The 60,000-nt window shown below is 45.6% G+C and overlaps 1 pseudogene; it reads right to left on the bottom strand.

The window, feature by feature from the left end:
* Window positions 1–5,564: 5,564 nt before the first annotated feature.
* LOC127186343 (F-box/LRR-repeat protein 19-like) lies at window positions 5,565–8,177 on the bottom strand (annotated as a pseudogene).
* Between the last annotated feature and the right edge of the window lie 51,823 nt (window positions 8,178–60,000).

A 60,000-nucleotide genomic window follows, 5' to 3' on the forward strand; every position in this document is an offset into this window, starting at 1 on the left:
TCTGGGAATTTCCTAGAAGTGGACGTAGAGGTTAGTTCATTAGTGTCTGACAGCTGTCCATGCTGCAGACTGTATCAGTGCTGCAGTAACTTTTTATTGGCGGGTGATGATCCATTGTTTGGGCAGATCAAATGTATCCACTTATCAGTTGATGGCATTGGGATCTCTTCTGGGTTGGTGCACTTCTCAGTGCTTCTGCTCTTGACGTTTGTTTGCCAGCTTCGGCTGGACTTGTGTTTCCATTTCTCTTGTGCGTATAGTAGTGGTGGAGCTGCTGGATCCTGCGATCAAACCTTCAAGGACCTGACAGGCTTTTCCAGGGGACTTTTTACATTCTTGCCAGCAATGAGTAAGGATGCTAGTTTCTCAGCATCCTAGCCAGCACTTGCCACTTTCTCTTTTTGCTCCAGCTGCCCTGGTCGGTGGTATCTCGTTGCTTCAGTGTGTGTTTCTTTGATGGCTAATCTGTTGAGTATCTTTGCATTTGCTTATTAGTTGATTACGAGTCTTCCTTAGGGGGGGCGTGTTTATTTGCATAATTGCCCACTTAAAAGTTTGATTTTTGATTGTTGAGTTGTAAATTCTTTATGTATTCTAACTCTAAGGCCTTTATGAGTTGTATATAATGCCCTCCCTTTCCTTTGTTCCCCCTTCTTTGAGATTTATTATTATACAAAGGCAAGTACTTTCCTGCATATGTTTTGTGGTGTGTGTGTGTGTGTGTGTGTGTGAGAGAGAGAGAGAGAGAGAGAGAGAGAGAGAGAGAGAGAGAGAGAGAGAGAGAGAGAGAACCATGTGTGTTCCTGGTACTTGAAGCAGAAGAGGTCACAGGAGAGGGCATCAGCCCCCTCCCTGCTCTGGAGTTACAGATGGTTGTGAGCCACCGCAGCAAATCAAACCTGAGTTCTCTGCAGGAGCAGTAAGAGCTGGGCTGTCCCTCCAGCCTCGTTACACGTTCTTAATGGTGCCCTTTAAAGCACAAAAATTGTCTATTTTATGTGTATGGATGTCTTGCTTGTACATAGGTCTGTGTATCACGTGCCTGCCTGTTGCCCAATGAGGGACCAGAACTGGCATTAGAGTAGTGAGCTGCCATGTGGGTGTTGGAGATGGAACCTGGGTCCTCTGCAAGAGCAACAGCTGTTCTTAACTGCTGAGCCACCTACCCAGCCTATTATTTCACTTTTAAGACCAATTTAGTGTGCACGAATGCATACTTTTTTGCGCATGCATGGTGTGTGTGGGGGGGGTGGGGGGACAGGTTGAATGAAAACCATGACCTGTGTAGAGGTCAGATGACTGCTCAGTTCTCTTCTTCCACCACATGGATCCAGGGGTCAAACTGATGTTGTCAGGCATGGCACCAGATGCCTTTACCTGCTGACAGCTCTCTGGCCCTTATGTTTATTAATGTGTTTGAGTGTGCTGCATGTGTTGCATGTGTGAGGACAAGAGGACAGCTTTCTAGAGTTGGTTCCCTCCTTCCCTGACTCCTGGCGATCCAGCTCAGGACCTCAGGGCATGTGCAGCAAGTGTCTTTACCTACTGAGCCATCTTTCTGGCCCCAAGGCTTAAACGTTTTGTATTCGTTTGGGTTGGATTTGTTATTGTCTGTGCTCACCTGGATCTCACTATGTGGCTCAGGCTGGCTGGCCTTGAGCTCATGGTTCAGCTGAATGCTGAGGTCACCGCACTGCCATTGCCCAGTGATGACGTCTACCTCATCTGCCTTTTTCCTTTGTTTCTAATCTATTGCCCAAAGTATGATCTGATGACTGACTCCCCCTGCCCTTTTTTCTTTCATTATTGGAGATTGACCTCAGAGTTTTGTGTGTGCTAGGCAACTGCTCTACCACTGAGCTATATTCCCAGTGCCATTCCTACCTTTTCTTCTAAGAGTTTGTGTAATTCATAACTGGTATGAAACTATAATGATTGGCAGTTCTACAGTATGGCTCAGGGGTTAAGGCCCACATGGCAGCTCACAACTGTCTGTAACTCAAAGATCTAACACCCTCACACAGACATATATGCAGACAAAACACCAATGCACATTGAAATAAAAATAAATAAGTTATTAAAAAGATTACTTTTTAAGATAATTAATCCTTTCTTTATCACAAATTGCAGTCTGTCAGTAAAAAGAAGCAACTGGCTGAAAAACTACCTTGCTTGCTTACACTTTGTTGATCTATAACACATTGTTTAGTTGTGAATGTATGTGGGTTCTTGGGCATAATTTGTTTTCTTCACTTGTAATATGTAAAAAGTTTTTCGTGTAAAAATATTGGGGTATATACTGTTTTTCAATGACCATTCACTAAAAGAAAAATAGAATGTAATCAAATTGTAGTTTTTACACTGCTTGGAAGGTGTTTGTTGGGATATGTAAGCTATGAGAAAAAATAAAGTTGTTGGATCTTGCCTTGCTTCATCCACCAAATGTGTGTGTGTGTGTGTGTGTGTGTGTGTGTGTGTGTGTGTGTGTGTGAACATTCCTCCTTTTTATTTTTCTTCTTTGCTAGTCACAAGCAATACTGGCCCTCAGCTGCTGGCCAAAGGGAGAAGTGGCTCCAGTAAATCAAGCCTCATCCCATCAGCGAAAAGTCTGGTGAGTGATCAGTCACCAACTCTATGTCCTGCCTCAGTTTACCCTGTAGTGTTCAAGCTGGCTGGCCTTCAGCAGAAATGTGCAGAGGCTTCACCTTATTAAATATATTTGTACAGTTTCTCTCCAGTATGAATTCTTTCACAATGATGAAGACTACAGGAACATGCAAAGGCTTCACTGTATTAAATACACTCACAGGGTTTCTCTCCATTATGAACTTTTTCATGCCTTCGAAGATGACTGGGACATGTGAAGGCTTTACTATATTCATTAAACTCATAAGGTTTCTCTCTAGTATGTGTTCTTTTATGATATTGGAAACTACTGTGAAGTTTAAAGGTTTCACCATATTAAATACCTTTAGAGTCTCTCTCCACAGTGAATTCTTTCATACCTTTGAGGATGGCTCTAATGTGCGAAGGCTTTACCACATTGAGTATATTCAGAGCATTTCTCTCCCATGTGACTTCATGCCTGCAAAGATAATTAGAGCATGTGAAAGCTTTCCCACATTCATTACACTGCATTAATTTTTCTCTGTGAATTAATTTTACAACTGGGTCTAATGGTAAAGAGGAACCAGATCTTAAGGTTTTATCACTTTGTTTACATTCATGGTGTTCCCCTTCTCTATGTGTTGACTCTCTGAAGATACCTGTGGTAGTGAGAGCATTTATTACATGGCTCACATTTATAGCACCATTTTTCTATATGATGTTTTTCATATATTTGAAGAGAACTGGAAGAACTCAGAGCTTTACCACACTGACTACATTCACAAATTTTTCTATAGTGTGAGTCATACCACATTTGAAAAGTGAACCAAGACAAACAGAAGAATTAGTATTCATAGAGACTTTCTGCAGTGTGAGTTTGTGGATGTTCACAATAACGTTGGAATACCAATTAATTGTAAACTTGTATCACATTCATAAAGTCTAATCAATGTGGGAACTCCTACATATCTTCTCATAGTTCTGGAGAGAGGTATGTTGCTTCTTTCAATATCCCTATGCTCACATGTCTTGTATCCATTGTGACATAGGATATACTCATTAAGAATAAAATACGAAAGGTTTCTACATTGTTTCAGCTTGATTCTTGTTTCTTAAAGACATGGTATGAGATTAAGGTTTTTCAACAACAACATTCATGATTATCATAAACTGTCCTCTCACTGGTCTTAGCAACATTACTACAAGTCTATGTCTAACACTAGCAATGCTGTGGACTTTTTGTTTATGGAAGGTTTTGGACATATACCTATCACATATTCAATGTGTATTCCTTTTGCAATATCTAAGTGGTATGAAACTAAACTGACTGGCAGTTCTACAGCACAGCTCTAATGGGGCTATGATTCAAATGATAACATCAGTTACGTCATTGTTTCCTTGTTTCTGTTCTTAGATGAACACCTTAAGAACACAAATCAGATTCTTGACATTGAGGTATGTTGTTCTGTGAGAATGTAATAATCATCACTGAACTTAAAGCAATGGGGTTTTGTTTTTTTGGTTTTGCTTTTTTTTTTTTTTTTTTTAAGAAGATCTTGAGTTTTATAGCAAACCATATTTCACAGACTTGAGGGTTTAGGGATCCAATCAGGCTGGATCCCAGACTTACCCCTTGCTGGAGTGCTTTCTTCCCTCCCTCAAGCAGCCTCATGGTCAAGCCTTTCTCCAATTCCAGGCACCGCTGCCCCACCTGCCTTTGTTCTGCCCAGTCCCCACTCCCAACCTGAGCACCTTCCTGTTACCTGAGGTAAGTAGATAGATTTCCCCTCTCCCCACCACCATGTGCTACAATTCAGTTCCCTCTGGCCTAAATTGAGTGGGGTCTGGACCCAATTCCTCCCTCAGACTCTAGAGACCCCACCCCCACACTGGAAGAAGGAAAGGGGTGGGGAGAGGGGAGGTGCCAAGAGTCTTTTAACTAAGTTCCCAAAGGTGTCCATTGGCTGCTATTTCCATGGCAACCAAGAGTGGCAGTTCCCTGGGCAAATGAGACACAAGCTTCCATGAAGATGAAAGAATGGGATGAGTCAAGCTGGAGGAGTCCCATCTTGCCCATCTTTAATCTGACATCACCCCCACCAGGTCGGAGTGGTGGAGCTGTTTGAGACAGTAATGCACGAGAGCTGGGGGGTGGGAGAGTCCAAAACTGGGTACCCACTGGGGGGTGGGAGAGTCCAAAACTGGGTACCCACTAGCCCGGTTTAGGTCAAGCTGACCGCCTCACATCACAGTCCCCTAGGTCTGAGAGTCCTTGGGTTCAAGTACAGATGAATATTCAGGTATTGTGTTGAGAGCCAGGCAGCGATCTGGGCTATCCCTCACCACTCTCCTGGGCCATGAGCTGAACAGCAAGCAGGTTGACTCGCAGCCCCCCACTCCTTGAAATAGCCGCCATTTTCAATGATGTTCAAGGAGTCAGGGTCAGAGAAAGAACTGGAATCTGGGCAGAGGGAAGGGAGAAGGGTAACCCCAGAGAGGGAACAAGCCCCACATCTGCTCCTCTCCCAGGCCCCAGTTTGGCATTTCCTGGCTTGTAGAGCCCCCTATCTGACACCTGGATCCCCAACTGCTCCTCTGGTTTCCTCTTTTCCGACCCCCATCCCACCCAACCGGTCTTTGTTCCCTGAGCCCTTGTTGGTCTGCTCTCTGCCCTCCCCACACCCATCCATCACCTCCCACGGCACTGTGGCTCCCAGTATCCTGTCCGCTCACCCTTCCTTGCTCAAGACTTGCACCTTTACCACCCTTCCCACCATCCACTTGGCTTAGCATTTCCCCCGTACCTCTTGACCCATGCCCCCAAGGGGATGGACAATGAAGCAGGTGGAAGGCAAAGATGGGAAGCAAAGATCCCCAAAGACATCAGTGCAGGTGGGAAAGGGGAAGGCTGGCTCATGTCCCTGGGCAGAAACTCCAAGATATTAAACTGAGGAGTGTCAAGTCATGAAGAAAATAACCTGGACTCCCATCAGGGGGTGAAAAGAACACAAGAGGTCCAAGAGCTGTCCTTGAGAAGTAGTTTCTATTCTGGACAACAGAAGGGGCCAGGGTGCCCAGCAGGAACGTAGGTCCAGGTGGTGAAGTCCTGGGCAGCGATGAAACAGTGGAAGGCAGTGGTCCATGAGGCGGTGGCATCCAGAGAGATCGAGGTGCATCTGAAAGAGAATTTTTAATTAGCATTAAAGCAACCAGAACAGCAGAGTTCTTTAACTCATAATCCCAAATAGTTGAGAGTGCAGGTCGGCAGGTACGCTAGCCCAAGGCCCCAGATGATAAGTCACATAGAATGTAGAGCTAGGAGACAAAGGCCTATTGAGTGTTCCAGGGACCAGCTGGCCGTAAAAAAACAGGGAAGATACACAAGGACAAATCCCTGAGAGAAACAGGTACCGGGCATGGTCGAGTGAGTAATGAGCCAAGACCCCTCATCCGAACTTATGGTGTTTGCTTAATACCCCCTTGAGGACCGCACACAATGTTCCAGGTTTGAGTTTAACCAGATGTGTCGTTAGCTCAGATAAACATCTACCCTTGGGTTCCGAGAAAAACAGGAACCAAGGACTGTTCCCGTGTGATTAAGTCTGACCTTACCCCAGATCTGCCTATGCAATTTGCTGATGTTCAAATGTTTGAAACAACCAATTGTGTGTGGCCGCTTCCCCCCCCCCCCAAGACCTTGCCCATATAAACCCTAAGCTCCTGGGCTTCTGGGTCAACCCCTCTGTCTCTTGCGTGAGATACGTGTGGACCTGGAGCTCCGCCAATAAACTGCCTCATGTGTTACAGCAAGACGGTCATTTGTGTTTCTTTGGGTGCACGTCATCCCGAGGCTTGAGTGAGGGTCTCCCTTCGGGGGTCTTTCACATCAGCGTCTCCTGGAGAGTGGTGTGGGCGCTGTAATGAGGTGAACACTGGGGTCTCCATCATAGGCGCAGTTACTCAAGTTGAGGGCACTGAGCTGGGGAGCATGGCACAAAAGGAGACTCAGGGAGGCATCAGTGAGCTCCAGGCCTGCGGGGAGAAGTTATGCCACCCACTGCAGATGGCCTCGGCTCTCGGTTTTCCCAGTCTGGTGGAGGCAGCAGCAGCTCTCGAGGCTGGGAGTCTTTAACATCCTCAATCCAGTGGAGGTCCAAGAGTCACAGTGAGGGCAGTGGGGCGGAGCCCACAGCAGAGACAGAGAGCCAGGAGCACCCAGAAAGCACCAACTCCTGCAAGCCTTGAAGTTGGTTCAGAAGCCACATCAGCTGCTTTTTGAAGACACCTGTCCAGTTGAGGTCCAGAGCACATGGCTGGCAGTGAACCACCCCATTAAGCATGGGTGGGGTCAGCGACTTACTCTGGCTTAGGTCCATCCAAAGCCACAGACACTTGTCATAGCACCAGCATCTCCAAGGCCAGCAGAATAGCATGCAGACACATCGCTCTTGGGGTCCAAGGTGCTGGAAGACATGGAGACCAGAAGCCCGAGACAGCAGCAAAAGCAGAGTGTCAGGATTGGGGCTTCAAGGAGAGGGGGGCGTACCACGTGCCACTCGAACTGTGGAGGCCGTGGTGGTGGGGCAGGGCCCAGGGGACAATTGAGCAGTGGTCCCCCACTGCCAGGGCATATAGCCCACTGCCTCCCACGGTTCTCCTTCAGCTGGCCTAGGCTGTCCAAAGGCCACTCCAGGCCTCGCCAGGAGCTTTGTCCTCACTAAGCAATGTGATCGCTAAGTCTGAGTCTGAGGAGGAAGAAGAGGTATCAGGCACTCGCTCCAGCAGCTGGCACATAAGCTTGAAACACTCAAGTTTCTCCCTCTGTGGTGATGGGGATGGCACTGCCAGGCCCTCAACAGAAGCCATAGGTGGCTTGGGTTTCTCCCAGTTCTCAGGAGGGAGCCCAGGGTGCCAGGATGAGAATGGCAGGCTCAGATTTCAGAAGCCTGGGGGACAGAAGGCCAGGGCAGCCTGGATCTGCTCCTTGGAGGAGGCAGGCTTATCCACCCACCTTCTTCAAGTGCCTCTCTTGGCCTTTCACCTTTTTCCTTGGGGTGGGGGTCTTATTCCCTGCCTCCCACTCCCTCCGTTTGGGGGCCCAGACACATCAGGGTTAGGGTTAGGGCCCATCAGCAGGGAGAGGGCCAGCAAGTAAGCGTCCCTTTCTTCTGAGTAGAGGTGGAGGTGGTGGCTCCACTGTCAGCTTCCATCTACCCCCTCACCATTGTCAGCCCCATGGTGCCCTGGACCCTCACCTGCATCCTTGCTTGTCCGCCCTTCCTGGGTACATCGGGGGCACTCCCAGCAGTTGGGGATCGCTGAATTGATAGCACCCTCAGCCTTTCCCATCTTCAGGCAGCCAGGGTGGACAATCTCGTTACAGATTGTACACTCCATGAGGCTCAAACCAAACTTCTCTTCCTCTCCATCCACCTTATTCTCCTTCCCAGCTTCCCCACACAGAAGGCACACAGCTGTGTGTGGGAGCACAGGCATAGTGCACTGCTTAAGCAGGAATGACTGCTTCATGTGCCCGCCATCCCATTTCATGTCTCCAAAGAAATGGCAGTCCCCACACTCAGTTTGCACACAGGCCTGGCAGTGGCAGCAGCAGGTTCCAAGTCTGCGTGTTCCAAGTCTGCGCGCTCCAGTCCTGCCCTCGGATGCTCGACGACATTGGGGACAACAGCAACACCAAGGGTTCATACGTGTCCCAGGAGCCATCTCTTCCGTCTTGGTAGCTCCCGACAGACATGGTACAGGGCACTCAGAATGCTGGGGTCCACAGCCCTCTCACCAAGGGTCCTCAGCCCCTCCCTCCAGCAGAGGCCGGGACAACAGCCAGTGGAGGCTGGGAGCATGGTGGGGGGGGCAAGGCCCTCCCACCAGCTGCCCTGAGGGCCAACGGGGGCTCCTTGGGCACAGGGTGCTTGTTCAGCTTCTGCCAGGGCCCCACTGAGTGCCAGGTACAAGTCTCAGCACCCCACCCCCACCTCTCACCAAAGCCCCTGACCCTTAACTGGCCCCTTCCCAGCTCCAACTGCCTAGGGATGCAGGGAAAGACCCGGGGCTCCTCCACCATTCCTGGCATTCAAATCCCTCCCACTGCCGGTTCCCAGGGAGGGGGGGTCGCTGCAACCTGCCACCCTCCCCTGGATCCACCCCTGTACTGCAGCTCCCTGACCCACAGAGACAGGGTTTGCAGGGGGGGGGTTGGGTTTTTGTTGTTGTTTTTGTTTTTTAACTGTTGCTTTTCTTCAAAAGTTGCAGGGCATATTAAAATTTCTTCTGCAGGACATTTATCAGCTTGCACATGAAAATTACCTTCCATGTCTTCTAGACCTTGACAATGTTCTTCAATATTATGGTCTCCCAAATTGTAGCCTGAAATATAGTACCAGAAAATATATTATATATTATTGTAAATTATGAAAAAATGAAATTATTGTATTCAGAGTCTCTTAGAACCATGCCTGATTTATTGACCTCATTCTTCCTCATCCTCAATTGAAATTAAAGAACATCAGTAACAGAGAAACATTTGTCCCCTGACTATAAAAAACAAAAGATAATTCAGTTCTACCTACATCAGCTTGGTTCATGTAGGTCCCCAGCACCACATCCTTGTAGAGACTCTACTGTGACGGATCCAGCAAGGCCCACTCTTCACGAGTGAAGTTCACATGCACATCATCATAGGTCACTGCATCCTAAAGTATGCGGTGCCTCGGCCCACAGGGTCTTCAAACAAAACCTAGGAGGGGGTGTCGGAGTGAAAGATGGACAGGAGACATGAAGAAATAAAGGCAAGTCTGAATTTTGATCAAGCCCCGTTTTTATAGAATTTCAGAGGTGCAAGGGCAGGGTTGCTATGGAAACCTAATGGCAGCTATTCTGCTCTCTAGCCCACTAGTAAAATCTTCATGATAAGAAAATAAGCGAAGGTGATAAGCAAGCGGGTTCCTAGGACCTAATGAGGTTGTTCTGCTATATATCTCACTAGTAAAATCTTCGAGGATAGGGAGGTTAGTTCTGAGGAATGCAGCTGCAGAGATAAGGTAAGCAAGCAGCTTCCTGGGACCGGGACCAGGTGGTGTGGCCTCGGGCTGACCCTCAGCTTGCTACGTGCCAAGCAGAGGTGTAGAAAATGGAGCCTACAGGTAAGGTGGAATTGCCCATGTTTTAAGCCACAAGCCAATAAGGGTGGCCCCCCACAGGTCCCCCTCTTCTAATATATATATAGATGGGTGGTTCAGGCCTGTCTTAGGCTGCATCAATCTCGTCAGACCATCCCTTACCCATCATCGAGAGGCCAACAGCTTGATGTTTTTGAAAATTGGTTGACATCTCTGTCTTAGGTTGGATACGGTCCCGATTGTGCATAATACCTGTCACTAGCTCTGAATCCCCTGCTGCCCTCTATAGCCCGTCACTGGGTCCAAGGGTAGCATTTTGACTCCTGACTCTGTCTTAGGTGGGGTCACTCTGGGTATTGCCTGCTATTCATCTGAATTGCCTTGGTCTGTAAGCTCCAGCCTGTGATGAGGGACCTGTATGCCACTCACTTGCTGTTTGACAAAGGCCATGAGTTTGCTAAAGAGAAAGGGACTTAGTGATAGTTCTATTAGTAAACCAAGGAAGGGGCCTAAAACGGGGAGAAGATATGGGAGAAACCTGTGGAGCCCACTCCAAAGGGGATTACCGAAGATTTCCTGTGGCTACTTTTCCAGGTCTTCTTGTAGCCTTTTAAAATCTTACCTCGAACGATCCCAGACTTGCTAGCACAGAAACAGCACTTTTCCTGTAGAGCCAAACAGATACTTCCCTGTTCTGTTGTTAGCAAATCCAAGCTCCTGTGGTTTTGAAGAACGACCTCAGCCAGGGAGTCGACCTGATCCTGTAGATCCTGGATAGTGCTGGGCAAGGTTTGAACATCGTCTGTGAGTTGTTTTGAGAATTCTGCATATTTATGAATGGAAACACCCAGGCCTGCTGAACCTGTAGCAAGGGCTGAAGTAATTTCCAGTCCTACTAAAAGGGGAATTAACTGGACAGCCCTTTTGGGTTGTCTAGCAATGTAATCAAAGCTAGGGATTGGCACCGGATCATCACCAGGAATAATGCTGACATCAGGGAGAAGCGTAGCCAGGGCACAGCTCCCTGTCCAATTCTGAGGCAGGTAGGTGTAAGCAAGGTTGGAGCCACAAACAAACACTGTGGCGTTATCAGTACATAGTGCAGAAGAAGCAGTAATATAACTTTTACAGTTGGCAAAGGCTACAGTACCCACATCTACATCATACACACACACACACACACACACACACACACACACACAGCAGTCCTGTGTCAGAGAAGGCTGCAGTACCCACATCTACATCACACACACACACACACACATACACACATGCACACAGCAGTCCTGTGTCAGAGAACGCTACAGTACCCACATCTACATCACACACACACACACACACACACACACACACACACACAGCAGTCCTGTGTCAGAGAACGCTGCAGTACCCACATCTACATCACACACACACACACACACACACACACACACACACAGCAGTCCTGTGTCAGAGAACGCTGCAGTACCCACATCTACATCACACACACACACACACACACACACACACACAGCAGTCCTGTGTCAGAGAAGGCTACAGTACCCACATCTACATCACACACACACACACACACACACACACACCCAGCAGTCCTGTGTCAGAGAAGGCTACAGTACCCACATCTACATCACACACACACACACACACACACACACCCAGCAGTCCTGTGTCAGAGAAGGCTGCAGTACCCACATCTACATCACACACACACACACCACACACACACACACACACACAGCAGTCCTGTGTCAGAGAACGCTGCAGTACCCACATCTACATCACACCACACACACACACCACACACACACACAGCAGTCCTGTGTCATAGAACGCTGCAGTACCCACACTACATCACACACACAACACAACCACACACACAGCAGTCCTGTGTCAGAGAACGCTGCAGTACCCACATCTACATCACACACACACACACACACACACACACACACACACACACACACACACAGCAGTCCTGTGTCAGAGAAGGCTACAGTACCCACATCTACATCACACACACACACACACACACACACACACACACACACAGCAGTCCTGTGTCAGAGAAGGCTGCAGTACCCACATCTACATCACACACACACACACACACACACACACACACACACACACAGCAGTCCTGTGTCAGAGAACGCTGCAGTACCCACATCTACATCACACACACACACACACACACACACACACAGCAGTCCTGTGTCACAGAAAGGGGAGCGGAAGTACATTAGTGTTCAAGCACACCATGGACTTGGTCTGTCAAGTCAAGGCTTTGATAATGCACCTGTGTCACTCGGGCATCTCGAGCATCTAGCTGTTGTTTTACAAAGGTAGTAAGGCTTCTAAAAGCCCAGGGGCCAAAAGAGATGCCTAGAATGGAGGGCAACAAGGTAGTAAGCCAAGGGGAGGTGGAGAACCAATTCTGTTTCTGTTCTCATTGTCTTTTTCTCTTTTTTAAGCCTTCTCTAACCTTGGCCATGCTGTCTTTGACCGCCCTAGAGTGGTCCACATAAAAGCAACACTTCTTTGAGGGCAGCACAAAGTCTGCCTTTTTGGAGGAGTAGTAGGTCTGAATCTTAGCAGCTTGCAATTTACAGGTGATCTCTGCATGGAGTCTGTTAATCAGGTAAAAATCTGTTGAGACAAATACAGACTGGAGACAGAAGTTAAAATTGTATCCATAAAGCAGCTAGAGTAGGCTTACATTTTTGAAACCCAGTAAAAGCATAAACAATTTCTTTGTCCAGAAGACTGGATATACAGATTTGACAGACTCGTTTTTAATAAGAAGCCAGTACTTTACCAGTTTAGTATAACCACTGATCTTATTTTAAATCTGTAATTTGTACTTACCAACATTTAAACACATTTTTAGGGCCTCAAATAGTAAACTTTTTTAGACCTTTAAACATAGGAAACCACTGTTAGGATGTGTTAATCTCTGTTTTAATTAGTTTAAATATAATTAATGCTATATTTAGCAGATATCTGATAAGTTTGAGGACCCGCACATCTGTGCTCAATCCTTCTCTGTCTTTAGTTGTCTGTCCTAACCTATATTTTATAAACATAAAACAGAATGTTATAATCTGTAGTCTGTAGATAAATGCTAGAGGACCATATCTGTTTAATTTTAGTGTATCTGAATTGCTTGTTTCTAGCTATATATTGGCTGATAACTTTTAGAAAACACCTGTGATTAACTGAGCTAGTACCTAACAAAACCATAAGCTTTAGTTATTTTAAACAGTTTGTGATAGTAGCTCTTAACTTTACATACCAGTTGTAGTTAAAGTACCAGTATGGCTTAAGAATGTTTATTATTATGTCTGTAATTATTATTACTGTTGTATTTTTTATCCCAATTTTTTACTGGAACTGCTTTGCCCTTAATGTAGGGAAACTGTAACAGCTGAGCAATTTTATGCCCAGCATTAATTTGTATCTCCTGTTTTACACACCATGATTTTAATGTACAATAAGACCTTGAGAAGTTACATAACAGTTAATAATAAAAAGATAACCATTAAATTAGAGTTTCTTTACTTTAGCATCAAGATCTATAGGGGTTGGAAACATTTTTGGTTTCCATATGGCATATCATTATAGAATACAACAGTTTTTAAAAGAAAATTTATCAGTGTTACTAATATATTTAATTTATTGACTGTAATGTAATTAAACGTTTGTTTAAGAATGAAGTCATAGAGTATAGCCATTACTTTTAGAACTTAAAACCAGATTTTTACAGTGCTTTGAACTAGGATTGAATCACATAATATCTGTGTTACAAACACATACGCACTCGTATATTTTAAACAAGAGTTTGAACTTAAATTTTAAACATTATATTTAATAAGCAAATCATTAATCTTTAGATAAAAGTTCAGATATATGCTGGAGATGCAGTTTTAATACCTTTAAAGTCAATAAGAAACAAACATGTAGTAAAACTGACAAAACGTTTCGTTAATTTTATAGCATAATTTAAAAGGATCTTACACCTAAATGTTAAATGTTAAAGGCAGAACCTGTGAAAGATAATGGAGAAACTAGGAGTATCCGAGTTTGCTTCCTGCCCAGGATGGTGTAGTGGATACACAGGTAAGAGATGTTCAGATTTAAAACATGTAACCTGTTATATTTTAGAATTCACCTGTTTTTGTGATTAATTGTACTCTTTTGACTGTGAGGTAATTCCCTTTTCTCAGAAGTATAAGTACGGTCTCCTACAACAAACGCGGTGGGGAGAATTGAGAAGCTTAACTTCAGTTGAAGCTAAGATGCCTGACTTCATCCCCCTTTTCTCCTGATCCTCTTCTCTTGAATGTATGTGTGTGAGTGGTTTATTCTCTCTCTCTCTCTCTCTCTCTCTCTCTCTCTCTCTCTCTCTCTCTCTCTCTCTCTCACTTCTTATTTCTCTGTAGATTCGCAAATAAGTTAGCCGACTCAGGGCCATCAGCCTTCTATAAGCCTAAGTTTACACCAGCTTATTGGAGATCTCCGCAAAGAGGCCTATCTACAGATCAAAGAGCCTCCTTTTACGACCCCCATGCAGTTTCCAGCCAGAAGCCACTTTTACAGCCTCAGCCCTAGGAAAAATGTGGCCAGTTTAAGTTCTCCTCGGCCTCAGTACAGCCAGTCCCTAGAGAAGAAACCCTGGTCTCTCTTCCCCTTTCCTTTTTGTTCTTTTTAATTTTGATCGGTTGTCTGAGTCATTAGCTCTGGCCACCCAAGAGGTGAAGCAAACTGGAAGGGCATCTACATCCAGCACCAGAGACCCTGCCCTGGACCCCTCCAGAGCACCAGCCGGGCACCAACAGACAGAACTGGTTTATCAGTTTTTGTTGTTTCTTTTTCTTGAAAATCACTGAAATGAGTTAGAACTAATGGTCAGTAGATGAAACTTTGTTCTTTTTTCTCCAACAGAATATAATATATAAACCAACATTTAAACACCAAAGAAAAGTGACAGATTTGTCTTTTTTCACTATGAGGGACAAGTTATGTGCCCCAGTCCATCTGTATAAATAGACACAAATAAACGAAACCAGAAAACGGAGCCAAAAAGCCACAATAATGTGGACTACACCAAAACCAGAAGCAAGTGAGCAATCGGACTTGGTGATCAGGCTTGCAGAGAGCACTCCCCAAGTGGAGGGGGACTGACTTCCCCTCCTGGAGGTCAAGAACATCTTCCAGCCTCCCTGTCAGGAGGTATACTATCTCCTGGCACAGGCAAAGAGCAACCTTGATATTGTGACTTAAATGCTCCAGCTTTAAAGCGAAACTAAAGAAAGTGGAGCTGGAGAGATGGCTCAGCAGTTAAGAGACTGTCTGCTCTTCCAGAGGTCGTGAGTTCAATTCCCAGCAACCTCATGGTGGCTCACAACCACCCACACCCTCAAATGCTCTCTCCTGGCCTGCAGGTGTACAGGCAGATAAAGCACTCATGTACATGAAATAAATAAAATATAAAAAAAGAAAAAAAAAAAGAAAGTGGAGCGACAGAGAGACAGACAAAGAAGAGGGGCAGCGCCCAGGTCTAGGAGGGGACTCTTCAGGCAGAGATTTACAGCCTTTGGCCTTAATAGGGGTCCTTAATGGAGGACTTGGTAGGCCGACTTTTACATTTTCCCAGACCTTTTCTAAGTTCTTGTCTAAGAAAAATTTCACCTTCATCTAACACATTTTTAATATCCTCATGAAAGTATTTTACACAGAAGATATCACTAATCAAATTTCATCATTTAAACTATCGCCCACACTTTTCCATCTTTTTTCATCTATGGTTCCTTTCTGTGGGAACCAGGAACAAATGTCCTTAAGGAAGAGGAAAAAATAAACAAAATCTTTTTTTAACCCTAGTTCTTCGTGCCTTGAGAGAATCTTTAAGTCCACCTATAAATTGTTCATGTACACTAATTCCCTGTCCCATAATATCACCATCTGCTTACCTCTCAGGTATTCTCTCACGGAGTGGACGTTTCTCCGTGGCGATCTGTATACGAGTCTTCACTCAGAGAGAAGGCGTTTCTCCACGGCGACCTCTTTGAGGAGTTTCACTCACGGAGTGGACTTTCTCTGTGGGGACCTCAATGTGTGATGTGACTGCAGTCTTAAGATGGCGCTCCTTGCATGCTCCCCCGTGCCTCAGGCCACACATCTGGGCACCAAACTGCCCGGCCCGCGGGATCTTCAAACGAAACCTAGGAGGGGTGTCGGAGTGAAAGGACAGGAGACACGAAGAATTGAGGGCAAGTCTGAATTTTGATCAAGCCCTGTTTATTGAAAAATTTCACAGGGTTTTTATAGAATTTCAGAGGGGCAAGGGCAAGGTTGCTATGGAAACCTAATGGCAGCTATTCTGCTCTCTAACCCCCTAGTAAAAACTTCAAGATAAGAAAGTAAGCAAAGGTGACAAGCAAGCGGGTTCCTAGGACCTAATGAGGTTGTTCTGCTATATATCTCAGTAGTAAAATCTTCGAGGATAGGGAGGTTAGTTCTGAGGAATGCAGCTGCAGAGATAAGGTAAGCAAGCAGCTTCCTGGGACTGGGACCAGGTGGTGTGGCCTCGGGCTGACCCTCAGCTTGCTACGTGCCAAGCAGAGGTGTAGAAAATGGAGCCTACAGGTAAGGTGGAATTGCCTATGTTTTAAGCCAAGGGCCACTAAGGGTGGCCCCCCACAGTTATGCATAGTTACACAGTAGTTGTCTAAGCCTAACATTAGTCGGTATTTTCCATACTCAATCTATTCTAATGTATCATGTCCTTACTACTCTCTAGTGCTTTACAGATTTGATGCCTGTGACTGTGCTGGCTGTTTGAACAACTGTTTTGGCCAGATAAAGAAAGTCAACCACCAAGTGATGAGAAAATATATAAAGTTGTAGACATAACTTTTTTGGTTAATGAAATAGGACTAGGTAGCAACTTTAGATAAATGAGATTGTAGATATTAGTATTCTTTTAACATAATAATTAGTTCAAAATTGATATTGGAAAAAATGAGGGAAAACTTGAGCCTGTATCTTGTTCCTCTGTGTTCCCACAAGGCCTCCCTGCCAAGGGGCAATGATCAAAGCAGGGCACAAGAGTTCATGTCAGAGGCAGTCCCCCACTCCCCCCCGCCCCGTTGAGAATGAGCTGTCCATTGGTTATATCTGAAGAGGGGGTCTAGGTTCTCTGTTTGCAATGTCCTTGGTTGGTGCATCAGTTTGTGCAGGCCATCTGGGTCCAGATCCCTCAGCCTTGATAGTCTTGTGGAGCTCCTGACAACCTCTGCCCCTCTCCCGCTCTACCATCCCCCAACTCTTCCATATAACTTATACAACTTCGCCCATAGTCCAGCTGTGAATCTCACTACCTGTCCAGCTGCCCTGCTGGGTGGAGTCTCTTAGAGGACATTATGTTGGGCTAATATCCACTTACAAGTGAGTATATACTATGCATGTCTTTCTGGGTCTGGGCTACCTCACTCAGGATGATCTTTTCTACTTCCATCCATTTGTTCTAGGATGGCCAAGGTTACACAGAGAAACCCTGCACTCCTCCCCATACAAAAAGGAAAATCACAAACAAACCAAACTGAAACCCACTAGATAGCAAAAAATAACAATCAAAGCTGAAATTTAAAATGCAGAAGAATTCTTTCATGAAATCCAGCATGACTTCATGATCAAAGTTCTACAGGTAACAGAAATAGAGGGAACATGTCTCTATAAAGTAAAAGCTAGAATCCTAAATCCAAAAACAAGTAAGCCTAATTTTTGAACTGTGTACTGAAGTCATTTCTTTCTAGTAGGTTTGTGTTTGTTTGTATTTTTCCTAATTTTTTACTTTATACTGAAGTCAATTATTTGTACTTATATACATTTTTAAAGGTAGGCAATTAAGCCAGGTGGTAGTGGTACACGCCTTTAGTCCCAGCACTCAGAAGGCAGAGGTGAGTGGATCTTTGTGAGTTTGAGGCCAGCCTGGTTTACAAAGTGACTTCCAGGACAGCCAGAGCTGTTACATGGAGAAACCCTGTGTCAACCCCCTTCCCCCCAAAAAAGGCAGGCATTTAAAGCTATAAATTTCCTTATAGGATAGACTGTACTGTACTTCATGGGTTGTGTAGTATTATGTGTTTTTATTTTCATTTAGTTGAGGAAATATTACTTCCTTTCTTTTTCGTCCTTCCTGCTGTTTTCTCACTTTCATCACACGGTTATGATGAGTTCTTGAATCTCCAGTCCCACAGACCCTGACGACTTCATCTGTCCTCTGAGGGCAACTGGCAGGTTGTGAGACATGGAGTTACAGGCCAGAAAAATACTCACTCCCATAAAAATGAAGTACCCATTTAACATATCAAAGCGGACCTGGCCTTGAGATTCTCCCAGCATTCCTCTGTTCCGACCTGAACTTTCCTCCAGAGGATCTCCACTACATAATCCAGACACTTTGGACTGTCGGTGTCTGTCTGTCTGTCTCTGTCTCTCTCTCTCTGCATTTCTTCTATCCTCTTTCTCTGCCCCCTGCCACTTTGTCGTCTGCATGGAGACTTCACTGACCTCCCCATATGAGATCAGTAAACCTGCCTGAGAGCTGCCCCCAATAAAGCTGTCTTTACCCTCTAATTTGTCTTGAATTGGCTCATTTCATTAGCAGAGAATACCTACCAAGAATTTTACAGCCATCATCATCCTAAATTGAGAAAAACTTGAAGCAATTCAGCAGAAGATAAAATTTGTGTGACAGTCCCTGAGGATTTCTGGAACAAGGCAAAAAATGCTAATTATTTTTTCATGCACTTGATTCCCCCTGAGGACACATAGAAGTTTGAAACAATATCAGTAGCCTTCCATGCATGTCTCTGTATGCTGACCATGGAGCAAAGCCTGAGGGAAACTGTTACAGTGGGTACTATAGGACCATGGCAAGTCAGGAACCAGATTGACTTACTACACTGGTAGGCATTCCATTACAGGTGTCTATACCTATACCTATAGCTATGTGTGTGTGTCCTCCTTGCCCCTTCCACTGTATTTCTCCTTGCCAACCCTCCAAAACAAGAGACTAAACCTATAGAACATCCCATTCATTCTAATGATTCTCACAATTAAAATTACCTTTTAGTATTAATAAAATTTAAACATGAATCTACATTAACTAGCTCAAAACTCATTTTCTTAAAAAAATCTCTTAAACATAATTTACCTATTAACAAATTAGTTAATGTAGCTTAACACAAAGTGAAGCACTGAAAATGCTTAGCTGGATCTCCCTTTACTCCATAAACATAAAATTTTGGTCCTAGGAGGTAAGATTATACATGCAAATCTCCATAACCCAGTGTCAAATCCCTTAGAACTTCTTACAAACCCTAAGAAGAGGGTATCAAGCACATTAAAAATAGCTTAGGACACCTTACCTTGCCACATCCCCATGGGATCTAGCAGTGATTAAAAATTAAGCAATGAGGACTGGCCCTACAGCATATGGGCTCCTGGGAGCGCCAGGCCAAGATGCCCAAGCAAAAGGTTAGCCTGGATGGAGCGGCGAAGGCGGAGCCCAAGCTCTGCCTGGGAGGCTGTAGGCTAAGCCCACCCCTGCTAACGTGGACAGGAAGCCGAAAAAGGGCAGACAGACACAGGTGGCTGACCAGCAAGCTACAGATCTGCCTGCAGAAAATGGAGAGACAGAAAACCGGAGTCCAGCCTCTGAAGTAGAAGAGAAAGACGCCAAGTCCAACTAACCCTCCATCCTGTCTGTCAGCAGTCACTGCCTCCCTTCTTGTACAATCCAGAGGAATATTTTTATCAATTATTTTGTAAATGCGAGTGTTTTAGTAGCTCTAGAAACATTTTAAAGAGGTGGGGGAATCCTACCTCATCCCATTTTTAAAGTGTAAATTATTTTTAAGAGGTTAAATCACTTGCTGGTTGTTTATTTTTTGGCACAACCAGAAAATAGCAGTATACTGAATCAGGAGAGGCTGTGACTGTCTCCGGGTCACCGTAACATTCCGTAGAGGGGTCTAGTTTTATACCCTACAACATAGCGTGCTAAACAGCAATTTGGAGTCTCAGTCGTGCATTCCTGTCTGGAATATTAATATTCCTAAGAAAACCACTCCTTGGTCCTTGCCCTGTCACAATTGTAACATCTCTGGTAATGGCAGTCCATTTTTCTAGTAATTGTGATAATGTGCTGTGAAAGGTGGAAATTTTGAGTATGTACTGTTTGTGGGATAAAATTATGAGTCAGTGGAATTGAGGATTGTGAGTGGAATTGAGGTTACTGTGTGAGGCCTTAAGGAAGACCTGTCAAATCTGACTCTGGATCGTCACTGGAGTAAGTTCAAAGAGAGACAACTCATGGCTCTTCATGTGGGCACGTGAACACAATGTGTGTGTGACTTCAGAGTCTGTATTCTGTTCCTCAGCCAATAAAATCTCAGCTGTGAAAGAGGAAAAAAACATAAGCAATGAATGAAAGCTATACCTCTAAGGGTTAGTAAATATTGTGCCAGCCTCCATGGTGGTATGATTAACCCAAACTAATTATTCTCAGCATAAAACATTTCATTTATACTCATTAATAGAATTGAAATCCAACTTTGTGTGAAACTCATTGTTTGGGCTTAAACTCAACCATGAAAGTAATTCTAATTTATTAAATACATGATAGCTACTACCCAAACTGTGATTAGATACCCAACTATGCTTAGCCCAAAACTTCAATAATTTTCCAACAAAATTATTTGCCAGAGAATTACTAGGCACAGCTCACAACTCAAAAGACTTGGCAGCACTTTATATCCATCCAGAGGAGCCTGTTCTATACTCAGTATCTCACCATGTCTTGCTAATTTAGCTCATATACCACCATCTTCAGCAAACCCTAAAAAGGAATTACAGTAAGCAAAAGGACAAACATAAAATGTTAGGTCATGGTATAGCCAATGAGATGGAAAGTAATGGGCTACATTTTCCTAAAAAGAACATTTTATGAAATCCTTTACGAAACTAAAGAACTAAGGAAGATTTGGTAGTAAATTAAGAATAGAGGGCTTAATAAAATAGAGCAATGAAGGACATACACACCACCTGTCTCCTTCCTCAAATTAATATATGATAATATAAATAATAAGTCATCAACTAATTTGTGAGAGAAAATAAGTCAAAATATTGGGTCTGTGGTCGTGCAAATGAAAACATCAAGTGTCCCATGAGAGGGTTGAGAAAAAAAACTTTATTTCCAGGCAGAAAGAGATACTGATGTCATGGACACTGTCCAATGTAAGAGCATTGGAACTGTAACAACCAGTCTCTGCCAGAGTTAGTTTATATAGGCAAAACCACAATTTGGTCAAGCAAGGGGTTACTGAGGGAATAGGGTAGTTAGCAGGGTGGATGACTTGACACCCTCAGACCAATGCACATAAAATAAAAATAACTAAATTTTTAAAAAAGATACATATTCTGGTTCACAGAGGACAGTGGCCTCTTTTGACCGCCAGCGTTTGGGTGACCTTACAGTTACCTTTAGCTTCAAGAACGGTCCTTGCCTCTTGGAGCCATCATACTCCTGTGCTTGGGGGTCAGTGTGAGTTCTCTATGCAAGCAGTCTGGCAGGAACAGGCCCCTCACACTGCGTGTGCCACCTCTGCTTCTCACGTGCAGCTCTTTGAACTTCATTTACAAAGCATAGGGCCAAAGAGAAAAGTAGGAACTCCATGACGGTGGGCCGGGGAGACAGCTCGGTCACTTGAAGGTGTGCCGCACAAGCCTGAGGGTCTGAGCTGACATCCCCAACACCACGTAAAGAGTGAGACATCCCAGCACACGTCTGCAATCCTAGACCTGAGGAGGTAGAGACAGGAGGATCCCTGAAGCTTACTGGACAGCCAAATTAATAAGCTCTGAGTTCAGTGAGAGGCACTATCTCAAAAGTAAAACAAGGTGGGGGGAGACTGAGGAAAGCATCGACACACAAATACACACACACACAAAACAGATAAAATAAATGTTTTTTAAAAATAATTGCATGATGATAAGAGCAGAGCATTAAGCCCAGAATTTACAAAAGATATCTGTCCACAACTCCAGGTCTATATTAGGGGGTAATAATAATAATAATAATAATAATAATAATAATAATAATAATAATAATAATAATAATACACATAAGGTATACACACAATAATGGACACACATAAATGTACACATGGGCAGACATATGCTTGCACTTCCATGCAGACACACACCCACAGGAATTTTAAAAGATCATAGCCACGCACTGCAAGGTTTTGTAAATGCCTTTTATTCTTTGTTCTGGGCTCTGCTGTGACTCTGTGGAAAAGCTGTTTGTGTAATGGTGAAAGATAATACATTCGTACTACTCTCGCTTGGGAAGTCATCTTCACGCAGGCTCAGTAAGAAGGTCAGAGGGTGAACAGGTCTCTCTGTGCATCATCAAGGCAGGAGCCATGCCCACTCAAGCACCCTCCTCCCTTGTCCCACCAAGATGGAGACAACATGCCAGATGCTAAGTTTTTTTTGTGGTCCTTTTAAGATGACTTCATCTATTGTTGAGACACTTAAAGCACCAAAAGGTGCTTCCTTCTACTGTTTGCCAGACATGCCATTTGATAGGAAAGACACGTGCTGTTAAAATGGGAACTGTTTTCTAAAAATGCTGAGCAGGTTGCTCTGACGGAAGCATTGTTCTTGCTTTTCCAATCCTCTTCTCCTTGAGTCACAGCCAGACAGGTGCATGGATTACAGTCACGTGCTCACTGTATTACATCTTCCCCTTTCTTTCTGTTCCCCCTGTTCTGATGGATGAGACAAGGCTGGCAAGTGTTCCTGGTCTAGCACAAGTCAGGACGTGAGCTCTGGTCATCATTTTTCACTACCTGCCATATTACTCCATTAATCATCCATATCCTGGGCATTTCTTGTAGCCTGCAACAGAGTAGGTGTTTAGCTAATGCTTCTTGTATGAACAAGCAATGCCTGTGGGATTTTATGAATGAATGAAATTGATAATCGACTCCATTAATCCAGAGCCAAAACTCACTTTTCTTAGAGATAAGAACACACACACACACACACACACACACACACACACACACACTGAACCATAGAAACAGTTAAAATATTTCTATCATGATAGCCAGATTTCTACCAAATGAGATTTACTCCTTTGAGTTCATTAAGTTCTGAAGTCCCCTTTTAAATTTCAAAGATCTATAGGAGATAAATACACATTTACTCTGTGTGTGTGTGTGTGTGTGTGTGTTGTTGTTGTTGTTGTTTTGTTTGTTTCGAGACAGGGTTTCTCTGTGTAGCCTTGGCTGTCATGGACTCAATTTATAGACCAGGCTGGCGTCGAACTCACAGAGATCTTCTGCTTCCCTGAGTTCTGGGATTAAAGCATGTACCACCACACTGGCTTTTTTTTCTAAACCATATTTTAGCTCATCAGTTAAGTAGTGTTTGCCTGGGAAATTAGAGACAGCCAGTGGGGACACATGTACCCAAATGAGAAGAAATTTCAGGCTTCCTCCTGGGTGAAGCTACACAGAGCGTTTATACATATTCCACACATATGCACACATGTGCACACACATGAACATATGGCAGGATGGTAACATGAGTGGTCTGTGACTTGAAAAGAGAAGATGGTATTCACCATAAGGATGCACACAAGGGGTTAAGAAGTGTGGATGGAAAAAGAGAAATATAAATACATTTCATGCATTTGAAATTTTTCTTTGACTGGCGTTCCTCTCTACTATTTATCTCTGGTAATGCCCCACACTATCGATATACCCAGAACCCAGCCTCCTAAGGGGACGTATCTCACTTACTCCAGGTTGGCAAATGTTAGAGAGGTTGGGGGAGGGCTTGGTAATAAAATGATTAAAGCAATTACACCCTTACAAAGATTTGACCAAAGTACCATGATGGAGCCTTGGTGAGCCTTCCAGACAGGATTCTGACACCTTCCAGAATGAAGTGGAAAAAGAAGACCAAATGGAATGGGATGGAGTTGACCAAGAGCGGCTAAGCTTTCACAAGGAAGATGTGTCATTTCAACAGTTCTCACTGTGATGCAAAATCCATGAGAATAAATTGGGAGAAGGATCAAACATTTGAGGAAAAGATGAATAAGCTGTCTGGACATTCATGGATGTTATAACTTTGTGAATACTGAACAATGTGGCTCTCCTTTAATTTATATTGCTCCATCCATGCTGCACCTGTCACCATCCATGCTGCACCTGTCTCTCTCCACCCATGCTGCATCCATCGCTCAGCCATGAAAAAGGCTGCTTCCTGACCTTCCTTTCCCCATTGTGCCTCCTTAGGCAAGAGTGAGAAATGTTCACCTTGTTTACCCAAGTCATTATCAGAGTAACTAGAGCTAGGCGCCCTGCATGTCAAAGGGCTGGCTTAACAAATAAACAAATGAGTTTCAGTTGGGATAGCAACAAATAAAGCAGACTGTAAGGCTGATTCCAAGGTGGCATCAGTGTCTTTGCACCCACAGAGTGTCCTCATCGCCCAACTGAGACCAGCAGTTCTCTTCTCCAGAACCTGTAATACATGATCCATGGCTGTTGCGCACACGCGCGCGCACACACACACATGTGCACTCATGCACAGACATGCATGCACATGCACACTGCTCATATTCATTCTATCTAAAGATAAGTTGGCCATCACATTCTCCACAAATGTCGTAGGAGCAGACAGGCGGCTAAGGGAACATGGCAGAAAAGCCACATCTTAGTCACACACTTCTTACCTATCTGTCTTCCCTTCAAGGTTCCTGGGTATTTATTTCCTGAGGATATTTTTTCCATCTGTCTCACCATTCCTTTCTGTTCCCCTAACCCTCACTGACTCTCTGCCTAAAGAGTGATCTCACCAACACTTCAAGTGAGTGGATTCTGTCTTTGAGCTGTCTGCTGTGCCTCTCACTCCTGCTGTCTCCCTTGAGCTGCTCGGGCCTCCAGCTTCCCCTCCCTATCAAGGCCTAATTAAGAAAGGGTTCATGCCTGTTTGTGATTCACTACTGGGATGATTTCCATTCCAGCTCTCAGACCCATCAGAAGTCTTCCCTGTGTGCCTCGCAAGGACATCTGGAGCACTACTGGTGAGATGAATAAAAAGAAGGAAGGAACGAATGAACGAAGGAAAGAAGGAGAAAGCCGGGTATCTCTGTGGTCCTAAGTCTCCCCACTCCCCTGAAGTGTTGTGAAGTGAAGTGGATCACTCTGCCCCTCCAGAGTACCCAGTGCAGAGTTGGCACAAGTGATCAACTGCTTCTCCTAATGGAAAGCACGTGTCAGGGTGAGCAGAGATGCACATGGGTAAAGCATTCTTGGGTCCTGTGGCAGTGGGGCTGGAGGACCTGGTAAAGCTTGGATCAGAATCTGCAGCTTTACCAGGTCCGCCAGCCCCACTGCCACATGACTCAAGCTACTGCATGACTCACCAAGGAATATACAAGCTCCCAGAACAGAGAGCCTCCACTGGACTCCCCAAACAGAACTTGATACCATGCCGCTCCCAGCTCAAAATGACGACTCTAAAAACAACTGGGCCCGCCTCTCAGCTTAAGACCGGTGTAGGAAATGAAGGGCAAGAGCCTGCTCAAGACAGAGTTCAAAGCTGCCTAAAACCAGAACATTGTTCCTCCTTCTTCAAATCATAGGCAAGCAGGTGTCCTGACTGAGTGACTGGATGGAGGTCTTGGCAGCAATCCTAAATTTACACATAGTGGTGGCACTCTGTCAGAGCTGCTTTATTAAATATTACTGCTTACATAAATAAAACTGATGAATTCCTTCCTATGGCCTAGCACTTTTCAACAGGATGAACATCCCACAGTACCCTTCTTCTGTGTGAGAGGGGTTGAAGTTGGTGTTAAAATGCCATTAAGTGGGCATACAGAAGTAGCATGGGCTCTGAAGGGAATCAGTCAGACCTCAGAGGTCAGGAAAAGAAAGAAGAGAAGAGGAAAACTCTGGAAACAAAAACATGGTATTGGTGATTACAAAGGCTTTGTCTACACAACCAGTGATTAATGACCGCTCATCAAACCTAAACACATCCACCTCTCTCAGTGAGAAGGAACAGTGTCCCATCTGAGGCTGACTCGCTGACCCAGCCTGAAGACGGCCCAGATCAGTGACTGAGACTCTAGTAAGCACATCTCATCTCTGAGTCTTCCAGCTCCCATAGAGTCAATCCTCCCACAGACCTGCTGAGAACAGGAGGTGGAATGGAGCAGAAATCAAAAGACGCAGAGCTCAGGGAGGAGGAGAGACCATCCTGCCTGCGCGCTGATGAGCAACCCAGGATGTGTGAACTCGGGCACGGCCCTACTATGGCCCCAAACTGAGTACTGAATTTAACACGCCTTCTTAAGACAAGGACTGAACTTTAAGAATCTTAAGGACTAGCTCAGCACACTCCTACGACCTCAAACAAGCAAGCAGCAGGTTTTCTGAGCAATGAGAGGTACATTTATGCCACCGTGGATGGTGATCACTTTACCTCCACAGGTACAGAGTAACTGGAGCTCTTTGGGCACCTGAGATACTTGCAGCTGTTTCCATCACTGGCTGTCTCCAGCTGTTCAGGTTTAGAGGGTGTCCTATCTCACTCACATGACATTGCTTGAGGACAGCCTACAAAGCTCACCCTGACCTCCAATTCCCTTTAGTTTCCTGAAGTGTGATCAACAACTAGACATTTTGTATTCAGCACCACCCTCCTCATGAAGGGTCATTTTGCAAGGGACCAACATCTTCAGGGGAGAAACAGATCTGTATCCGCTCCTCTGTGGCAGCTAATCCCCAGAAAGCACCGAGGACAGGAAGAGCAGAGGACACATCAAGGAAAAAAGACAAGAAGGCAATCATAAATGCTTATTTACTTTATTGCCCTTGTGTGGGTAAGCTGCTGCAAGAGTGGTGAGGATGGAAAAAGCCCTCGGGCGGGGGGTGGCGCGGCGTGCCCAGCCGCTGTCCAATATGCCAGTGCTGATAGGAAAGAGAGCTCATTCGGAGCTATGAAGGGCACATGGTTCACTTCACGTCTCTTCTGGAAGGAGAAGCAGCTCTCCTTTGTGAGCAGTCTTGATGTGTGATCCAATTCCTGAGGGGTGACAAGTCTGGTTGTTTTTCCATACAACTGTTCTGGCAGTGTCCTCTGACAATGGTACACAGGTTGGATGTGCTTAGACACAGCAGTTTCTTCTCCAAATCAAAACACTATTTTCGTCTACCAGTTGCAACTGGCAGTTCAATGAAAAATTGCAGGATTTTATGTTAAATTATATTTCCTGCCATTTGGAAGCCATTAGGACACTCAGATCTCAGCTCTAAGCATATAAACTTATGTTTTAAGTGAAGCCAGAAAATTGGGATGAAAAACAAATCATAGAAACCTCTTTATTCCACTAGACAGCAGACTTGCTGGGAACTATGGTCCATTCATCCCCCCTCCCTGTGTGGGCCTCATAGCCAGCTGGATCTCACCTCCCTGGAGCCCCGGGACGTTGTGGCTCTGGGCTGCATGTTTGGACTGAGCATCACATGACTCTGTGTGTTGCAGCCCCTGGTTCTGACATGATAATGGTGTGGCTGAGTGGCACTTTGAGATGACATCTGGCTAGTTGTTCCCTTCACTCCTTGTGACTACCCTTGTTCTATCTGTTGACAAAGCCACTTCTCACCCCACAGCAAAAGAACAAAGGTGGGGCACTGTCACCTTCTAAAACAGAATGCAAAGGTTCTAGGGAAGGGAACGGAATTTGTAACAGGGACTTCTTTGTGTAGAGCCATCTCTACCTGATGGTCTCCTTAAACAGTGGAGGTGGGGAGGGTCAGAAGGAATACAAAAGGTAGATTTGGGTCGACCATGTCTCTGCCACTCTCTGGCAGTCTCACAGAGGAAATTAACCAGAGTCACTGGTTTTTGGGAACGAGAACTGTGTCTCACTGGGCCCACATGCCAGTGCAGACCTCAGCATTCCGTTCATAAGCCTTTGCCTCTGGGCATGTGACCAAGTAGGGAAAAGGCTGCATGGGTGTGCTGAGGTGCCACGAAGACCCCTGATGGCCCCCTGGTCTTTCTAGGGTCCCAGAAAGCCTATCCACATGCATGAGAAGGAAGACGAATGGAGGGAAAGGACTGATAGGCACAGAAATACGAGAATGAAAATGAGGCAACTGAGGGTGATTTATGAGCTGAACCACGAACTTCTGAGAGCAAGACTGGCACCAAGGGGAACCATAATTAAATGTGGCTGGGCACCCTGAAGCTCTGTGAAAGGAACCCTATGCAGGAGGACCTTTATAGGTGCAGCCTAGGACCAAGACAGGTGGTCTCTGTGCCATGGACAGTGCCTCTCCAGAACCCTGTGGCAGGAACCTTTGTCATACCTGCCCCTTCTAAGAGTCATTTACAATACAACTGAGTCCTGACCTCATTTTCCTTAGCTGATACTACATTGTCTGAAAGTGACTAGATTAAGTTTCTATACCAAGTACAATGAGGTTTCAGACATAGAAAATTAAATCGCCATTTAGGAAAATGAACTAACTTATTTTTGCTCACTGGAGCCTATGTTGGTGAAAATTCATACCCAACAAATTGGTTCTGCCCCCACAGAGACACTCATGTTACACACTGTTAAGCAACGGCATAAGTAAGGACTTCCCATAGAACACATCCTCTCTGTGCCCACAGGGATCTGAGTGGCTTAGCTAAACTCCCCACTTGGGCCAGGACTGCAGCAGGAGATAGCAGTTCTAGCCTGAGAGAAGCTAGTAGCAAGCACCATCCCACTAGGATTCTTTTCCCAATTAACTATGCAAATGGTTACTGATTAATAATTAGAGCATTTAGTGATGTTATTAAGAACTGGGAAGATAAAACTTCTTGACAGTATCCCACATGATGAGTTTCTCTTAAACACAGGAAGGGACTGTTTCTTAATGTTTTGTTCATACTTCAACTGGTGGCCTGAGCCCCAAGTGTCATCTGGCTCACTCAGTCAAATATTAGCCACATGCAGAAGCACCCAGAACATTTTCCCTAGTGCACAATCCCCGTGGTCCAGTCGTGCTGACATCTCATAGAGCTCTCTAGAACTCTTCCTGTAGATGGGAGCTGTGAGTATTTATGCCCTCTCCTGTTTGCTTTTCTGTTTTCCTGTTGCAGTGTTAGAAGCTAAACACAGGGTGTTGCGTCCAAGACAAGGAATCTACCATTGAGCCACATCCCCAGCCTGCTCACCTCCCTCTGAATTCCTTCTTGGAGCACAGGTAACCATGGGAAAACAGGCAAGAGGTGACCCAGCAGAGATCAAACAATGGTTTTCAGAGCTGTACCTGGGATAGCCTGGATTTACCTTAGTAAGTTTGTTTTTTCTTTCCATGCCCTTTTTTCTTCACCTCATATGAAGAAAACCTCAGAGCTCAGGGAGGGATAAGCATTAATTTTAACTATTTGACTGCTTAAAACTGGAAATGTAGTGACTCCAGGGTATAGTGCAATGCTGTGCCTAAGAAATCATCCCTCATCCATCATAACTGCGGCTACATCTCCGCTCCATTGGTTTATACCCCTGGGAAGTCAACTCCTTAACCTCTGTGAGACTCACAGGATGATTGCAAACATGGGTAAAACAATGAAGATGTGAACAATGCCTATGACAATGCTTCCAGGCTTTCCATAGGTTGTCTTTGTTGGGACACCAAGCAAGAGGCAGATGCATTTCCCCCTGTATCAGTCACTGCCAGTCAGTGGACCGTCCAAGAGGGCCTCTGTTGCCACCCAGTGGCCACTGATCACACTATGAGCCTAGGCCTACAACCCAAAGGTAATTCAGTGCTGATGAACAGAGACTTTAGAAGAGACAGAGAAAAGAAACTACAACCTCCAGTCATTGTTGCCTCTTGACAGGTGAAAGTAGCTACTCCTCAAGAAAGCACCAATGATGCACAACTGGCAGAAGAAGGTGTTTGTTGTCAGATTGGAAATTTGTTGTTTCTGTCTTAAATTGACATTGCATAAATTCATTGTATGTGGAACTGTGTTATAAAAGGTCATTTTAATGGGAGCACATGCTGACATTGAGCATATTTCCTCCGTTTGTGTTATCTTAGGAGCCTAGTCTCAGGTTGGTGTGCATGCTTGTGCAGAGGGGTGGAGGTCAGCATGCGTTCTGACCAAATGTGGATCCAGACAGTGCAGCTGGGAGGGAACTACACTGCCTCTGGCTGCCTGGAGCCACACAGGCATTCCAACCAAACCAGGTCAGAGCACCTTAGGCCTATCGCATTCAAAGCTCTGTACACTCAGCAGAGAGCAGGCTTCAAACTCCTTCCCTGGCCTTCTTTCCTCTTTGGCTCCCACACCCCACAGAGACACCATTTAGGGGTACCTGGGAGGCGGAATGGTTGGCAGTCTCCTTCTATTTCTCCAAATGTCAAATGAAGTCCAAGTGAAAACAATCAACAGATGTCTGCCCAGCAGACTGTAGGAATCCCCACAGAAAAGAGAGAGGCATCTCTTAGCACATCACAGGGCGGCCAGGCTTACTCCCCATTACCCAGCTAAAAATAGCTCTGCTGCTCCCCTAGCCCTCTATCTTCATCAGCATCTGTCCCAACAGGTCAGGTCTCCCTCCCTTGAAAGCCTTCTTAAACAAGGAGCAAGGGAGGAAAACTAAATTCAGACTCTGCTGCAGTGAAAATTTCCCAAGGAAAAAATGTCTCCTTGCCCTTTGGGGGTGACCTACCACCAAATAGTCCCAAAGTGTAACCCCAGCCAGCACCCATCCCACTGACAGGAAAACAGCCAATGTCTCCCTGGGGAGAGACAAGGAGTCTGTAAGTAAAAGATGCTGTGTGATTAGGAAGCACAGACTTATTTCTATCATTAAATGAGCAAATCATGAAGCATCTCAAATGAGTAATTTCTCACTGGGGTTGTCAGTGAGCTGTCACCAGCTGACAGTTCTGTCACAGCGTCATTTATAATGTCCAAGTCTATTCCCCATCAATGCCCTTAAACAATTATACTCGGTTTAGAAAAAGAAAGGGGGAGGATGTGGAGGAGGACACACCCACAACCATGTGAGGGGCTGGGGCAATTAGATACTCTGCCACTGCTGGGTAGCAATCCCAGCCAACACTTAAATCTTACTTGATTTGTTCATTTAGGCAAATTATCAATTACTTGGAAGCATCAACCTGGGTAATTTCTTTTTCTCCACTGGCAGCACCATCACAGCCTGCCAGGATTGTTATCACATGGCTGGGGGCAACTTTGATAATTACCTCACCGCTCTGGCTCTTAGACTCGATCTTATGTTTTCTTCATCAGCGCTGGACGTATATATAGTTGACGCCACTATCTCTGTGAGCTCTTTCGATAAAGATTGCTCTTGTAATGAATGAGTATTCTTTTCCTTCCTTCCTTTGAAATAGTTTGGTTCTTCCTTTTTCTACGTGAAACTTCCTTCTTACTCCACTGGGCCATTTTGCTGGGCTCCCTCCCACTCAAGTCACAGGGTCTTGGGTCTCCTTTTCATGGACATGGTCAGCAGATAGGAACACAAGCGCTCTTTTCTTTTCTTTCTTTTTTTTTGGGGGGGGAGGTTTGTTTTTTTTTTTGTTTTTTGTTTTTTTTCGAGACAGGGTTTCTCTGTGTAGCCTTGGCTGTCCTGGACTAACTTTGCAGACCAGGCCAGCCTCGAACTCACAGCGATCCGCCTGCCTCTGCCTCCCAAGTGCTGGGATTAAAGGCGTGCGCCACCACCGCCCGGCACAAGAGCTCTTTTCTAATGAGTATGTAGCACAAAAGAAGAATACATAGGATGTCAGGAGCCAGGAAGTGAGGTGAGAATATGACCACAGCTTTTAAGGATGGAAAAGGTAGTTGGGACATTCTTGGTACTAGTGAAGAATTGTCTTCTGGAACAGGCTGCCTGTGGCAAGCCCTGGCTGGTGATAGTCAGATTCTTTCAGTGTCCCAGGAAAGCAAGATTCTCCTGTAGAATGTGCTCAGAATGCTGTCATTTAAGCACTGCTGCCTTGGGTAGATGTGACTCTCTCCTGGCGCATTCCAGAAACTACTGCATAGCTACAGTTGGTTCATTTTTATGATTTTGACTTTTTGGTTGGCATCTTGGGTAGACATTGTTGTTTTGGCTTTCCAGTATCTTTCCTAGTCTGAAAATAAGATTTCCATTTTTCCGAGGCAGATTGGTCCTTGCTCACTCTCAGACTACGGTCTTTGAGTAGGCCTGATTCCACTCCTGCTTCCAAGAGTGAGCATCTAACTAATACCCAAGCAGCGAACACATTTTGTGTCCTGGAATGGCAGCCAATCCAGAAAGGGCTGTAACAGGACCTCACCCCAAGACTTTCCGGACATCAAAAGTCTGAGTCAGGCAATGCTGGGGACTCTCCTGCCATCCCAAGAGAAAGCAAGACCAAGAACAAGGTTAGGGTCAATAGGCACTGGGAGTCATCAGCATGCCTTCTACAGGGTATGTGGCAGTTACCTTCGATTGACAACTTGATGGATTGAGGAGCACCTAGGAAACTCACAGAGCACATTTCTGGGTATGTCTGTGAAGATGGGAGAATTAGCTGACAAAGAACACCCATTCCATGTAGGCAGCACCATCTCAGAGTCTGGAGGCACCAATGGAATCAAAGAGGAAGATGGAAATAAGAAGAAAGTGTTCTCCCACCCCACCTCAGCCACCATGGTATAACCCACTCTGCTCTGACACCCTGTCTCTGCAATATGACAGACTGAAACCCTAAGCTAAAGTAAGCCTTCCTCCATAAAGTTATTATGCTTGGCATGAGTTGTCACTGAGAAACTGTCCCTGTCCCTGATGATGTGGTCTAGGTGTCTTTGGAATTGGCTTGTGAAAGGAGTTTGGAAAAGTCTGGAGATGTGCGCTAGACAAGTCCTCCAAGGCTGTAGCCAGATCCATGGTCTAGTGGGAGTTCAGATCAGAATATGATGAGGATGCAAATACTCCCATCAGGTGGAAAAGAGAACACCATGAGAACTCCGCCTGGCAGCATTCACATATATGCGTTTATATTTGCCTGTGTCCTGAGAATCTATCAGAGGTGGAGTTTAAAGTCAATAAGATGATTGGCCCGAGGCTGCTCATCCTTCAGACTGCAGCATGGCTGTTGCTAGCTCTGTTTAGTGAAGTTGAGAGCAAAAATTGTGAACAAGAACAGAGCAGAGGGGGTCTGAACAACTTGTAACCTGTCCCGAAGAAAAAAATTAAGTTAAGCCCAAGGAAATTACAGCTGAGATGTAAGGGGCCAACCTTAGTGGCTCTTGGCCTAAAACATAGGCAATTCCACCTTGCCTGTAGGCTCCATTTTCTACACCTCTGTTTGGCATGTAGCAAGCTGAGGGTCAGCCCGAGGCCACACCACTCAGTCTTCGTCCTGAGAAACAACTTATTTACCTCATCTCTGCAACTGCATTCCTCAGAACTTACCTCCCTATGCTTGAAGTTTTTACTACTGAGATATATAACAGAACATCCTCATTAGCTCCTAGGAACCCACTTGCTTATCAGCAACATTCTCTCAAAGTTTACTCCCTTATCTTAAAGTTTTTACTACCGGGCTAGAGAGCAGAATAGCTGCCATTAGGTTTCCATAGCAACCCTGCCCTTGCCTCTCTGAGACCCTACAAAAACACTGTGAAAATTTTTCAATAAACAGGGTTTGATCAGAATCCAGACTTGCCCCCATTTCTTCATGTCTCCTTGTCCTGTCTCTTTTTCAGCCTTGCATCCCCCTCCCAGGTTCCGTTTGAAGACCCCGCAGGCCGGGGCACTGAGAGAGATATTAGGGATGTTCAAAATGCTCATAGCTTAGGAAGGAGACCTTGAGGACATCTCAGGAGATAGCCTCAGGGTGGAACGGGCTTTACTTTTAAAAGAGAGCTCTGGAGCACTCTGGCTTCTGCTGAATCTGGAAACACATCATAAGTCCATGTTTTGCAGCCATGCAGAATGAACGAGTCACTAGGTCCTGGTCACAAAAAGCTTTGGAGGCCAGGCAATGACAGGCAGGGCTGGGACCCCACACGCAGCCCCAAGAACAGCAATGCATGAAGTATAGCAGAGACACTGGAGCTGTAACAGTGACTGCAGGAGCTATGTCAGGATCTGGAACGTCTGCCAAGGAATGCTGCAGGCACTCCGCAGAGCTGGCTGAAAGGACAGATAGAGGCCCTGTGGGCGTAGGGCTGCCCGGCCCCAGTGGAGCCCATATCACGACACCCAGGGCCCCAGACACATGACATGGAACTGAAGGATTTACTGCCATTCTGTTGGGTTTGAGTCCTGTTTGGTCTCCCAGACTTGCTATTTTTCTGTCCCACTCCCCCTTTAGAATAGGAAGGTTTACTCTAAACTAATGTTTTCTCCTTTTACAGAGAACTCCTTTCTCACAGTTAAGACATTATCTTAAGTCTCAGAGGAGACGTTGGACTTGAACAGTTGAATAACATTTGATGTCTTAGGATCCTTGAGATGGAGTGAATTCATTGTCCTGAGATGAACAGGAACTTCGGGTGCCGGTGGGGAGTGGCATGGTTTAAAGCAATGTGTTTGGGCTCAGTTGGCAAGGGAAATTGTGATGGACTGGGGGTACCTAAGGAGTTAGTAAAGCACATCTCACTGCATCTGGGAGGGTCCTTCTGATAGGAGTGACTAAGAGGGGGAAACCCACCCTGTGCATGCCTGGCAGCATCCCAGAGGCTGAAGGGAAAAGGGAAAGGCAGAGATCTCCTACATCTCTCCTTCACAATCCTACCTGTCTCAAGTCCACATGCACCAACAGGGCTGCCTCTACCTCAGTGTCACCAAAATTAAAGTAAATAAGAAAGTAAGGCTGTTAAGGATGCCACAGTCCGTAAACTTTTAAGTGTTTCTTGTTCAAAAAGTATGTGTTTGCCACCGTCCTCTCAGGAATTTTTGTCAATGGCAGCAGGGACTGTAAACTGGGGACTTAAGCAGAATAGGAGGATAGTAGACGAAATCCAGCAGCCACTAGGATTGGTTGGCAGTCCCGTCCCTCAAAGCTAGGATATGCACACATAGCATGCTCCAAACCTGAAGATCTCCCACTCCCAGCTCTCGTTCAACCCACATGTATGAAGGCTGCACAGAAATAAACCTCCACAGCCTGCTGTGTCCAACCTAAAGTCTGTCAGCTCCTCCCTCTTCTCCAACTTCTCCTTACCCCATTAAACTCTGTCTTAATGCCCTGCTCTCTCTGGTCACTTTACCTCCAAGGACAGCAAGCAGAAGGATGGTGTGTGCACTAACAATGTCAGCTGCTCACTCCCACACACCCTCACTGTCAGTGCGCACGAAAGCCTGAAAGCGTAAGCCAAATAAACAGTGACAGGAAGCACACATCGTGCTGGCATGGTATGAAACTATATGTTCCACACGCACTTAGTCAAATAGTTTCGTGCTATGTGCAACCTGGGTAGTTCTGGCTATGTCACGGCCTCTCCGCTCAGTGCCACTCCAGTCCCTGTGTTTGCATTTGCTTGGTCTGAGCCTGGTTGTCTCCTGATTCCACTACAGCAGGTTGATTTCCGTTTTGTTTCCTCGCTGTAGTTTGGCAAGCCGACTAAACTGCTCCCCTCTGTCACACAGTGAGCTCGTGAGGTGAAGAATGGGGCAAGGACCCACATTCTCACTCACTGCCACATTGCGTCTCTCTCGATTCACTTCTGAGAATGGCTGAAACACATGCAAAAACCGCTAGGTGTCCACTAAATCTCATCAGTGACTAAATGAAGAAAGGAAGAAAATGAAGGAAAGAGGGAGGAAGGAGAGGACAGGAGTCTACATCCCTCGTAAACACAGGATCATGATGCCTTTTTCCCCTTTTAGGGCCAAAAATGCTTGTGAGTGTTTAGGCGAGTGTGTTGTGTACAGTGAAGGAATCTGGCCTAAGCTCCCTCGTAGCGCTCCTTTCTTCCCCAGGAATGTTCCCCCTGGTTATCACACCCATTGGCCATCAGACTCCAGCCCTCTGTGCTACTGTCCTTGTTCCTGGGACAAAATGACTGACTGCAGTGAGTTACAGAAGGAGGAGTTACTTACTTCGGCTCACAAGTTCAGGATTCCAATCCACCATGACAGGGAGGTGTGGTGACAACACTTCAGTGTGCCCTGTCAGGAGCATGAGATGTGTGTGTGCCTCCGTGGAAGTAGGAAATGGGCAGTCGGGTGAGAAGAAGCCGGAGCTGTGACCTTCAAAGACCCACTTTCCAAAGGCTCCACAACATCCCAACACAGGATCACCACATCGCCAGCTGGGGACCAGATATTCAGACACAGCCTGGGAGCCTGGGCTGACATTGTGGGCTTTAAGGTAGTAACACCTACCTCTCCCCACTTCTCTAATTGTGACTGCTTTCTTGTTTTGGTTTGGTTTGGTTTGGTTTGTTTTTCAAGACAAGGTTTCTCTGTGTATTCCTGGCTGTCTTGGACTTGCTTTGTGTATCAGGCTGGTCTCAAACTCACTGCAATCCGCCTGCCTCTGCCTTCCCAAGTGCTGGAATTACAGCCATGCACCACCATGCCTGGGTTGTGCCTGCACCTTATCTCTTGCTTCCTACTATTGTCCTTTCTAGTCTGCTTCAATCTACAGAGAGAGCCCAGGCGCAATTTATGAAGCCATCAGCTAGTATACAGCATAGACTGGATTGCTAGTGTGCGGTATGGGACAGTGAAGAGAGCCACCCTGGGCCGGGTGGGGTCATTCATCACATCAGTCCACCAATCCCACCTGCCAGATCTATGTGCTGCCTCAAAGACGCTGGCCTGGATGAGGCTGAGTCCGTTAAGTACCTGCTTGGCCAACAGCACCTCTCTAGCCAGTGCTGATCTGACATGTTCCTGGCTCAAGTGATTGGCTCTCCTTGCCATCTGCTAACTCTCGTGAAGTTCTCCCTTGAGCTCTTTACTTTGCAGAAGATAAATGTACACTGACCTGAAAGAACAACAGATCAGAATAAACAGTGTATGCTGTATCTTCAGGCTCACGAAGAGCTGGGAAAGAAAGCAAATGAGAGACAGAAAAGGAAGAGGAAGAGAAAGGAGAGCAACAGCGCCCCCATGGCAGATCCTCCTGGACCACCCTGTAGAGCTGTGCTACAAGCCAAGTTTGCCAGTTGTTGAAGCTTTGGTCGGAGCACAGGTGTTTCCGCAACAGCAAAGAGATTCTGCAGTTGATGCCGGAACTAATGCCAGCAGGAAAAATCTAAATTACATTTAAAAGATATTTACCTTTTTATCTTTTAACCTAAGGACTTTCCTAGCCATGCAGAAAAATCAGTCTTGCCTAAGCCACTGACCATGAAAAATGGAAGAAAAAAAAAGCAGTCAGAACACTGCAGGAAATAGCTCCTTTGTGCTCAGAGAAGAATCAGAGGACATGAGATTCCCCCAGCCCATCAACAGGAACATGGGCCCAAAAGGCTGCAATGAGGGACTAGCCATCAGTCGTCAGGCAGTCACAGAGCTTCAGGCCAGGATCTGAATCAAAGAGCACTGGAAAGCTCTGCCAGGGCTGCTCTCCATCTTTTTTTCTGACTGCAGGGGAAAATGGATAGCTATCATTAGTAGACTATAGCCAACCATATGACCAGCACACAGGGGTACGGGTGGAGGGAATAGATAGCTATCATTAGCAGACTATAGCCAATCATATGACCAGCATACAGGGGTAGGGGATGGATAGCTATCATTGGGAGACTCTAGCCAACCATATGACTAGCATAAGGGAGTGGGGGTGGGGGGCATTATCTGGAAAAGGAAGATAGTTCCAACACTTCCTGTGAGGTAATACAGTGCATGTGCTCTTGTTTTCCCTAATTCAGCACAGAGCTCAAAATAAAATAAAAACACGTGAAATTCCCTGAGCACAACAAGCTTCTTTGGGCCACACCTGAGTTTATGTCAACAAGATGACCCATGAAGGGCCACGATAAGCACTTAGCCTCAAGGGAGGGCCTAGGGACAGGCAACATGCACCCCAAGATAGCAATGAACTCAACCCAGAACAAGCCTTGAGTGAATGTGTGCTCTTGACACAGGTACGGCGACGCCATGGACCAATAAATACCTCAGTCCTCCTTGAGGATATCTGCAAAGCCCTCCCCCTGAGGCTAAAGAGCCATTCTGGGGTCTGAGCGCAAATGTTGATAATGTGTGCAAGTGTGAGTGTTTAAAAATGCTCGCCCCGTTTGTGCAAAATCTAGCCCCTGCAGCTTTCTCCTTCTAGGTGTTTACAGCCTACAGACAGCTCCTAACTGACTCTTGTGTGGTTTGCATAAGCATTGCTGGGACTGAGGCTCAGGGTTCCTTTGAAAGTTGGTGCCACGCCATGAGAGTGCCCACAGCCCGCTTGACCTCAGCTTTTCTGTGCACGGTACCTGTTCTTTCTTCCTTCCTTTGTTGCCTCTAGTCAGGATCCTAGGACCTCAGCTATACAGGTCGTGGTAACACTTTGAATATTTTTTGCAATACTTTTTGTAACTTGATCACTTGGTCCCTGAGCATGAACACTGTAGATGGCAATATACTGAGATGTCAAAAGTCTGGAGTCATTACTCCAGAGCTACTGAGAACATTAATTTGACTTGGAACTTAATGAGCCCGTTCTCCATGCCAGCGAGAGAGAAGGGTATCTTGTAATGTAAGCTGCTCGGTGAGACCAAAAGGCAGAAGGTGACGCCTTGAAATCTCCTATGGCTTGCTCCACTTGCCCCTTCATCTGGCCTGCAGGTCTATCGTTGACAACGTGACAATCATGAAGAGAGTTCTCTAAGCTCTGTGTCATTCTGACAACCGGTGGAATCCTTGGGTCGTAGTCAATCATGCGGAAAGGTGGGTAGCTCCATGTGAGCCAGCAGGTGACGCAGGGGCATTCTGCTGGGGTCTTACACCTCACTGGTTCTCTCTGATGGTTACTCTGGGCAGTCAGTATCAGGGCTGAGCTGAATGTAGATGAGTTCCTCATGGAAGTGCTCTTAGGCACACTGCCCATGGAGCACACCAGCTCTACCCCGAGTTGATACACTTATCACTTCTTGGTATGAGGTGCTGGGGCCCCCCAAAAGATAAGAGAGACAGATTATAGGGGCTGCCTGGCACAAAGAGAAGAGCCTCAAGTGTTTCATACCTATGCTGCTTCTAATAGTGATAAATATAAAGTGTATCACTCCAGCCATTCTGAATGCAACGGTTCTGTGTCACTAAGAAGATACTGTTCTGTGGCCATCACCCCCATCTGTACTACACACTGAAAAACACTTAATTCCTCATCCTCCTCCACCTCCCTCTCATAGCAACCACTGTCAGTTTCTGTATCTAAGAACCTGTCCGCAATACTGTACTGTGCATGGCTTCCTTCACTTAATATGCACATGGTCGCGTATGTCAAAAGTCCCTTGCCTTCAAAAGCTGTGCAGTACTCTATTGTAACCACAGGCTAGTTCCCACTCAGCTGGTGACAACACTTGACTTGCTCCTAGTCTGGGCTGTTGTGATTAATGCTCTTATGAGTGTTGCCATGGTAGAAAACAGGTAGCTGAGTCTCAGGTAGACACTTGGAGCTGGATGACTGGGTGGCTGTAAGAGGACGACTAGTAACCATGGAAATCTTTGCAGAAATGACCACACGCTTTCCCTGGATTCTCTTCTCCTCTTTGATTCTGTCTCTTTGCCCATCTTGACTTGTGAGGTTAATGAACATTTGGCTTTTGCCCTTGTCTTCGTGCCGTGTTGACTCCTCTCTTGGAGCCTAGTTCCACTAGTGCCACTGCTCTCCTGCAGCACCCCAGGACTTCCCTGTGTCCAAGCCCAGCAACTCAGGCTGAGTCTGGCACTTGAAACAGAAAGATTTGGAGCAGTTTGCTGTCCGCTCTGAGAAGGCCTAAGGAAAAGCTCAGCTCTCCAAAGCCCTATATGTAATGAATAACAACCGCGCCTGTGCGATGAGCATTAGCAAAGCACCAGCACGCTGTTATCCAAAATGCATGAAGTGCCTTTTTGTGGCCTTAATACAGCATTCAAGACATTGCCCAGGGCCCACACCAGAAGATTAGCTCCTTTTCAAGGAAGGAGTCAACATGCAAGACACACCGCAGCTCTCTCTGCACCTTTTCCATTTGGGGTCACTTTAAGGGAAAGAGCATTTCCAAAATGGCTCTTGGGGCTTAATTTCTTTTGCTGCCAGTATAATCCAGGACAAGAGACTACAAAGCAATTTAAGACCATTAGCATTGTTCCTAATACCCACGTCCAAGGCTACTGAGCACAGCTGGAAAAGCCCAGGGTGCACCTGGGGAGATTAAGGGAGGTTCTGAAGCAGAATACATGATTCTAATGAACTTGGGCTCTGCCTCATGGAAGACGAATCTATCTAAATACATTAGGACCAGCAGAGCAGACAGCAGATGAAATGGAGAAGTGCTGCTCTCAGAAAGTTGTGAAGCAGTGTGAATAGACCTGGGTGGGTCTGAAGCCCTATGTCACTGCAAGGTCCTACTTAGGATTTCCATATCTCTAGCAAGAGAGCCATTCATGCACACAGCAGGGCACCGAGAGTCCCACTATTTACCCATGCAGCTGTCCTCAGGGCATCCCCTTACACCTCATCCCACTCTACCCAACTAGCTACAGACCCTGCCTGGTTTCCTCCTCAGACTGGGTGATAAGGGACGTTGAGAGGAAAGAGCTGCATAGTCCAGGTCTTAATGATCCCTTAGTGTTTGTAAAGTCAGTAGAATTGCTATCTAAAGGACCACAAGGTCACCATGAGCCCTTCACATACTTACTTCCAAAGCAGGCAGCAAATGTCACATTCATAAACCCTGACTGTGACTCTGAGGGCAAATCTGCTGTTATTGGTGAGGGTCTGTGGTCCAGGACTGCAGTGGATTCTGCCGCCACATGCCAGAGGTAGACCACATTTCATAGTTATGTGGAAAATACTGTCGGCCACTGCAGATTCTGGAGTCCCCCAGCCTTCCTCACTTCAGAACAGAACTACAATTTCTAAAGTTCTATAATTTGCAAGAGCAGATAGCCGAACTCAGAAAAGTTCAGTATTTATCATCACAGCTGTATCAAACCAAAGGACACAAACCACCAGAAATAGCCCAAGGGAGAGATATGCACAGCCGTAATGAGAGCAGTCTCCAGTGCAGAGCTTCCTCTGTCCTATCCCCAGGGAGTTTGTGCACTGGGTGTGATCCAGTAAGGATGGTGTGCAAACTGCTACCACCACACTGTCAGCTGAGCGTCAGTGTCCTGGAGGCTTGCTAGGGCTTCATTACACTGGTTGTGACTGAAGGGACCACTGGCCAGTTGATGCCAGCCTTTCCCAGAGGTCAGTCTCCTACTGATTTCAGGTCCAGCCCTCCGCTCTCTTGCATGGCCTGCCTTATTCCTGGGCCAACCCTCGGCGTAAACTACTTGGGCCACATCACAAGTCACCTCCTAAAAGAACCTTCTAGGAGCACGATGAGTAGCAAAGACAGCCCTACTTCTCTGGGACATTTCAGGTTTAAAGATGACCTCCCAGGAACTGGGGACAAAGCTGAGATGTCCTTATTTCTGGGGTCTAAGGTATGTAGTCTAACTAGGGAGCAGGGAATAGCATACTGGGGACAATGGGGTCATACAGGAAGCAAACATCTCCAGTCCTAGCTTTCACTATATCATCTTAAGCAAATAACCTAATCATCTTGTGTCTGATGTTGTTTTCCGTCTATTAAGCCAGTGCTGCCTATATAATATAACAAGCACGCGCTGCACACCAGCCCCTGTGCTGAGAACTCGCCACTTCATTTTCTTCCTGATGGATTTGCACTCTTGGTCACATCATCACTTCCATTTTATAAAGAGCAGAGAGGTAACGGAGCACCAAGAGCGTAAGCAGTTTGCTCAAACAAGTGCTGGAGCTGGCACTCAAACACAACATCAAGTTCAATGTTCCCTTCGTAAGCTTTCATTCTTAACTTTACACCTGCAACCCTTTGGTTGGCTTGCAGGCATGTTGGGAAAATAAATGGGACTGATTCGAATCATTATAATCTAAATAGGAAGAACCTTACAGCTCAAGGTTAACAGGTCACCATGGTTATTATATCACTGCTTATTATCATTATTATTTTATCTCATCATTGACACTATTATTTTATCTCTATATGAGCCTGTCCACTTAATACAAGAATTGCTTCTACTTACCGTAGGATTCCTAGTTTAACTAACATGTTCGGGGGAGGGCATGTCTTTAAACGGTATTAAGTGAAATCTCATGCACTTCCCCAAACTCTGTCACGTATGCCTACTGTATGCTATAAGGAAGAGACAGAAGGGAGCAGTATGTGAGTTCTGACAGTAAGACAAGCCCACTAAGGGCAGCACATACACGCACACACATGCCTAAACAGGCTTGTTCTGTGGGGAAAAGGAAGACACAGAACCTCAGGAGTCAAGAAGAAATAGAGCTCATCAATTGAAGGATGGACAGCACTTGGGGGGGGGCACGGGAGTCTTGTGTGGAAAGGAAAGGGTGTTTCCTGAAGACACAATTCTGGTAGCAAATCAAGAAGTCCAGTCCAGAAGTGTCCAGGGTGCGGAACAACAAACCCTGCTGGTGACATCCTCAGTCCACAGGATGAGCACACAACTCAAAATCAAAACTTGGCTTTGCCATGAGTTAGCACCCCAACATGACTTTTCCCATTTAAAACAGTAAAGATGGGGCTGTGGAGATGACTCAGGATGTAAAAGTGTTTTCCATATAAGCACGGCTGACCTGGGTTCTGTCCCCCAAAGCCATGTGAAAAGCTAAGCATGGTGGCATATGGTTCTCATCCCAATGCTAGGAAGACGGAGGCAAGAGGACTGAGGCACAATAGTGAGTTGGTCCAACGGGGAGCCCCAGGCCAGAGAGAGGACAAGAAGAAAGGTGAATGGTTCTTGAGGAATGACACCAGATGGTGGTCTCTGGCTGAGCACACACACATAGGCCTATACTCATTTGAACATGCACACACAACAAAAACAAATAAATAAAATAATAAAGGCAAAAGGTAGTAGATTCTATGGCTTTTTCTTGGGGTTAAATAAGGAATATGCTGAAAATTTTAAACTGTAAACTAAGCAATATTAAGGAATGAATGGAATTTGTAATTTATTTTTCTTCTTTGAACTATATATAATCAGCAGAGCTTTGATGCTGTTGTGGTTTGAATGTGATCTGTCGAGATAGTTTCCAGTCCCTGGCTGTTTTGGGAGGCTGTGGATACTTTAAAAGATGGGGCTTCAGACTGGAACACCAACCCAGCCACGAAACCCTTCAGCCTTGTCCTGCCTACAAGATGTACAGCGATAAAGATGGAGCACAAATTGAGGGAACAGCCAACCAATGACTGGCCCAGCTTGAGACACATGCCGTGAGAGGGAGCCCACCCTGGCACTATTAATGCTACTCTGCTATACTTGTAGACAGGAGCCTAGTGTAACCATCGTCAGAGAGGCTTCACCCAGCAACTGAAGGAAACAGATGCAGAGACCCACAGCCTAACATTAGGCAGGGCCTGGGGAATCCTGTGGAAGACAGAGAAGAAGGTTGTAGGAGCCAGAGGGGTCACGGACACCACAAGACAAACTACACAATCAACAAACCTGGGCCCGGAGGCGTCCACAGAGACTGAGCTGCCAAGCAGAGAGCATGGAACTGACCTAGGCCCTGTGCACATATGCAACAGTTGTGCATCTTTGTCTTCATGTGGGACTCCTAACAGCAGGAGCAGGGGCGCTCTGCCTCTGTTGCCCGCCTTTGGGACCCTGTCCCCTAACTGGGATGTCTCAGCTCGGCTCAACAGAAGATGGTACACTAGTCTTACTACAGCTTGCTATCCTAAGGCTGGCTGAAAGCTGCCATGGGAGGCTGCCCTCTTCTGAGGAGAAAGGGAGGAGTGGGTGTGGGTGGAGGGAAGGGTGAGGATTGGGAGGAGAAGGGGGACGGGAAACTAAGGCCTGGATGTAAAGTTAGTTAATTAAAAATAAATAAATGAAATGAAAAATAAAAAGGTGGGGCTTCTCTGGAGGAAGTGGATCACTGTGGGGCTGGCCTTAAAGGTCATGACCTAGACCAAAATCTAGAGCCTGTGCTGCAGTCACCAGTTGCTCCCGGCATCATTCCTTCTCCACCAATACAGACTGCACTCCAATGTGAGGCAGATAATGTGTCTTAAGTTGCTTGTTAGCTCTTCCCTCACAACAAGAGAAAAGTAACTAACACAGTTGGGTAGCTCAACGTGAAAGGAGTGCTGGAGCCACTCCAGAGGGTGAGAAGCCTCACCAGGAGGCTGTGGGAGAGGCAAGCTTTGTACTGAAGGAGATAACACCCTCAGCCTATATCAAATGCATTAGCTCCAAGGAAGAGTCAATTGTCTGGGATTTTCAGCAAGTCAGGCCTGGAGTGAGCTCATGTCAGCATGTTTACCTCCTTCCACTCCCCTGTAGAGCCTAAGAAACAGGCAGAAGCCTGAGGGCATGGGTCCCTAGGATAACACAGTTTGAACTGACCACTGGCCCAGGAACCCAAAGTCCGGTGTCAGTGGCTCCAGCACCACACAGCCCTTTCCTACCCTCTGAGCTTCCGCTGCTTAGTTCTCAGAAGTTGAGAGGGGATGGGAGCCCTCCTCTGCTGTCTCAGCCTCAGTAGGGCAGAAAAATCAGCTGTCTCTTTTAAGGGCCTGAGATATTTATGTGGAATTGATTTTCTAATAAGTAGAGATTTCAAAGCGATTTACCTTAACTAAGTCTGGTTGACGTTTTTAATCAAATCATTTTAATTAACTCATGTAATGATGTAGGTAGGCTTTAATATCATAGAGCTAGACCATGAATACCTTTATTTTTAATGCAAGGATTAATCAATTTAGATCAGTTTATTGCAAAAATTTCCAACATACAAGAACACAGTAATTGTCATGCGCATGTCATCTGCACTCTACAGTTCTGAGGATTTGAACACCACCTGGTTTCTTACCATTTCTGAAAGAATAGCTACTTATATTTATCTATCTTGTAGCTTTCTCGATATGCTCTGCACCTTTTAAGTTTAGCACTAGATATTTTTGTTGGTGTTGTAAATAGATTCCTCTCCTCTGCTAGGTAGGGTGGGCACACGGCCATACACCTGTGGTCCCAGAACCTCACAGGCGAACGCGGGCAGACAGGGAACCTGAAGCTCGTCTGGTCTGCATACAGAAGAGATCTTGGCGCTTCTAAGCTGTACAGTCCATAAAATGCTAGAAGCCGCTATGGGGCCCTCCCTCCCTTCCTTGTGACTTGGCCCTGTCTTTTCCACGATTGCAGATGGCAGCTATTCATCTTGTGCCATTGTTCCCAGCATCTATCTGATCTTCTCTGAGTACACTCAAGCTTATCAGTGCTTCCTTAAAATGGCAGAAATAAACTAATCTACTGTGAGGAGCTGCCCTTAGCGGCTCTTGGCTTAAAACATTGGGCAATTCCACCTTGTCTGTAGATTCCATTCTCTATACCTCTGCCTGGCACGTAGCAGGCTGAGGTCAACCCAGGCCACTCCACCTGGACCTGGGAACTGCTGCCTGACACGTAGCGGGCTCCTCCAGATCCTGGGAGGCTGCTTGCTTATCTTGCTTCCATGGCTGTGTTCCCTCAGAGCTCAATCCCTAATCTTGGAGTTCTTCCTGCCAAGGACAGATGGCTGGATATCTGCCGTTAGGTTCCCACAGCAACCCTGGCCTTGCCCTAGATATTGCCTATATAAACCCTGTAAGAATTTTCAATAAACGGGGCTTGATCAGTGTCCAGACTTGCCCTCAATTCTTCGTGTCTCCTGTCCTTTCACTTCGGCACCCCCTCCCAGTTTCCGTTTGAAGACCCGCGGGCCGGGGCAATCTCCCTTTGTCTGGGCGTCCGCCTATGTCAGTGCAGCTCCAGTCTGTTATTTGCCTGACTGATATTCAGCTTGCCGGCAATTCACATTTAACTTCACTGAGAACCCTGCTTCTCCGAGTATGAGGACGCTGGGTCCCAGACTTAGAAAAGCACCGTACACATCAGCAGGAGTCCCTTCAATCTCCTGCGCTTATTGAACCTTGATCTTTTAGGCATCAAGGTTTTTTTTTTCTGATATGCCCCATCCCTTTCTTGGGATTTAATTTTTCCTTTTCTATGTCCTAGATCTTTCTGTTTGAGGATCACATGCCTATTCATAGACATCCAATGGAGTCTAGGGTCAAAGAATCCTTCCTTCTTTCTTTCCAGTTTCTAATCTTTGCCCCAGAATCTGAACAGTATTATCATCAGTGCACAAGAGAGCGGGAAGGTAGAGAGAGCAAGAGAGAGGGAAAGAGCCAATGTAAGAGAAACAAAGGCAGAAGAAAGAGAAAGGTGAGAATGAGAAATATGAAGACACCAACTTGTCAAGCTGCAACCCTCTTTAAGGTGAAGAATCAGCTGCGCTTGGCAGCACTGACTTCTCACTGTTACCCTGGATATTACATTCACATCCTGAGACCCTGTGTTTCCTCACCCATGAACTAAAAACATGCAGTGGTGACCTTCACACTTTCACCTTAAAACATGTCTACTAGCACAACTTGCTTTGCACAAAACTCCCTATCTGCCCTGGACATCTTCTCTTCTGAGGCAGTCTTTACACTAAGGAAGCTGTTGATAATGCTGATGGGGACCCTTGGGGCCAAGAGACTGAAAGCCTCAATTCCAGGGTGAGTTCTGCCGTTCTAACTGGCCGGCTCCTCAGAAGAGCCAGTGTCTGCACTGGGGAGAGGCCTGGAAAGAGCAGTTGCAGGGAGAGAGGGGTGAGATTATCTGAGCCCCTCTCTCACGTGTCCCTTGTCACAGGGTTAAGAAATGGAGCACAGAGGTTAAGGGTGGGAGAGAGACAGGACTAGGGTCAGCAGGGACAAGGGCACGGTATGTGTGCCTCTGTTTAACTGTTCCCCAAGCTCAAGCTGACATGCCGTTTTCCTCTTAAAGAATGGTGATAAACCACACGAGGTCAGCAGACGTCACCAAGCCAGAGAAGTGCATGTATGGCCGTCCTGCTCATGGCCCAGCTGAAGAGCTCGGATTCCCTAATGTCCATGAACGCCCCTCTATGGCCATCCTGCTCATGGGCCAGCTGAAGAGCTCGGATTCCCTAATGCCCATGAACGCCCCTCCATGGCCATCCTGCTCATGGCCCAGCTGAAGAGCTTGGATTCCCTAATGCCCATGAACGCTCCTCCATGGCCGTCTCCATCCTTATCGTCTCCTTGTTTTCTTAGACACCACTTCTCTGCATTTTACCAAGCTCTTCATCATTTTATGACACACTACAGTTGCATTGCATTTCCATCTTACTTTTTTGTTTCATAGTCCTGAGATGCATCTATTTTGGCTGCACTGCAGTGGCTAATTTTGCATCCCTGGTAATATAGTACTCCACTTATTCAGAAACCTACTTATTCCTTCTACTGTTAGTGAACTTTAGCGCTGTCCCCACTAAGGTTCTAGCCATTTGACACCAAAAGTGCTAGTTGGAGTGTGCTCAGACTCTTGGGCAGGTATGTTTCTCCACAGATTCTCCAGGTTCCAACTAAGAAGGAGAGGTCCCTGGGCCAAAGGCTCTAAATATTTCCAGGTAAAATAGTAAAGTTGGAGGTTTTTTTTAAAGTATCATCGAGAGTAACTTTTACTTTTTAAGATTTATTTATTCAGATTTTATGTGTACCAGTGTTTTCCCTGCATAAATGGCTGTGCACCACTTGTGTCCAGCACCTGCAGAGGCCAGAAGAGCGCGTTGGATCGCCTAGGACTGGAAGAGTTGGAGATGGTTGTGAGCATCCGTGTGGATCGAACATAGGTCCTCTGCATGAGTAACAAGTGTTCTTACCACTAACTCCCCGCTCCTGCCCTATGCCTTTTCAGTACCTAACAGCTCTGGGTGGTTCACTTCCTTGCTAAACTTGGTCTGTTTATGGTTTTGCTCATTGATGAAGTTGAGGTTTTTGGTTGGCATTTCCCACTAAGGGAGTCCAGTCTTTCCTCTCTCCCCTCTAACTTGAAGAACTACTTCACTGTTGGATTACTTTTTCTTCTTAAAGGCTACTAAGTCTTGAAGACAATTGCTTTATTGTTAAGATACACTTTTGAATTCTAGGTATTAATGACTTGAAAACTGTTACAAATATCACTACACAGTTTCTGTCTTGTCTCTTTAACTGTCTTTCTGTTTCAGTCTGGAAGCTACAATAGCATAAGGTTAGTCTGATTTCACTAGCTGGTTTGTCTGGTTACTGTGCTTTGCATGTTTAACTTATACAACAGAATGTTTTAATGAGTAAATGTGTCTGATTTTTGATAACTGATTTGTTATTTTACAAGTGCTGTTTTCAGTCTCTAAGAAACTTTTTTTTACCTCAGATAACAAAGATTCCTTCTCACTTGTTTTCTTAGAGTTTTATCACTTTGGTTTTAGAGTATATATGTATATTGTTTTCTAAGGTAGGGTACCCATTTTGATTCTGTTTCCCCTCAAAGATACCTACTTGTCCTAGGGGAATAGTCTAAAAGACCATTTCTTCACTGACAAGTAATGGTCATTGATAAAATTCAGCTGATTACATCATCCCTTCTTCCTTTCCTCTCCCTGACCTCTGTCTACTCTCAACTTCTAAGAAATCAACATTTTTTTATCCCGTGTTTATTAGTTTCTTAACTTGTTGCTCTGACAGGATACCCAAAAGAAACAGCTTAAGGAAGAAATTATGTATTCCAGCTCACAGTCTGAGTATATACTGCCCATAGTGGTAGGGAAGGCATAGTGATCAGGAGTCACCTGCAGCTGTAGCAGGGACAGTAAGAGGCAGTTGGTCATGAAACAGATAATAATTACCATAACTAGGCTGAGATATACCACCTAAGGCTCCAGCCTCCAGCAGCCAATCTCCTCCAGCTAGATCCCTCCTGAAAGTTCCACAGCCTCCCTGTACAGCACCATCTACAAACACAGAGCCTAGGGGAGCAGTTCACCTCCAAACCAAACCACCACAGATGAGCACACTGGTATTTTTAATTATCTGTTCAAGCTGGGTCTTTTCATCCAATGTGTCATCCATGTCATATCTTCAACATGTCTTTCCACACCATTCTCCATCTCTGGTTCCGGGACTCAACTTACACATGTATCAGATTGCTTAATATATCTGCACAGGTCAATGATAGACTTTTTGCTCTGTATTCAATACTTTTCTCTCACTTCTTGGAGGCCTGCGATTTCCACCTATATTTGAGTTTAGCAACTCTTCTGCCATATCCATTATGCCGTTAAACCACTGAGTTTTTCATTTAGTTACAGTTTGGCTCTAGACTTGCCATTTTGTTCATTTTCCATAGGTTTAATGTCTCTATCTTCCCATTTGTTCATTAGAATGAATCATCCCCTTAGTACTTGGACATGATTATAAGCTTCTGTAAAATCCTGACTCCTATTTGCAGCATCAGCATCATCTTGGCGTTGGGAGGTATATAATCCAACTCCTGTTTTCAGTTCACATTCTTCTATGCTTTTGTTATTTATCTTTTACTCCCCAACTACCCCTACATGTATACAATGTATCTTATAATCCATATTTATAAACATGTCTACTGACCACTGATTGCAACTGGGGATTATTTTTTAAAGGGTATAGTGGCTGGATTTTGTTACATTCTCCTTCAAAGAACAATAAACCTCAATTTATGAGGAAAATTCAATATCATCACTGTTACAGGACTAGTCAACCTCAGTGCTTGGTTCAGATTTGGTAACTCATTTGGGGTACTTTCTGTTTCATCTGTTTTTAACCTCACTGACATAAAATCAATTGTTGCACTTTTCATTTCTTCTTCTATGTGTGGCATCTGAAGCTTAGTCTTCTCTTATGGGTAAGGCCAGTTTTTCCAGCCTGACTTCTATACTGATGAGCCTGTATTAGTTAAGGTTTCCATAGCTGACATAGAACGCCATGACCAAAGCAACTTGGGGAGGAAAAGTTTCACTTCAGCTTACATGTCCACATCACAGTCCATCACTGAAGGAACTTGGGGCAGGAACCAACCCAGAGGCATGAAGGAACATTGCTCACTGGCTTGCTCTGCTTGTTTTCTTATAGCACCCGGGACTACCAGCCCAGGGGTAGCACTTCCCATAGTGAAGATGCACCGCAGGCTTGCCCACAGGCAAGCTGTTTGCTTGGTGAGGGTGTTTTCTCAATTGAGGTTCCTTATCAAATCACTCTAGCTTGTATCAAGTTTACAAAAGCCATCCAGAACACGCCCTTCGCCACCCCCTGATTCTGTCAGCTTACCATGCTTGCTGTTGTCAGCCCTATGTGGTGCATCCTGGCACCTGTTTCGTCACTGAGAGGACCACCATCACATGCCCCTTGTCTTTTACTGGCATTTGTTACTTTTCTCTTCCAGATTGTCAAGTTTCCCTGCCCTTCTTACCAACTTCTAAACATGTGTTCTTCTACAACACAAGCACTGATTTACCATTACCTGGACCAACGCGCTGCCTGAGCAGGTAAAGGTCCCTGCTGCCACGCCTGATCCCTGGAGCTCACATGACCCAAGAAGAGACCCAGCACCCAAGTTGTCCTCTGACCTCACCACCACCACAATTACCATCACAGTGCACACACACTGCACAGAACATATAATTTTAAAAAGTGTAATTTAAGAATAAAGGTACATAGAAAGGCAGTGGTGGTGTACACCATTAATCCCAGCACTCAGGAAGCAGATGCAGGCAGATCTCTAAGTTTCAGGCCAGCCTTATCTACAGAGAGAGTTCCAGGACAGTCTGGGCTACACAGAGAAACCCTGTCTCAGAAAAGGAAAAGGCAGGTCTATTACTTCATCTCAGGCATATTGCCTAAGAACTGCCCCATGGCCTCCGTACTTCCTACCCAGGCCTAGCACTCGCTGATTTTCCCTTTGCCTTCCCAGTGGCCTTGTCTGTGCCCTATGTCAGCACCTCTGTCCATCCCTGGAGGTACAGTTCCCCCTAAGGTCATTTCTTCCACCTCTTCTCTTTATAGTCACACATACACCCTGACCATCCTCATCCTTGGTTAGGACCATATGTGTCATTAAATATTTTTGTCTGTCTGGAAATCCAAACTCATATATGCACCCAAATTACTACTTAGCTTTGTAATAACACTCCCCCAAACAAGAGGATAATGGTATCTCAAATTATCTTTCAAAAATATTCCACTCCATTAATGGTTGGGACACAGGCTGGGAATGTGACTTGATTTGTTTAATAGGACATCAAGACATGTGACAAGGTTTAGAACATGTGTGTGCACAGTGATCCTGTTTGCTTGGAGTTTGCCAATGCCTTGGACAGCTCACGAGTTCCAACATACAGTCTTACGTGGAACAAAGCCACTGTGGCTGGAGCAGGAGGCAGCCCTCACGGTCCACCTGTGGGGACTAACTAGAAGAAAGCAGACTGACCAGAAGTCAAATGCTGCAGGTTGTAAGGGCTGCTGGGATGTGCCACACACAGGCTGAGGTTCATTTTCAGTGATTGCTGACTGACAGAGAAATGTATGCCTACGAATGGATGCTTATGCTAGCAAAAACCTAAAATAGATGGCCCTGCCCAAGAAAACTATTCAATGAGCCTGAGAAAATGGTACCTGACGGTGCATGGCGGCAGCATGTCTGGTAAAATGCCTCTTATGACACTTTGAAGGGCAGAAGAGGCACCCAGTGAAACACTGGGTTGTGAGAGGAATTCCAAGGCAAAATGTGGAAACCAAAGCCAGCTTTAGCTGACTACACAATAAAGATATTGCAAGAGGAGAAAGACTAAAGGAAAAGGCAGGCTCAGCCACAGCAGAATTAGGAAAAAATGGGGTCTGAAAATTCCGTAACTATCAGGCTAGGAAGTGAAACTCTCCTTGTCAAGTCAGAGTGTGACCAGTAAAAGACCATTTCAGAGAAAAGGTACTATAGTCTCATGCAGGCAGCACACAGCCTCCACCCAGAGGCTCTATAACAGCCCACTGCAGCCTCTCAGGTGCCTAGAGTCGGTTTCCATGAGGTGTCTGCATCTGCACTCGAGGGTTGCTGCAATCTAAGCCTGTGAGTACAGATGTTTACATGGAACCAGTGAAGATGAGACAGCAGTGCAAGACAAGAGGTGGGTCTCAACAAGAATTGGGACAGGCATTCGACTAAATCAAACACGTAGACAGGCCATCGAGAATTGAGGAGTTCTGTGTTGCAGTAGTGTGGGAAGCCTGCACTGGAAGAGTCTGACCTTGGGAGATCTGAGAAGACCTCAGGACCTCTACATTTCAGGCATAAAGCTAATGGCAAAAGCAACACACACATACCCCTGGCCTAGTCATACTTTGATGAGCCCAGGGCATCTCAGGGAGGGTAGGTGTATCTTCTGTCTGCTAGGAGCCTGAATATTCATGAGGAGAGGATCAGATGAGAATAGATTTAATTAGTATTCAGCAGAGAGTGAGTTAAAGTGTGGCAGGATAGAGGAACCCGGCCCCTTACACTCCTGCCTTCATTTTAAGAATGAGCCCTGAGCAGCTCATCCATCCCAGGGGGAAGAGAGATAACAGACAGGTGCAGCAGCACTGAAGGAGGAATGTCTGTGCACCCTGTCGGGCCCATGGAGGTCTCAGGGTCCTGCTCACACAATGTGCTGTCATCCTCTCAGTGGCTGGGGCTCCATCTTGGTTACATCATTTCCTTTCTTACTGATGATTTATGTTAGTCCACCCAACTTAGTGACCCAGTGAGTCTGGCTGAACCCAATCAGTGATATATGGTCATTAGACGTCCCACCGTCTAGTGTGACATAGGTATTGGGACCCACTAGTATCTCAGGAACTTCCTATCGAAAGGTATATCCTGCCTGCTTGTGTTTGCCAGGGACCACTTCCATGATCTTCAGACCCTGTACTATGATTCTTCCTGCAGGGATGGCCAAGGACCCCAAATGCACGTCTTCCTACACCTCCAACACCACTGTGTCCATGAGGTCACTAGGTCCCAGAAGAAGCTCTGTTCTCACCCAGCTTGGATCTACTTGTACAGATCCTGCCTGCTATAGCCATATTCAGAGTTGGCATCACTCCGTACCCCCAGGACATGGAAAGAAAGGGTACACTTAGGTGTGAAATGCATCCTTTCCCAAATTAAAAGACTTACAAAGCACTACGTTTCCTTATTTATAACTGGGGTGTGAGATACTAAAATGTGTGCTTTTGCCTGATCCGCTCCTTGTCAGTGGACCCCTATAAACTCTTATGAAGTGGCTAGTCACCTTATTTTTGTGGAGTTCGTTTCCTACCCTCTGGCATGCATTATTTTGTGCAGACCTCCAGAATGGTGGTTGCTTTTCTGGCACCGTCTAATCAGTACATCACTGGTGCATTAGACTGTGACACCCTGAGATATGCCCAAGTCTCTCAGACTACATCATAAAGACATGAGAGTGTCAATACAGCCCAGAGATAAGGCAGGAGTGGGTTTGTTCACAGAGTATCCATATGAACAACTTTTCCTCTTTCCTGATGAGTAAAAACAGAATTTGTAAATTGGCAGCTGGACTACTGTGTATTCTAGTTTCCATCAACTGAACACAAATAAGAGTCATCTGGGAAGACAGAACCTCAACTGAGAAAATGTTCCAACTAGTCTGGCCTGTAGGCAAACCTATGATGGATTTTTATTAACCGATGACTGGTGTGAGTGGGCCCACTCACTGTGAGCTGTACCACCCCTACCCCAGTGGCCCTGGGAGCGCAAGCCACCATGAGCAAGGGAGTAGGCAGCCCTCTTCTGTGGCTTCTGCATGAGCTCCTGGCTCCAGGTTCTTGACTGGCGTTCTTCCCCTGACTCCCTAGATGGTGGGCTACAAGCTATAAGATAAAACAATCCTTTTCCTCTGTAGTGAGAATTTTTGGTTTCTTTAAAAACACAAAAATGTTATGGGAATATATCTTTGTTTTATTCCGAGGAGGGGAATGGGGCTGCTTCAGACTGTCCACAGCAGCTGACTATGATTTGCTGCCAAGTGGGAAACTGATAGTCCTACGTAGATCGTAGATATGCTGTCTACAAACCACAATAATGAGCGAAATGGGAAGATGTCTCCAAAGGTGCAATAGTCACACTTATTTCTATCTTGGAATAACAAACAGCCCTATAATCAGGTTAAGTTGCACTTAACAGGAAGAAATTCAGGCCTGGTACTATAGATCTAGCCTACTACCCAAAGCAGATGAAGCAATGGCCCCTAAAGAACCTACTGTAGCCACTTCACTAAACCAGTATGACTTCTAGCTGCATTCTGACTGTTTATCCTTATATCCACAGGTAAGTAAGTGTAGCTACAACCCCTTATCAGAGAAGTTTCCTCTTGTAGCAGTCAAAGACCATTACAGAAAGCCACAGCTTCAAATGCAGAGAACAAGAGATTGTGAGGTTCCTGACCCCAAATGACACATCTACAACAAAGGCTCTGGGAGCATCACAACAGAGGGAGACAGGTGTGGAACAACTGTAAGAGCCAATGGACCAGGGTGGCTAATGCAAGACAGTCTCTTCTGGGCTGGAAAGATGGCTCAGTGGTTAAGGGCACTGTCTGCTCTTCCCGAGGTTCTGAGTTCAATTCTCAGCAACCACAGGGTGGCTCACAGCCATCTATAATGAGATCTGGTACCCTCTTCTGGCCTGCAGGCCTAATGTAGGTAGAGTGTTGTATACATAATAAATAAGTAAATCTTTAAAAAAAAAAAAAAGACAGTCTCTTCTATAGACAGCTGGAAAGATCACCCATGAAATCTCAACAATATGGCTGCCTAAAGAAGAGCTGAAAAGTAACAACACTATTTACCACACCAACATGGTTAGAAGGAATCTCATAAGGCTCCCATGATTATTTGAATGAAAATGGCCCCCACAGGCTCATATATTTGAATACTTGGTCCCAGCTGATGGAACTGTTTGGGAAGGATTAGGAGGTATGGTCTAACTGAAGGAAACTGTGCCACTGGAGAGCAGACTTTGAGGTTACAAAAGCCCACAGCGTTCCTAGTTAGTCCTCTCTGCTTCCTGACTGTCCCACAAAACACAAGCTCTCAGCTAACTGCTCCAGTGCATGTCTGGCTACCTACTGCCATGCTCCCCACTTTCATAGTCATGAGTGCTAACCTCTGAAAACGTAAGCCCCAAATAAACACTTTCTTTAATGTATTTATTTATTATGTACATGAGTACACTGTCTTCATGCACACCAGAAGAGGGCAGCAGATCCTATTACAGATGGTTGTGAGCCACCATGTGGTTGCTGGGAATTAAACTCAGGACCCCTGGAAGAGGAGCCAGTGCTCTTAACCTCTAAGCCATCTCTCCAGCCCCAACACTTTCTTTTATGAGTTGACTTGGCCATGGAGTCTAAGCACAGCAATATAAAAGTATTAAGACAGACTAGCCCCTGGATGAATTCAATAGTAGGCTATGAAGTCACATGTGGCCCACTCTAAACACATGTGAGCAACATTAAATGAACTCAACAAATGGTATTTATAAATGTATATGTGAATATATGTAATAATATTGGAGGAAAAAAACACCATAAGTTCTAGAAGTAGTAAGGAGGAGGCAGGAAAGGAGTGAGAGGGAAGAGGAGAAGGAAAATTATATAAATTTTTATAAAAAATAACTATGTAAATACTCATATATGAAGAAGGAAAATATGTAAATTATCATCTATGAAATTCTTAAAAAATAATTTTTTAAAAAGCAATCTTTACAGCTCTATTCACAATCATTTGTACCGGGACGTTTTTGTTTTGCTAACTTGAGGGGTTAGACATGGCTCAGTGGCAGAGAGATTGTCTACCTAGTTTGATCCCTAACATCACACACACAAATAAAAATAATTACAATAACTTGAGATATTCAGGCAACTTTAAAAACAATATTGTGGTTGACATCCATGCTTAATTGTTCTGCTTTTTGTTTTTGTTTTTGTTTGAGGTCTTATACTTCACACAAGCTGCAAAGAATAATCCTCACCATATTAAGACTAGAGTAGCTAAGAGAAATGTTGAGATATTTTGAGAAACAATCAATCAATCAGTCAGGAGAAATAGTATCAACTATGTAATAAAAGACTCAAAGCCTTTTAACTTTGTTTCATTACATTAAATAAGAAAAAAAGTGTGTATGTGGGAGTATGAGGTATCTAGGTATGCAGTCTTTCTAAAATATTGGAAATAAAAAATCTTTAAATGCAAGAAAAATAAATAAAAGCAAAAAACCGGCAGAAATGTGTTTATGGCCCCTTCAGAAAATTTTGGAACTTTTGTCCATCTCTTAAGCCAAGATTCACTTAAAATGAGACTCAGGTCAGCAACCCAAACAGATGCTGTCTGCATCTCAGCTGCCGGTTGCAGATTCTGCCTCCCTTGATGCTGCCTGTTCCTTTCCTCTTCAGCAAGCACGTGTTCAGCTCCATCCCAGTCATGATCTCATCCAGGCGAATCTCCTTCCTTGGGTCCTTCTGTCAATCATCAATAGGCTCTCCAGACAGCAGTCGTGGTGTTCCAGCTTCCCTCGCTGCTAATGAAAAGTGAAATGTATGGGCAGATGGCCAGGAGGGTGACTAGAAGGGCGGGCATGTGCTACAGCACAGGAAATGGTCTCTGGAGAATCCAGCGGCAGGCTTATTGGTATGTGAGTGTCGTTCTTACAGTCTTTCTAAAGGGTTAAGGATTCCCTAATGAAGTGGTGAGGAAAGGCCCACCAACAGGGAGAATCTGCTGTCATAAGTTGTCTTAATATTTGGCTCAGTAAATCCTAGGTCAAGTAACTTTGGATTAGAGGCTTAGTCCTAGTTAAATCAACCACGGCCATAGTGACCGTTAGACACCTGATAAAGAAGGGGGCCTTCTTGGGAGGCTGTGAACAAGGCAGACACTGTGGCACACGCCTCTTTCTTGGGTTTCTAGGACTAAGGAAGTAACAAACATTGGAACTAGGTGTTGCTGCTGTCCTATCATATTGGCCATGAGAACTCTGTTTCTATACACAAACTTGAGGAGCCTGTGGAAAGAGAGGCTACGTAGTTCCTTCTGCCCTGCAATGGTTATCCGTTCAGACCTTCCTTCCCCACAACGCTCTCCCTGACAGAATGTCTCCCAGTGCCTGTCTCACAGATTGCTTCCATCTGCCAGTAGCCAGCCTAGATTTAAAGACTCAGGTGAGGGACAGACTGAGAAGCCAGCAAGGCCAAGAAAAGAGAGAGTAGGAGGAGAAACATGCAAGATAAAACAATTTCCATCCTCTGACAAAATACAGATGGTGAACTCGGAAGTTTTCCACCATAATAAACAAGAAAAAGTGGAAGAAGTGGGCATATAACTTTATGGCCTGTGAAATTGAATCAGCTCTCACAGGTTTTTCTTTCTTTTTTCTTTCTTTCTTTTCTTTCTTTTTTTTTTTTTTTTTTAACCTGTTGGTGGACAAAGAGGAACTTCCTCATCTCAGGCAAGCATTGGCCCTAAAAGCCTCTGGGAGGCCAGGACTGAGCCTGGCTGGTTATAGAATCCAGAGGCCTTGGTTTCCAAGCCAGATTTTATATATCTGAGCTTAGTCCACAGGAAGCTGCCAGCGCTGTGAATTACACTGCTTCACGGGCTGGGAACTGCATCCCTCCCATTGTCATAAAACCAAGAGAGAGAAGCAAGGCCACCATGTTAAGTTGGCAGCTTGAGAGACACACAACTGGATGTAGGAGATAGCTGTGGAGCACCAAGGCGAGTCCCCCAGTGACTGTGAAGGGCCTGAATTTGCCTTCCTTCTCCTCTGACTTGCCATGGCTCTCTTTGGTAATCCAACCTACCAAGCAAAACTGAGATGCAGAATTCATTTTCTATTCTCTTCCTCTCTTTGATAGAAGAAACATGAGATAGGGATATGTTGAGCAGGAAAGTGGAGACCTTAAAAGAGCCTGAGATTAGAATTTCAAGCTCTTAGTCTCCCAGGTACTGTATTTCCTAAAGTTATTATTATTTACTTATTTATCGTTATGTGTGTGTGTGTGTGTGTGTGTGTGTGTGTGTGTGTGTGTCTACACACATTCACACACACTCAGATCATCAGGCTTGGTAGCTAACACTGAACCATCTCCCCAGCCCCATTCCTGATGATTTCCCTAAAGTATGTGGTCTTTGTCCCACCTGCCAACACTACTCCAGGCTCTCACTTGAGTTGGTGGCCAGCCATCTTTCCTGGCTCTACAGTGGTTTCTGTATGCAAGAGGCATTTGGAAGGGAAACCAGGCTGAACCTTTCCTACTCAGCACCCTTCAGTGGAGAACATTTTCCTAGAGCTAACTTTCAAGTTGGATGGCTAGGCCTTCACGGTTCTCTGACCTCTTTCTCATCCTCTGTACTCCCAGAGTTGATGCCGTGGGGCAACAGTAGGGGTCTGGCTTTCACAGTCTTCAGGCTTGCCAAGTTCAAGGCTCAGTGAAGGGAGAAAGATGGTGTTTATCAGGATGAAAGGTGCTGACATTTCATTAAGGATGTGGATGGAACCAAGAGCAGCACTTGCACTTATGATAAAAACAAGTGTGCCTCCTGTCCTAACGCATACCTTGATCTAAGCCTCAGCCCAGGCCATGGTCACTGGCTGGGGTATGAGATGCTGAGAGGGCAACAGGGAAGTTGTATCTCACTCTATAAGCAGTGATCAATAATTTCATCCAGTCTAGGGAAGAAGTGGTTGGGAGAGACAGAACTTGGGAACAGAGTAAAGTCTTTGAAAGGCCAGCATCAGGAAAGAAAATCATGGATCAGGACCAAATATGACAAGAGGGCTACACTCGCAACCACGAGCTAACAGTTGGCTAAAAGGCAGGTGCCTACTTTGGGGTGGGTGCTGCACCTCAGGTGTTGTAATAAGGACTCCACTGTAAAATGAATAGATTTATCATGAAGTTGGTGAAACCTAACTTTTAGGGTCCTTTCCTATCATGGGTCCTTTTAAAGGCCCTAAACATATTTAAATGAAAATATATTTCACTGGTAATTTTATATTATTCTCCTTGTTTTACCTTTAGGCCCCACTAAATCCAAATCATATCTTCACGTTAGCAGGACAAGCTAAGTAATTTAATAAGGTCAGACAAAGTTTCCCATCTCAGGTACATAGGCAGTTATTCTCCACTAGCATTAACTCCCAGGGCAGGAGTCTATAAATCCAAAGGAAACTGCTGAACACAAAGAACATGAAGTCTAAGCAAAGAAACGGAGAGAGGAAGACTGAGAAGATCCAGCAGCAAGAGGCCAGGACCTCAGCTGACTCTCACAGGGGCCACGGCCTGCTCATTGACTCTCACCGGGGCCACAGCCTGCTCATTGACTCTCACAAGGTCCATGGCCATGGTCTGCTGACTCTCACAGGGGCCACGATCTGCTCACTGACTCTCACAGGGGCCACGGTCTGCTCACTGACTCTCAAAGGGGTCACAGCCTGCTCACTGACCCTCACAGGGGCACAGCCTGCTCACTGACTCTCACAGAGGCCATGGACTGCTCACTGACTCTCACAGGGGCCACGGCCTCCTCCACACGGGCCACGGCTTGCTCACTGACTCCCACAGGGGCCACGGTCTGCTCACTGACTCTCCCAGGGGCCACAACCTGTTCTCTGACTCTCACAGGGGTCACAACTTGCTCACTGACTCTCACAGGGGCCACAGCCTGCTCACTGACTCTCACAGGGGCCACGGCCTCCTCCACAGGGGCCACGGCTTGCTCACTGACTCCCACAGGGGCCACGGTCTGCTCACTGACTCTCACAGGGGCCATGGTCTGCTCACTGACTCCCACAGGGGCCACAGTCTGCTCACTGACTCCCACAGGGGCCACGGTCTGCTCACTGACTCTCACAGGGGCCATGGTCTGCTCACTGACTCTCACAGGGGTCATGGTTTGTTCACTGACTCCCACAGGGGTCACAGCCTCCTCACTGACTCCC

The sequence above is a fragment of the Acomys russatus genome, unplaced genomic scaffold (genome assembly GCF_903995435.1).
Source record: "Acomys russatus unplaced genomic scaffold, mAcoRus1.1, whole genome shotgun sequence".
Lineage (NCBI taxonomy): Eukaryota > Metazoa > Chordata > Mammalia > Rodentia > Muridae > Acomys > Acomys russatus.